This window comes from Argentina anserina, chromosome 7 (assembly GCF_933775445.1).
Source record: "Argentina anserina chromosome 7, drPotAnse1.1, whole genome shotgun sequence".
Taxonomy (NCBI): Eukaryota; Viridiplantae; Streptophyta; class Magnoliopsida; order Rosales; family Rosaceae; genus Argentina; species Argentina anserina.
Window position 1 is genome coordinate 9462947 of NC_065878.1, and position 72089 is coordinate 9535035.

The window sequence follows — 72089 nt, forward strand, 5'->3', positions numbered from 1 at the left end:
AATGGTTGGGTAGTGCGCTTAAATTTCGGGACGAAATTTCTTTAAGGGGGGTAGAATGTAATAACCCGAAAAATTCATATCTAATTTCCAATGAGTTCACGGATATTATTAAGTTGGTCACTGTCTAATTTCCAATGTAATAACTCGTCGAATTTCCCTCCTCCGGCAACCAATCGGTACGATTCTTGTTTCATTTTGAAGGTCTCCTTCCATACTACAAACCCTCCAAAAGAGTTAATCTCAATCGTTGTGTGCTAAGAGAATCGAAGAAAAGAAATTCTAGGTTTTTAAATTGGGGCTTTTCGGTTCTTGTTAAATTGAAGTGTTTAGGCTCAAAATTAGACTTTGTGGTGAACTAGGAAGTTGTTAGGAATATCATTTAGATTGTGGTGGTGAAATTTGGTAATCATTGGTGGCCGTCGGTGAACAGTGACGCCGCATGAATAGTACTGTAAACAGTGACTATGAACAGTGTTTTGGTAAAAACGGTAACTGTGAACAGTATTTTAGTAAAAACAGTGATTAGTAAAACATGAACACTGTTCTGTGAACAATGTTTTATGAACAATATTTAGTTGTACTGAAATCGTCACCTGATATTTTAAGTATCATTTTCTAAGCATTTATCATGCTATTAGGTGACTAACGAAACGAGTGAGGAAATTACTTTCAGTGTCGTGAAAGTTGCACGCAGGAAAGAAGGTGAGTAAAATCTCACATATTTACGAATCTACCCTTGCGGAGATTCAAGATTTTGCATAATTTTTAAGAATGAAATATGAGATGTATATGATATAGTGGATTATATATATATATATTGTATAAATGGTAAATATGTACATATATATATATATATATAGTTTGCTATATAATATACTGTTATGATTTTACCGTGATTATGCCATTTTGATGACTAGAGTTATATATCGAGCATATGATTTGATTTGTACAATATGAGGTAATGATTATTGTACGTGATTTTAACATGTAGATTGTTAAAATGTTGATTTGTCTTCGGACGTGTTTATGAAATATGACATGTATATGATATAGTGGATTATATATATATTGTATAAATGGTAAATAAGTACATATATATATAGTTTCCTATATAATATACTGTTATGATTTTATCGTGATTATGTCATTTTGATGACGAGATTTATATATCGAGCATGTGATTTGATTTGTACAATATGAGGTGATGATTATTGTACGTGATCTTAACATGGAGCTTGTTAAAATGTTGATTTGTCTTCGGACGTGATTTTGTCTTCGGACGTGATTGATGTCTTCAGACGGATTTTGTCTTCGGACTTGATTTTTGTAAAATATGAGGTGATGATTATTATACGTGATTTTAACATGGAGATTGTTAAAATGTTGATATGTCTTCGGACCAGTCTTCGGACGTGTTTGGCATGTCGGAACCTAGTCTTTGGCTGGGCGAAAGTTACGATACAGTTACAACTCTAGTCTGTCTGCCGGAGTACTGCATGTGAGGTAACAGATGGGTTATCGGCTCATGAGTACTCATATTTTTGGATGTTGGGTAGCAGGAGGTTGCCCAATGTCGGCGGTGTACTACATGAGGGGTAAAATATGTGTACCAGCGTTCATTAGTACCCGTATTATAAATGCATTTGGGTAAACATAGGGGTTGCCCAATTTCTCATGAGCACTTTCATTTTCATATTTTGGACAACCAGACGGGCCATCCATTGACTCATGAATGCATTTATATTTGATGTTTTTTTGTGTATTTCCGTATATATTGATATGCAAGCTTTATTGTTGTTTTTACTCATACGAGCTGTAAAGCTTACCGGGTTCGTGTTTACAATCCCGGTGCACCAATTCGATGGTGTAGTGGATAACTCTGCAGGTGTGGTTTAGCGGGAATTGACGAACCGCTCAGAGGACTTGAAGATATTCAGTTCCAGCCTGTGTGAGGATTTTGTGTGACTATCTTGTGAGGTTGTTGTGAGGATTATACATTTTGCATTAGTTATAATGTTGAATTATGATTTGGTTTGAATAATCGGTTTGACTGAGTTGTATTTTGAACTCAGAGATGATCCGCTGTGGCATTTAAAATGATTTCGATTCATTGAGATTGTTTTGGTGTTTCACGACTTTGAAATTTTGAGTTTTTATGCTGGAAATTTTGGGGTCGTTACACAAGCAAATGAGAAAAATAAAGAAAGAATGAGACACCTGAAAAAGGGAAGAAGAATGAATTGATCAAAGGAGATTGCACCCACCAATGACAAAAATTAGTGAAAGAAAAAGAGAAAAAGAAAAAAAAAGAGAATAAAAAGAGATAATGTAAGAGAGAAAGAATGAGACACTTAAAAATGAACAAAATAAGTAATTTATCAAAGGAGATTACACTCACCAATGACAAAAATAAGTGAAAGAAAAAAGAAGAGAGTAAAAAGAGATAATGCAGGAGAGAAAGAAAGATACACCTAAAAATGAGGAAAAAAATGAATTTATCAAAGGAGATTGCACCCACTAATGACAAAAATAAGTGAAAGAAATTGAGGAGAAAAAGTCCAAACTATAATATTCAAGGAGCCAAAACTCTTCTATAAGTAGCACATCATTCACAAAGAAAAAACATCACTTCTTCTTAGCATTCAAGAACCAACACTCTACCAAAACACTACTATAAACTTCTCTTACAAATCAGCCAAGCCGTCCACCCCAAAACCATCATCATCTTCACCAAGTTTCACCTATTGCAGCCGTATCTCTAAGGTTCCTACAACGTGTGATTCTAGTAACTCATCTCCATGATTCATTTATTTGTGTCAATCTACAATTCTTTGTCCATGAAGATTGTAAGTTGTTGTTTATGTGGAAGTATTGGTTTTGTGTTTGTTTTAGAATTTTTCAGATTGTATTTGATATGTTTTTGAGACTATGCTGAATTTATGTTCTTAGAATTATTGAAGTTTGTATTTCAATTGTTGTGTTCTACTCTTCTTTTACTTGCTCTTAGATAATTTTCAGATATGTGCATACGAATTTAGTGCTTGAATGCAGTCCCTAAGATTGTATTTGAGTTCTATCTTCATCATCCATATTGACACAAATCGAATCATGCCCTAAGTAGGTTTAGTTTGTGTTAATTAAAGTGGTAAATTTTGAAAATTTACATGTACCCCATGGTGAGTGATGCCACCATGAAGCATGTCTCCAACAAATATTTGATGCTTAAAAAGTAATCTTCTTTTATTTCTATCCTAAGTGTTGTTAAACTTGATTGCATGTAATTTAGGTGAGGTCCTAAGTCAACCTAAACGTTAATAGAAATCTTGCATCATTAGATGTTCCCCTAATTCTCTAATTATATTGGTGTCTAAAAATATGTAATCAGATGAATTAGAATGCATGATAAAACCAAACATGTAATTATGTGTCGTTGATAATAGCTTTGTTTATCGTTGGTATTAGCTTTGTTTGTTGTTGGTAGTAACTTTTGTTCTGCTTCATAGTAGCTTTGGTAAACATACATAGTAGCTTTTGTCTAACTCAGTTGTATCTTTTATGTGGCTCGGCAGTATCTTATGTGTAACTCAGTAGTAGCTTTTGGGACCTCGTCAGAGGTTTCTAGAAATCTCAGTGTAGTACCATTTGCTACTGGTAGTAGTAGCTTTTGGTGCTTGTGACAGTATCTTTTATGTCATCATCAAAGTTTGCTGGAGTCATGCAACAATTGCAGGACACCTCGCCGGAGCAGACAAGTGTTCGCCGGATCTGACAAGTTGTAATTTCTTTCAACTTTAATGACTATAGTGGAAACTCTTTTTATGAAAAAAATGACCTTATGTGAGAACGAATGTTTTTTTTTTTTTAAGAAACCACTTTGTTTATAAAAAAGTGGATCTATGTCAGAATGACCATTACATATCCCTCTGCTACCATCTTTAGATAGTTAAGAGGTTGTGAGCATACTAACATGATACATAGCATAAGTCTACTCACTCTAAACAAAGCACGACTTATTTATCCTACAACTACGAACATACATAATTGTAAGATATTATTCAAAATAAAACAACATCTTAAATTTTGTGTTTGCCCTTAATATTAGGGCTAATAGAGCGATTAGAAAAAACCAAACTTGGAGCCACTTCTGGTTCTTTCTTGTTCTTTGGTGGGTTGTTGTTGTTCTTGCCCCTCCTTTTCCTTGTCTCGTCAAACCCCTCACTAGCTCCTGGACTCTTGCTAGCAACAACAAAAGAGCCATCAAGTTGCTCAATCAGTCCCAAAGCTTTAACAATAAGCTTCACACTCGGTGTTCTTTTGCTTTTGTCCTCCTACACTATTACAGGCACTAGCTCACTAGTTATTAGCTTCCATTTTTTTAGAGTCACAACAGGAGAGGCCAGCCTCCCTCTTTTCATTACCGGAGACTCCACAGGGGCAGCCTCAATGGCTAGGATCTTGCTAGGTTCCGGTGGCTACACCAAATTCCTCTTGATGATCACGGGTTTGCGCATGGGAGCAGTAGGAGCAAAACCCGACGGTGCCGATGAGCTAGCACGGTCAGCTTGCTTGTCTCTTTGATCACCTTTGAACTTGAATAGATTGCCTGCAAAACCTAGACTTGCAAAACTTCTTAAAGAGCTTGGCAATACAGGAGTAGGGTTAGAAGACCGCTAGACAACCCTAGCACAAGGGCCCTCTTCATGCATAAGGACTTTGCAATTACGGAAAAACTCCATCAGTTTCCCAAAGTAAAAACCAATTAAAGCCTCTACACCTAGGACAATTTTCAGTTTTTGCTTTGTGAAGAAAGTTCGGATGAGAGAATGAGCAACCCCAACCCTAATAATTACAAAAGCCCCAAAAGTGCGTTCATCAAGTTCAATCACAGAACCAACAACAAAGGCAACGTTTAAGATTACCTTCTTCACTTCAAGCTTGGAGGGATATTAGTGATGCCAACCTAGAAATACAGGGAATTCACGAGGATTGATTATAGATGATGAAGACCATCATACTCTTCAAAAAACATCGGGCCTTCAAATAGTACCAAGGACTTCTCTAGAATACCTTGTTGCGATCATACGCCAAATCACACTTGAAAACAAACTTATTGTTTGGTCGAGATAGCACCTTGAAACATCGTTTGAGCACCCAAATTATGCTAAGTTGGGATTACAAGTCGCCAATGGTGTGAGATTTGGTGGTGAGAGGCTTAGCAATGAGATAAAGCTTGCATTGATTCGCAGCCTTGTCTCCTTGTTCATGTGTGAGATGTCGATCATATCATCATCACCTCCCCATGAGAGTGCAAAAGAGGTGACAAAGCTTGTCGTCACAAACTCAAGGGTGGAGAACATGATTGTGTCATGGAGGATGAAGGATTTTCATGACAAGTGCCGTGAGATTTTGGTTTCAGAAACTATCAGAGCACAGGGGCTCTAAGTGAGGCTAGGGTTTTGATAACCTAGCAATATCTGTTTACATTATGAGAAAGAATGTTTAAGTGTCTTTAATTAAAAAGAAATAATTTCACCATCGGTTCTCCAAATCTCGTGGCAAGGTCAATGTAGTACCCCATCTCTGAGTTGTACCAATATGATACCCCAACTCCTTATTCGCTATCAACTCTGACGTCAATTTCCGTCAAGGCTCCATTTGTTTGGTCACGTGCTCCGCACATGACCAAAAAAAAGGTAAAATAGTAAAAATAGACGAGTCCAACCTCTTCGCCCAAATGGAGTGCTACAAGAAGCCCAACATCGCCGCTGTCAACAGCTTAGCCATCACTGTTGGATCTGAAATCACCCTTGCCTAGACTGGTCGACGTCATCGAGTCCCTCGTCATGTCACCAACCGTACAAGGTGTGGCGCCATCTTGGTCCGAGGCCTTGGCATTGACATTACCACCAACACATCCAACACCATCTTCTCCGCCTTGGGCAATCTCGATGAGGCTATCATCATCATTGCAAAAGTTCCATCAGCATCGGGCCTTGGTGTTCCGGCCAGTCTTCTTGCTCTCTCTCTCTCTCTCTCTCTCTCAAATGGCAAGCTAGTGGCGGTAGATGAGGTCGTCAGTGATTCTGGGTTTGACATGGCTGCCACAACACTCTCTTGAGAGAAGCAAGACGCCTGAGAGTGACCAAATAAACGGAGTATTGACCAAACAAACGGAGCCTTGCCGGAAATTGATGTCGGACCCCTCGTTGATAGCAAATAAGGAGTTTGAGTACTACATTGGTACAACTCAGAGTTTGGATACTATATTGACCTTACCACAAGAATTGGGTACCGATGGTGAAATTTTTTCAATTAAAAATATGAGTCATGAATTGGCCTTATGTGTAATTAACCCTAATAATTTATCATATTGCTACTATTGCTTTTTTAGTTGCTGCTAATGTTGTCTGTGGTAGCTAATATTTGAAATTCTAACGTTTCTCAAACTATATGATTCATTATACTTAAATGAAAGCTCATTAGATGAGAAACAACATTGTAGTTTTAACTTTCTCCAAAATGTTGACGGATTAGCGGGAAACTTGAAATTATTAAAAATAACTAAAAAACATAAGAGATAAACTTGTTAGTTAGTGGCATGGTAGCATTGTGATTTTTGCGAAATCAATGGTATATTTGACTTTTCAACTTTAATTAATTAATTAGTTTTGGTCCACATAATTCTGGGTTTGGGGTTGGACTTATGTCCTTATTTGTTTAAATCTTTTATAGGGTGAGTTTTTTTTGTGTCTTGATCTCTTGTTTGGTAGTGCAATGCCATTTTCAAATATAGTATTTGGTCATTTTGATATCTTCAAGTTCAAACTCTAAACGAATCTACAAATCTCAATAATTGTCTTAAGATTATAAAAATAATCTCTATAATTATTTTAAGATTGTAAATACAATCTCTATAATTGTTTTAAGATTGTAAATACAATCTCTTTAATTGTTTTAAGATTGTAAATAAAAATGGGGCGATATTGCAATATATAAATAATAAACTAAATTTTGAAATAAAGATAAATAAGAAAATAACTATGCAGGAAAAAAAATTCAGGATTAAGAAATCTGGAAACGATAAGTCAACCAATACTTAACGAATAGAAGGAAAAGTCGAGTCGTGTGTGATATCACACTGTCCTTAAGACAATTACGCCGCCTCTACCTGTGCAAGGACTCAATGGTGCCAGTCTCCCAAGATACAACGACTTGCAAATCTTTGAAGCTGCACTAATACAAGAATATTAGTGAACTGGAATGAACCATTTCTATCACCAGAACAAGAGAACAAATTTGAGAGAGAAATGAGTGTTAGAGAGATGTTCTATGATTGAATTTGTTTCAAATATATTTCTGAATGAAGGAATAAATCAGTTTTTCGTTATCAAGAATGGAAGAATGGATCGCTATTTTTAGAGGGAAACTTGGATCACTATATGAATTCTCATGAATTCAGAATTGAATTTCTTATCATAAGTTACAGTAGTTATGAAATGAGTTTCCATACGTTACGACCGTTACAAACGTTACGTAATGAATTCTCAAACGGTATGACCATTACCTCAATGAATGTCATTTAATCAGTTACGACTATTACACAATGAATTCGACAGTTACATAGTTTAATCTCATTAAGTCTGTTATTACAGAATTTAATCGTATTGAATCTGACGTTATAAAATCAAAGTGGTGAAGTCGTCACACATTCCGAAATTCAAATAGTTTTCACGTTTACAGTGGTAATTTCTTATTCACACCATAACTAATTTAACTAGATAAATATATGTTTTGTAGCTCTTCATACCAGAGAATACAAGTTCATATTTATCATTACAAATTTTAGTGCATCTAGTCAAATTCCTTTAATTAAATTGATTTAGAATATATAGTGAAATTCACTATTTTGACAACAATTCCTCACATGAATGAAGTTAGCGACCAAAGACTCGATAGGACTTGGTGATAGATTTCTTTTGTTAAAACGTTCATAGGATATGTAGTTTTGACCTTTTGAACCTTCTCTTGTGAAAATATGCTTACTTTACTAACTAAATAGTAGATGTGATGTCTTTGAACTATTCGTCATTTGTGTAAATGATGACATACCTCACACATGAATCCTCCTGATATATTCTAGTTCTCATTATTGTGCCTGTTTTGGCCATGGAACACACGCCTGGAACTGTAAGAGTTTGATAAGAATTGCGCCCTAAATAATTCCCTTAGAAGCGGTCTCACTTCTCTCTTACATAGGTGATCTCTTAATTAATAGTAACCTGCATTATTTCGCTCGGATTTCTGATAGAGCGTTTTATTAGAACGTCTATAAAATACCCTGAAAAACATCATCGTTAATATAGAATAAGCAGGGATCGTTCAGTTCGGAGAATCAAAAGGCCCTCAAAACTTATCATGTTATTGGGAGATTTGATTTGGATTCTAAAACTACTACTTAAAATAAATCCTAAATTACTTATATACAATTGATCTACCACTCATCACATAACCAAAACACGAATTCTACTCAAGAAACATGTATGACACGCATAGAACAACATATAGGCAGCAAATATTTTCGATTATTTCTAAGTCCATTTCAATTCTAATTCTAATTAGAGTCTGAAGCGGTTCATCTAATCGTTAAGACTTCTTATTTATTTAGAATCAACGAAGCGTTCAATCCTAAACATATTCTAAAAAGAGTTCAACATAACGAAGCGTTCTAGTTAAACAACAAAGTAGCACATAAGCACATTAAGTCGAATTGGAGACATGTAAGCAAGCATGGCGTCACTCATCTTGATTAAGCATGCAAATTCCTAGAACTATCACAACCCTATACAAGTACCAATAATTGAAACATGAAGCGCATATTCAATCAAAGAACACTTTGGTGAATTAAATCGCAACCTTAGGAGAACCATGTCCTTGGCTTCCTCAAGCATTGATTTAGATGTATAAATTCAAGGAATTAATTGAAATAAAACCTAAATTAATTTCGAAACCCTACTGCCCATAGCTATTATACACGGCATAAACACATATTCAAGAGTTTATACAATCAAAACATAAAACCAAAGAAGTCTGAATTTATGTTCTTCAGATATAAAACCGAAAATAACATTCAAGAATTCATACAATAAATTCGAAAATTGCAAAAAACCTAAATAAAAATTACAAGCCATGGATGAATCACACATTAGAAATATTGAAGGATGAAGCAAAGATGAATTCGATTATGGAGAGGCAAGAGGGGGAGTACGGCTTGGTGGAGAATGGATGAAGATTTTGGCTTGAATTTTCTGGATATTTTTGGGCAGCAATTCGGCTAGCTTTGTGAGAGAATGGAGATGCCATTTGTGAAGGAAAGCCGTGCCTTATATATAGGAAGGAGGAGGAGAGGCTGCTAGGGTTTTTGATGGGCTGATCCATGTATGCACGGCTAAGATTTCTCTCTTTAATTGGATCGAATGACTGCCCTTGCTTTCCTTGTAGAAGAAGCTTTTATCTCCTATTTCTTCTAGGGTTACACGGCATGGGCTGGACTCTCCTTCTCATGGGCTGATTGCTAGGCACGGCATAGCTTCTTTCACTAGTTCAAGAATTAATCACGGATTGGACTCCTTTTCCCTTGCATGGCTTCTCTTTAAATTCCTTGAATTATCTCTTCAAATCTGAAAATAATAAAAGAAAAACATAAGTAAGAGATAATTCTTTCGAAAATTATGTCTTAATCTAGACATTTGTTGTCTTAAAAAGACACATGTAATAGATGAGCTCAACTAGATTAGGAATGTTTCTAATTTGCAAAAAGGAAACTTAGTAGAACAAGTAAGTTACTAGAACAAGAAAGTTCATTTAGGAAAGTTTCGTAATAAGAGTTTGAGCTCAAGTATGACTTTTCAAAACGGTACGTTTCCTAGTCTAGCAAGGATTTCTAATGCAAACAGGACTCTTAAGATATCGCCAATGCGACCAAAACGTAGAAAAATGAAGACTCCTAATCCAACTAGGTTTCCTAGTCCTATAAGGATTCCTACTCAAATTAGGACTCTAGACCAATTCTTCGTTTTTAACTCGTTTAAGCATAAATACACATCCAAAACCGTCCTAGACTCCTATTGTGACTCAATGACTCGATATTACAACAATAAGGGCTAAGCAAAGTACAAATGGAGGTAAAAACATATTAAGAACGTAGCACAAAGTGTTCCTATCAATTTCTGACGCATAAGAATCATTAAAAGTTTTAGGCTTAACCTCATTCATTAAGGGTATCACTGTTTTTCATCATAGGAATGGACTTGGGGAACTCCCCACAGTGATCTGAACTAATCTTTACAATCTGGTTTTCCCTTTTGAACCTAGTTCTTGGGATCTCCATTCAGCTAGGTTGGGTATCCACTGTAAAGATTTTAATTTCCAATTGGCTTTAGTCTCATTCCGTTCAATGATTCATCAACCATCTCTTTATTATAACCATTTGGTTGATGGATCCATAACATTATCGTTAGATCTCACATAGTCTGAAGAGATAACTCTAATAGAGAATATTTGTCATTTGTATCATGTCTTTGACGAGTGTGTCTAGACTTACCATTGTAGATATTACTCCGTATCATGTCAATTACAAATTGACTTTCACAATAAATGCAAATTGCATGTACGAGTTTTATCTATCTTGGTATATCCTCATATGTAGTCATTATGTCTCTTCCCCACATTTGTCTAGTGCACCTCACTCAGACAACATTGTAGATCTTATTTAATGACTTATTTAGAGGATTTCAAGTACATTGATACACCTCCTAGTATAGACACATACACTGACGTACTAGACTTTCTTTCATTTCAAATATTCAACTACATGATCACAAATATACTATAAGTACTTGAGTTCTTTTGCAATTGCATGTCAATGCTTAACTCAAAGATTTACTTATGTATATGTTTAGCTTGCTCAAACTAGCAATATCCATATTTAATGGATTTGATCATCTTATCGTCCAAAGATAAGCAAATCAATTTTTCGATCATCTTATCATCCAAAGATAAGCATGTCAATTTTACACATATTTAATTGACTTGATCATCTTATCATCCAAAGATAAACATGTCATGACATGTCCATTACTGTGTTTTTGACAATCATACATTTATCACATCATTGGTTTTGAATCCATTGTGAATTTGTTATCATGACATTTTTAAATCTCACATTAAAACACAATTGGTAATAATAACACATTAATTACCACCTCTCATTTGTATTGATCTCAAATCACATACATCAAAATAATCTTTATGGTTTTGTCTCAACCAAATTTCACATTGTGCATGTTTAATTAGTCTTCGCAAGGCATCATATGATTAACATATATCCATGCTATAAATTTGGAAAACTCAGCCATACATGTGGAAAACGCCAACTTTAATTTTTTACTAATTGTCATTTTATATAATCCACCATTCATGACTATATTATTTTAGACAAAACAAACTTGTCGATACTGAGTTTATACTCACATTGACTTTAGGAACATACATTTATTTAATAAAATTTCGGTTCTTTTCTCAAGATCAATTCATAAACTTAGCTTGGTCATACCACAACACTAAGTCCATTAATCCTCAGTCATAATCATTGATTTCTTCAATGTCCTGACTATCATGAATGTTCACATCTAGTGGAGGTCACTCACAACTTGCAATACTCTCCATGTCGGAGTCTCTTGGTGCTTCTAGCTTTTGATCTCCAAGAGCTGGACATTTATTGACATCATTATTATCATCAATAATGATGATATCGTCAACATTCATTATCATGCCCTTCTTGGATATAAGGGACTTGAAGTGATTTTTATATCATATGGTATCTCAACACCTTCCATCAAAATTTTAGTGATATCATTTCTCAAATAAAGTTCATTGAACTTCTCATTCCGTTTGAGATTGAGATAGGTACAATAGTATGTTTATGCATGGTCGAAACTCAAGTCGATTATTTTTTTATTTTAATAATTTTCCACATAACCACTTCCGGTTATCAATTCTGAAAAAAACAACTCATAAGTGTTAATTACTACAACCACTTATTTCCGAATGCAATACATGCATAGGCACCAATTAATATCGTAACATGGCAATCTCCATGTAAGCAATCGTTCCCGTCTTGCAAATATTACGTGAGGCAAAACCAGTTTCACAAGAACGTATAATCCTTTTAACCAATCGATATCCTCCTCGGGGTTCCTAGTATTGTAAACTAATCTCAATAATTGTCTTAAGCATGTAAAAAAAATCTCTATAATTTTCTTAAGATTGTAAATACAATCTCTTTAATTGTATTGAAATTGTAAAAACAATCTCAATAATAATCTTAAGATTGTAAATCATTCTCAATAATTGTCTTAAGATTGTAAAAACAATCTCTATAATTGTATAATACTAAATTAACTTGAATTGTTGTATATATAAACTTATAAAGTTATGAAGTGTGTGTAGAACTACAGATCGATATAAGATCGATCGAACTTATAAATAAATTAAAGTAACTTATAGAGATTTGGATTGTGAAATATACCGGCCACATAATTACTGTAGTGCGGCACAACTACCAGCCTACCACGATCATAAATTTGAGTTTTGCAACACCCAACTAATCAATTTGGATCCGAGAATTGCACTAGACACCACTATCTGCCCCAGCTAGCCGTAAGGGCAATTCCAACGGTGGGGTATAATCCAAGACTAGAGGTAAGATATAAATTCTCATCTCCAAGAGGTTAAATTTGGGGGTGTTGGTCTGATAAGTATAAGACTTAGTGGGATGTTGGGTAATATTTAGACAAAATCCAAGACCAGGACCTCAATAATAAAGTGGGCCTACAATAAATCAGTTGGGCCATGTACTACACCAACAATGACTTGCTGAAGGCAGCAAATGAAGTGCACGCGCCAAAAAAAGAGGTAATCGTGCAAGGACGCGCTAATTTTCAACTGTTATATGAAAGTTTATGAATGTGGACCCGCCTGACACAAATTGTCTCCTTTTTGCCTGTTGTAAATTTCCAACAGTCATTTTGCGCTATTTTTTTTACAGTACATACCAAATATGGGTATGACATATTCGATTTTAGGCTTTAAATAATTTAAAAAAATCATAATAGTAAGGAAAAAAAATGTCCCTTGGAACAGTAATTTTCAGGAATCTCTATAAGTACCGATCCATTGTTTTCCAATTCCTGACACCCAAATCATCTATCTCTTTCAACTCTTTTCATTTATTCGCTCTCTTCTTGTTCTTCAATATTTTTCAAGAGAAATATTGGTAAAAGAATGGAGTCATGGAGGCACAATGAAAATGTTATTCTTTTCCAAGCTTGGATCAATGTCGGCGGTGATGGTGCTACAAGAACAATCAAACGTCAACTACATTATGAGAGCATGTTTCGGAGGAGTATAATGCAAAACAAGCGGGCAAATTGTGTAATAAGATCACCTTATAGTGTTCAATATCGTTGAAAGCTAATAAGTCCAGCATGTATGAAGTGGTATCAAGCTCTAAACATTACCGAAGTTTGTCATCGATGTGGCGAAAATAAGGAAGACGATAATGTTAATTTATTTTTTGTTATTTGATTGTGAAAATTTAAATATTGTAATTAGGAAATAATATGATTCATGGTCCCTTTTTATTTTATCTAAACATATAATTTACTATTTTACGTAGCTCATGAATGCTAAGTCGGCGTATTATGAGGTGGTTGGTTCGGATATTTGCTTTGATCATTGTTGGTGATTCTTGCAACATACTATCAAATTTGGGGTAACAACATCAATGGACAAAAACAATTCGCCTATTCCTCCTCCTATTAACTTGGATGATGATGGGATACAAGAAAATGAGATGGTGCCAACTATAACAAGACAAGCACGTCCTAAAGGACAAAAAGCCAAAAGCTTGCCATGAAAAAAGGGAAGCAAAGTGATGTGGATGATCAAATGCAAAAAGCCTATGAGCAAAATGAGCGTAAGTACTGACAAATACAACAACTTTTGGAGGAACCTCAACTAATTGAGAAAATATCGGAGAATGCTCGTACAATACAAGTTGATCCATCAAAGTTCACCCCAATGAAGAGGAGTTAATGGGAGAGGAAGCAACAAAGGATAATGGAGAAGGAGGAAGACACCTCTAGCATCCCAATACAACCACAAGATCAAGTACCCACCCAAGAAGGCTATTCAAGCTTGGTGATTATGTTTCTCTTAGTGAAACACAATGGATTTAATCATTTTTAGAATTGTGTATGCAATTTCATTTTAATTTGGTTGTTGTTGTTAACTCGTAGTTGCTTGGTTTTATTGAATTAATGAAATCAAAGTTAATGTTTTATTATGACAAGTATTATTTTACTACTCGATAACTTCATTATGATAAATATTTTATTTACGTGTAAAAGCATAGCACATAATAATACAATGAAACAAGGCCATGACTGTGAGCCCCTGAAAAAAAATTTCTATATTTTTCCGGCATTTCTAACATGCTTATCGACATTTTCTGAAATTTCAAAAAATATATTTTTAACATATAAACTTTGCATTAGACTACGCGTCGTCATGAGTGCGTAGATATTCATGGAATATTTTTCCGCCGCTCGATTAATGTTCTACGCTATTTTAAAGGTTACAAATCCTTAAATCGCATTTTCAGAAAATATATATCTTGATGCATGATGAAATAATTGTGTATTATTGAATGATATGGAGGCCTATATATAGGCATTACAAAAATCACAATCCCGTAGGATTCAGAGTCCTAATCTATTACGGAGATGCTAATATATCTTCTAACAGAAAACCTATTAGGCTAAGACACACAAAAGGGTAGAATAGTAATTCTCCCGGAACACTCTCCTTGTGTCACATGCCTAGGTTTCATGGCGCACAATGTTGCCTCGGTAAAAACCTTGTCAAGCAAAACAAAAACCTCTTGGTAAAACAAAAAGCTTGATCGAAGAGAAAAAGAGCACAACGCACCAACTACTTAAAGATCTTAACATGTGATGTAGACTCTCCCTAAAGTCTACCAAACTCTAAAGTTCCGATAAACGACACATGCCAATGCTCTTCACATGTTTCACAAAAGTAGATTTAGGCAAAGACTTGGTGAACAAATCCGCAACATTGGATTCTGAACTCACTTGTTGAACATTGTAGAAGAACTTGGGCGAAATATGCTTGGTGTTGTCTCCCTTGATAAAACCTAACTTTGTCTGCTCTATGCAAGCTGCATTATCTTCATAAATGCATGTAGGTTGATCAGTTGTAGAGGATAATCCACAAGAATCACGAATATGACGAACGAGTGATCGTAGCCAAACACATTCTTTAACTGCTTCATGGAGTGCGATGATCTCCGCGTGATTCGAAGAAGTAGCAACAAGATTTTGCTTCGTGGATCTCCAAGATATCGCCGTAATCCCAATGGTAAATGATGGTTGCTCGATTACTCGACATCAATATTTAACCCTGTACGCTTCATTAGTAGTATAAAGCAAGAGGGTATCGTTCACAAATCGGGGATCCAGCTAGGTCTTAGGATCACAACACTTAACACAAATTCATAAAAATATAAAAGAGTTTGATATATAGGATCGGTATCAAAGATAAAAACAGAAAATAAAACCTAAACTAATATATACATGTGATCAACCAACCAACACATGAGCAATCACCAAAACAATTCACATAAAGAAATCGAAACAAGTTCTATGTCTACTTTTGGAATCATGCCTAGACCTCCTTATGAACACTTAAGGTTGGATCATGCAATTAGGGTTCTAAGCAGTAACCTAAACACAGACACTTAACACATGCGATTAATACCAAGCAGCCATAATCGAAATCTAACATGTTCATCTTCATCATGTAATTCCAAAGCCATGCACATTGAATTCATTAAGCATGTCACCTACTTAACCATGCAATTTGAAATTCACATATAAGAGAGTAAACGTGTTCTTAGCATAAGTCTTTAATCCAACAACCAAAATATCATGATACAAGCATAATCATAACACTTAGGAATTGAAATTATTCATAGATAGTACACGGCAGAAACCAAAACAGAAAATTCATAAAACCAAAACATGAATTCGCATCTTTATATAAATTGAATCAAATAGCTATTTCATAGAAAAAATTGAAACAAGATTACACTACACAAATCGCATCCTCATCCAAGAACAAGAAAACCAAAACCGAATTTAAACATAGAGAGAATCATGGTTACACTTTATCAATCATCATTTATAATCCAATTGGAAAGCTGAAATCTTCTTTGTTATGGACTTTTATTCATGTACTCCAAATACAACTTGATGTAGGAAACCAAATCCAATAGAGAGAACACATATGGCTGCACGGCAGCTCTCCTTATTCAACTAGGAATAGCTAGGCCGGCCTCTTCTTCTCCTTGTCCAAGTATGATTTGTCTTTCCAGAAAAGAAATCGACGATTAAGGAATAGGAAAGAACAAAAATAGGAAAGTAGAATCCTAGTCGAGTAAGGAATCCTAGCTCAATAAGGAGTTCTAAAACTTAGCACAATTTCATCATCAATTCATCTAATATTCGTCATAGCTCTACTTAGAACATACAAATGACAATTATGAACCTAAAACACTAAATAAGAAGTAACAAAGCATAAGAATAGGGTATATAAATATTAAGAACGTCACACTTTGTGTTCCTATCAGTAAACACATAACCAGTTTGAGAACGAGCCTTGTGAGGGTCAGAGAGGTACCCTGCATCGGCATAACCAACTAACAAGTTGTTTGGAGTCTTAGCATAGGGGGAAGGAGCTGCACGGGACCGGTTGCTGCTCTCGGCAATGTGCACGGTCTCCACGCCATGGCGGCCGGCGGCGTCGCTGCGGCGTACGATGGCAAGGCCGGGGCCGATGACGGCGGTGGTATGGGGAGATACCGTGGCGGTGTTTTCTTTGTAATAGGGGTAGAACAATCCCATGTCAAGGGAACCTTTCAAGTACCGAAATAAATACTTGATTCCATTCCAATGACGTAGCGTAGGCGCGTAGCTAAATCTAGCTAATAAGTTCACTATGAAATATATGTCTGGTCTAGTGCATTGAGCAAGATACAATAGTGCCCCAATTGCACTAAGGTATAGAACTTCAGGACCAATAACTTCTTCTTCATCCTCTTTAGGACGGAATTGATCATTTTTGATATCTAGAATTCGGACGACCATGGGAGTGACAATGGATTGCCTAGATCCATATTGAAACGTCGAAGCATCTTCTGCGTGTAATTCGACTGATGGACTAAGATGCCGTCAACCCCATGCACAAGCTCAAGGTTGAGACATAATTTCATCCTCCCTAGGTCTTTCATCTCAAATTCCAACTTCAAATAAGACATGGTCTCTTCAATCTCATCAAGAGTACCAATTATGTTCATGTCATCTATGTAGACCGCAACGATGACGAATCCGGAATTTGTCTTTCGTATGAACACACATGGGCATAGTTCATCATTCTTATAACCCCTTCTCACCAAGTATCGATGCAACCGATTGTACCACATTCTTCCAGATTGTTTTAACCCGTACAATGAACGATGTAATCTGAGTACATGAGCACTCCATGGTCTGGAGGTACTTGGTGGAGGTAAAGGTAGTCCCTCGAGAGCTTTCATGTATATCTCTGCGTCAAGATCCCCATAGAGATAAGCTGTGAACACATCCATAAGCTGCATATTTAGTCTTTCGGACAGTACCAGACTAATAAGGTAGCAGAAGGTAATGATGTCCATAACATGAGAATAAGTCTCTTCATAGTCAATGCCAGGTCGTTGTGAGAATCCTTGCGCCACGAGTCTTGCCTTATAATGCACGATCTCATTCATCTCATTGCGCTTACGAAAGAAGACCCATTTATGTCCAACTGGTTTGACATCTCTTGGAGTCAATTCAACCTTTCCGAAGACTTCTCTCTTCACTAATGAGTCGAGTTCTACCTGGATTGCTTCCTTCCACTTCGGCCAATCTGCTCTGTGTTCGCATTCAGCTACAGAGCGAGGTTCAACGTCGTCTTCAGATATGATCTCATGTGCTACAGAATAAGCGAAAACGTCATCAATACATGTAGTGGCTCGGTTTCGGACCGACCGCTCACTTGTGTAGTTCACTGAGATATCGTTGTTCTCTCGCATCAAACAAGGTTTCATAGCGTCCCAAGATAACACTTCAGTTGATTCATGGACATAGCTGTAATCAGAGACTACTTTATACGATGGTGATTCATCATTGATGACGCATTGTGCCTTAGTCATTCGCTTCTTTCTAGGCTTTGAGTCCCTAGAGTTTATCGGTCTCACCCTTTTCCTTTGAGGAGCCGAGGCCGAAGCTGCTCCTTACCGGGCAATCTCAACATCGTTGCCACAAGGGGCATCGGCAACACCACGGCGTACTGTGGTGCCGCTGCCGGCCTCCGTCCCACTGGGAGTGGCGGTGCCAACGTTGCTAGGTACAGGAGATTGTCTTCCACGCCCGGATTTTACGACATCCAACTGTGCCGGTACATTTGCAGCGGGTATGTTTGATCTCGTCATTTTAGCAATATCTACAAAGTCGTCAGGCATCGAATACGCCACTTTCTGGAGGTTGATAATGCGTTGCATTTCTAATTCAATTTGAGAAGTGCGGGGATCATAATCACACTTAGTGGGGACACACCACGTCAATTCCTGACGTTCATTTGGAATGATAACATTCTCATCTCCCTCTAACGATGGGAAGCATGTCTCATCAAAGTGACAATCTGCAAATCTTGCAGTAAAGAGATCTCCGGTGGTTGGTTCTAAGTAGCGGACAATCGTTGGGGAATTATAGCCAACATAGATACCTGATCATCTCAGAGAACCCATCTTAGTATGCAGTGGATGCATAATAGGCACATAGATGGCGCAACTAAAAATGCGTAAGTGTGAAATATTTAGTTCGTAACCAGTTACCATCGGGTATGCACTAAACGCTTGGGGAGCCAAGGGTCAGAAATGAATAAGTGTCGCTGCATGCAACAATGCATATCCCCACGCAAAGACCGGCAGGTTAGTACCCATAACCATTGCCTGAGCAACAAGCTGAATACGCTTGATGATAGCCTCTGCTAGACCGTTATGTGAATGAACATGAGGAACATGATGTTCAACTTCGATCCCAATAGACATGCAATAATCATCAAAAGTTTTGGAGGTGAATTCCCTAGCATTATCTAAACGAATGGATTTGATAGGATAGTCGGGGTGGTGAGCCTAAAGTTTGATTATCTTAGCTAATAACTTAGCAAATGCAGCATTCTTTGTGGATAGCAAAGCGACGTGTGACAAACGTATCGATGCATCAACCAATACCATAAAATATCGAAAAGGTCCGCATTCTGGTTGAATAGGTCCACAAATGTCACCTTGGATATGTTGTAAGAATGGAATGTTCTCGGTCGAAGCCTTAGCAAAATAAGGACTTGCTTGAAATTTTGCAAGAGAACAAGCTTTGCAAAACAAGCGATGGGCATCAGAAATGGCCATGGAGGCATTAGAAAACACGGGAGGCATCACAAGTTCCTGTGAAGGAGGGGATGCCACCACCGACGGCATGAAAGCCGTGGAGCTACAGAGAGAGGCAGGCTCGGCCACACCGTGCGATGCACGGGTAGGCACGGCCTCACTGTGTGGCTCACGGGTGAGGTGATCCTCCAATCGCATCCGGGACTTGAAAAATGGATGACCATGTGAATTCTTAAGAATTTTAATCATCATATCACGTCCAGGGTGCCCAAGACGGGCATGCCAAAACATATAAGAATCCGAATCACAAAGGTTGTGTTAACTGCATATGATTCAAAACTTCGAATGGATGTAAGATACAAACCATTCCCGAGACTCTTCATCTTCTCTAAGATGCGGCGCTGGCCTGCTTTCTCAGAGGTAATACAAATATATTCCTCTCCATTCTCAACATAAGTATCGAGGTGAAAACCATTGGCACGTATGTCCTGAAAACTTATCAAGGTGCGGAGAGACTTTGGCGCATAAAGAGCGTCTATGACGTTGAGAGTCGTACCATTAGGCAACATGAAAGAAGCAGTGTCTCTTCCTTGAATGATGGATTTCGAGCCAATCATTGTAGTCATCGAAGAAGTCGAAAACACTAGATCTGTGAACAACTGCCTGTGTCGTAGGACAGTGTGGGTGGTTCCGGAATCAGCTAGACATTCGATTTCGCCACGGGACATCTACAAAATAAAAATTAATAGAGTCAGTGACACGGGAACAATTCTATACAATACGCCGTAGGATATTGTAAGAAAGGGAATCAGAACAAAGTGCGATCCCATCGAATGTATCACATGGAAATAGTACTACATTATTCAACTAAAGAGTTGGAAATCATGGTATTGAAGCAGTGAAATACCAAACAGTAAACTAGAAGTGGTAGAAACCATCCAAAAATAGTGTGGAAACACACACAAAGAATGTCGGTGAGTGCATATAACTGACTTGGAGAAAACCGGAAAACTAACCGGAAAACCATGTCAAAAGAACTCAAAACTGGGTGAAATTTGGACTAGGAAAATGTGGCAACAAAGACTGCTGGAAATATGCCAGAAAAAATGACGATAAACGACGAAAAAATCATCAGATAACTCGCCGGAATCTGGCGGCACCGATTGCCGGAAAACCAGCCAACGGCGGCTGGAGCTGGCCGGTATAGAGGCCGGAGTTGCAGGTCCGACAGGGGAGGCCTGCATGAACCGGATGGCGGTGCCGAAAATGGCTAGAAGGCGGCGAATACGCCAGAAAAACGCCAGAAAACGTTATGGAAACGTCGGAACAGTAACCGGGTACGGCCAAGGACAAAACGACGTCGTTTTTGATGTTCCGAGGTCCGTTTTCCAAATTTGAAGCTCCAAATTCACATTGTAGTGTTATTGGGGTCTCATATAACCCAAAAGCGTCCAATTTAAAAACTACGTTAGTTGCACACGTTGATCATCATGCTAAGTGTAAGGTAAATAAAATTCTCAAAGAGATTGTCTTGTAAGCAAGAAAATGAGAAATTTTATTGAATGCCAATCTTTAATTCATCACACATGAACTTCTAATTCCAAAATCAAAGACTATTACAAAGTCAATGAAAATAACAATGGCAGTTGGTCATAACAATACTTGAAATCATAAAGCTAAAGAAGCTAAAATGACTAATCAAAGTCGGGATTATCCATGGTAGCGGCCGGAGGCTTAGCCTTAGAAGCAAGGGGCACAGGCTTCATGGAGATGTGGTGAGTCTCGATCTCATGGTCCTCATCCACATGATTCGATTCGGGTTGTAGAAACTTCTTGTAGGTAGAGTAAGCCTTGATCATCTCTTTGCTAGCGCGACAATCACGATTAAGGTGCTTGAATGAGCCACATTTGAAGCATGGAGACTTGCCATTACCAGAAGTGGAGGCATGAGGAGGCGCACGGCCCCTTTCAAGTTTGGGACGGGGACGGCCTCCCCCGGAGGGTGCGGCGCCGCCACCATCACGAGTCCAAGTATTTGACCTAGGCCGGGACCGGCCTTGTTGCCTCCCACCACGAGAATTGTTGTTTTGGTGCTGGTATGGAGCGTTCCTTGATTGATTGTTTTGCTTAGGAGCTTTCCCATAGTTAGACTGTGGCGTAGAAATATTTTTAGTACCAACAAGTCTATTGTTGTTGTTGAGGAGGATATCAGAATGTCTCTCTTTATTAGTCAAGAGCGCCATTAAGTCGGGGAAAGACCGGATCTTCCATTCCTCTACATGAGTGAGGTACGTATGAGCTTGAACCTCATAGTTGATTGAAAACGTGTCCAATGTCTTATTGCGAAGATCTAGGTTGGTCTTGATGACACCAACGGTGCCAAGATCGGATTGCAAGCATAGCATATCCTGATTGAAATCATCCACTCTCTTATAGTCCAATATACAGATTTTATCCCATCTAACGGTCAATTCAGGAAAATTTTTATCATGAACGTTGTTGTATCGCAAGCGTAGTTTGTCCCATAATTCTTTAGGATCTTTTACGTTCAAGTATTGCCTCTTAAGAGTTGCATGGATGTGACGTCTCAAGAAGATGAGAGTTTGAGTCTTAGCCATGGGTGGGAAATCAGCAGGAGGGTCGGCAAACATGCCTACGATCTGCCGGCTCTCGAAAGCGAGCTCCATGTCGGAAACCTAGCGGTGGTATAACTTTCCTTCTAGATCAAGAAGGCCAAATTCAGGTCGAGATGGCGATGACATCTACAAAAATGAATATGGAATCACATTAGATTCAAGTATAATAGGAATTAGAAGGGGTGACATATATGGTCACAAGAAAAATTGATGCAAACGGCGGTACTCACGATCGCACCCAAAACAGCGGTGCACTCAGGCGACCACACGAAAATCGATAACTTCCCTTTCAAAACAATCGTGACTCCCCCAGGTTCATCACACAGAAAACATCGACCAAGAGGGGAAACCCATCCCTCTATAGTATCATCGGTGTTATAAGAAATGCCGGAATAAAGACAAGAACAAGACTAATAGTGTCCGATATAATATATCTATACGTTAAAAAGCGGGAACGTTTATGAAAAATTTACCTTTGAAGGTTTGTAGTAGACGGGAGTAGATTCTCTTGAACGAAGATCTTGCTTGTGAAGTTCGCGTTTCTTGCGTGAATATACGGGAGGAGCAATTTTAAATGCATTGATGTGGTGACTTGCGGGGCAAAAAGATGTTTTTGCGGAGCGAATGCGGAGGGGACATTGCGGGGCTTCGGGGCTGGATGCAGGGGCTGCAGGCAGGAGGTCGCGGGGGCAGAAGCGGGGGCGGAGGGGGCTGCAGCGGCGACGAGCAGGAGCGGCAGGCAGGGGCTGCGCCGAAGAGGAGTGCTGACGGGAAGATGCCGGAGGCCAGAGACGAAGGCGGCCGGCGGTGGAGAAGAAAAAAACATTCTAGGGCTCTAAAAGTTGAGGGTTTTAGGGCAAAGTGCGTGATAACGTGATGCATAATGAAATAATTGTGTATTATTAAATAATAGGGAGGCTTTTATATAGGCATTACAAAAACTACAATCCCGTAGGATTCGGAGTCCTAATCTATTACCTAGATTGTAATCTATCTTCTAACTGGAAACTTATTAGGCTAAGACACACACAAGGATATAATAGTAATTCTCCTGTAACATATCTTACATTTTAAATCTCAACCTTTGATGTTCATCATCCAATCTCCAACATTAGTTTTCCTTTAAAAGAGGCCCAACCGTAGCAACAACCCACATCCAAAAACCAGTGTTCCCCACCATTCTATCTCCCCCATCGCATCTCCCTATCTCTCTCCTATGTGGCAAAAACAGAGCAGCACCGTGCCACCCTTTCCAAGCCAAATCTCCACCGTGCAGTGTCGCCACGTCTCAAGACCACCACGATCATGACCGTCCCTCTCTCCTCTCCCCGACAGTTCCCACAGACTCGACATGCACGCCGCTTCCGGCGAGTCTGAGTTTTGAAGCTACGGGAGTTTTGAAGCGGCGATACCTCGAGCTCCGACGACCTCGGGGAGTTCTCTTGGTAAAACCCATTCCCCATTCTTCTTGTGCTATTCGATCTGCTAGTTTTTGACAAGAAAATTATAACCTTGGACTCACCGTTTCTGCATGTCCTTCGAACTCTGGCGGCAACAATCTTCGATTCCAGAGGCGAGATTCATTTTCTGGGTTAACTGCGGAGCTTTCAACAGTGCCAGAAACGTCTGGGAGGTGAGGAGGAGGTCGCAGCAGCTTGAAACAGCGGTGTTGGAGCTCGGAGGCGACAGGATCGGCTTCGGATCTTGGTTGAGGTATCCATCGATCTTGAATCTCTTTGTTTTTGATGTGGTTGTGTTGGAAATCTTGTTCTGATGATCATAGCCTAGTTGGATGTCGAATTTGGTTAAGTGTGGGAGGAGTTGTGGCCGGAGAAACCCGTCGGAGGAGAAAGGGTAATTTCTTTGGTTTTTACCACGGTGAAATTACCCTTTTACCGTTACTGTTTTACCTTGACAGTAATAAATTCAAATATATTGTTTTACTGTTACTTTTACTGTTTCAGTAATAATTTTATTTACCTAGGCAGTTTAACTTTGTAGCATTAGGTAATTTTTGTTAAAACTATTTACTTCGGTAAATAAGAAAAATAATTAGTTTTTACCAACGTTTTACCATTTTAAAATTCGGTAAATGTAAGAATTAGTCTTCCAGAAGAATAAAATAACTTTCAATGATTTAGTGATATTCACATTTTAAATTAAAATGTCAACTTATGTTAATCGTAAACTCATACTCATAATTGAGTAAACAACCGACGATTTCAAAACCTCGACTTGATTAGCCAACTTACCCAACCAGTTAATGTCTGTTAAATTGACCGAAACACTTTAAACGTTACCAACTCTTTTTTCACAACTTGCGTAGTGACTTGAGGGACGTGAATCTACGTGGGGCACGAGGAGCGAGACTTCAGGCGCAGACTTCGGCACTGCTATCTCAGGTAGAGTGAGCCGGTACCTTCCGGGTTAGTGGTTTTTTATATATATAATATATATATTATACGTCTCTTGTCGCATGCTTGCATTTATTTACATTTTATTTTGGTCGTATTGTCTCGAGACTGACTCTCTTATTTATGTATGATTATAAGTCGGTGATTCCGTGTACTGATATCTGCCACTGCATGTTTTATTTTTATATGGTGAATCCTGCATCTTAATGTCCGGGCACAATCATGGTGATTCTGTAGTCTTGATGTCCGGCACTGTGTGACTTATTACTACGGTAATAATCGTGTCCTGATGTCTGGCACCGTAGTACATTATTGGCTTTCGGTTTGCCCGAAGGCGAACCTTAGAGCCAGTCGGGTTGGATATACCTTATCAGTGTATTTGATATATCGGGCCAAGTCACATAATTTACATCTGCATGATTTTACTTAACTTGTCCTAAACTTTACGAGAATTGTTATAGTCGCGGTTTGACTTTTGTTACATGTTTATACGCTAATGGTGTACATATATACGGTTATATTTATATATATGTATATATATATATAAATGATTTTCAAACCTAACTACGGTTGGATCGTCTCACCCGCATCGGGTTAGCGAGGACGAGTGTTCACCCATACTTTTCAAGTACCTGGCATCTGGTTTGTGAGGACTTGGACTAGGTGCTAGTGGTGTTGCTTCACTCGTGGTTTACTTCTGATACCGAGGAGCCAACTTCTAGTGCGATTTCTTTGTTTCTCGATCTCCGTTGCTACTTCAATAAACGCATTGTCGCGTACTTTGTTTATTTGCATTCAGACTTGCTTTCCTTTCTCATTGGTCATACTTATTATGATGACATGTTTCATTCACATTGTTGTTAATTGTCTCAGAACTATTTGCTACCTTGCTCTATTTTGTAATGCAACCATTTTGCTTCATATCTGGATTTCATTTGTTATTTATGTTTACCCCTAGCCTTGTGATCGTGAGTTGGTGTTGTCAGTGCGTAGGATCCCGCAGCGATTGACACTAATTTAAGACTACGGTGATTACTGTTGCATCTCTCGACCGAAAATGGTCCTGGGGTGTGACAATGACCACTAATCATGATAACATAACTACTTATTAAAAGCACTAAAGTTCCTCTAAGTCTCTAGTTGACATCATCCTCTTGTAGCTTCATGTTCCATAGGTGATCGACTAGATCTTCTTAGAGGTTTTTATTTATCACTGGACATCTAACCTCCATGTATCAGGGTAAAAACTGATTTATAAGATTTGGATTGCGATCGACAATAGTGTCAACACCTTTTGGTCTTTCATATATTCGCTCATTCCTTAGTTTGGTTAGGATATCATTTATATCAAATCACACGGCTTCATCTTCATCGTGCTTGTTTTCAACAATCATATTATGCAAGATAATACACGTCATCATGATGTATTGAAGATTCTCTTTACTCCACCCACGAGCTAGTCACTTATGATTGTCCAACGAGCTTGAAAAATGTCAAATGCTCTCTCCACGTACATTTGGTATGCTTGCTGCATCTTTGTAAAATGTTTCGTTTGTGGACTCCTTGGGTTTCTAATTGCAGCTTGAAATGCACCACATTTTGCATATATGTCATCAACTAGATAATAATATTGGTCATAATGCCTATTACCAACCTCGTAGTTCACCTGAAGAGTTGCATCACGACACACATCATTGAACAAAAGTGAACATCCAAGGACATTAATATCGTTGAGGGAAACTGAAAGTCCGAAGAAAGCGTGCCAAATTCAAGTGTCATAAGATGCCACTGCCTCTAAGATGATTGTTGGTTTCCCCTTATAGCCAGTGTATTGCCCTACCCACTAGATGAACAATTTTTCCATTACCAATGCATGCAATCAAGGCTCCCTATCATGCTTGGAAACCGTCCCCAGTGCCTTGTCGAGCAGTCAGTGTAAATCCTCCAGTGTTGGTCAAGAGAGGTGAGTCTCGTGATACACATTCCATATTTGAAATATCCTAGAAATTTATAATAAATTCATAAGTACTTTCGGGATATTATTAATTTGGTGTTGGTCTAACTTTTCAGTATGAGTGTGAAACCGAAAGTGTTCGAGTGAATAGTTACTCAGAAATGTTAGAATGAGGGGTCAAAGAGTTGGCATTTAACTCATTGGTTTTCTCATAAAACTTTCTTGTTGAAAGTCATAGTGCTCGACGATATGAGTTTATAGACACGTGACACACATAATTCAGAAATCTTCTGAAGAAGTTATGATTAGCGAAAGTAATCTGGTTTTGGAAATTTTAAGTATAAATAGAAAAATTTACCATTAAAGTTTCATTTTGGCACATAACCATTTTCTTCTCTTTCTCTTAGTCGTACACCTCTTCAGTATCAAATTCATACAACCCGACCCGGCTTTTTCGGCACCGCCTAAGGTCGCCACCAGCCCATATCGACTTATCCCTCAGTCGTAAGCTTCCATTTGGTGGTGGCTTGCACCAGTTTGCGTTAGACTACGTGAATCGAAGGCTCCAAGACGACCCGGAAACCCGGCGGTGACCTAACTCCCATTTCCAACTTGTTCTGTCGATTCTGATACCTTATGGCAATGACACCATCCTAAACTCCGTCACCTCCTTCCTTTGGTCGTACTTGCAAGGGTCTATGGCCTCATTTCTGGCTCAATACTACAAATTAAAGCCTTGATGAGGGGGCGGCAAATTTCTTTGCACTGCCAAATATCTTGTAGCTCCGACGATGACTCTTGGGGTTTTTTGAAGCTTAGGAGATGTACATCAGTCCCTCCATGCCTCTTGAAGCAATTTGAAGTGTAGAGGCAGATTGGAGAATTTGAAATTCTAGGGTTTCAACCCTCTCCTAAGTGGAAGTGATTGGGAAATTTTTGATCAAATTTGGGGTTGCTTCAGATATGAAAAATGTTCTTGAGACTTTGTTCTAGGTGTTTGATGTAGTGGGTCACATCATTCAATGCAGCAGCTTATGGTGAACTGTGGCAATTACTTTGACCCTTTTTGGAGTATTTTTATACTCTATGATGATATTTTCGTCAATACAAGTATTTTGGTATATAATTTGTAGTATTTGGTAGTCAATGAGTATGTTAGAGTTTCGTAGATTCACCGTATTTGGTGGTTGATCCGTGTGGATTTAATATTCCAATCCACTATGGTATCATATAGCAATATGTTGGATAGTTCAAAGACTTTAAAATTCATAAATAAGGTTGCGGGCCAAGTGGCCTTGTTACAGATTTTAGTTTTAAGTGGGGGAAGTAGGATCGTTGTTATTATGTCTCAAGTGTTAATGAGTTACAACATTGATATGATTATGTATGTGATACTTGATATAGAGTGGGTTGCATTGACTAGTGACTTTTGTATTATGTGTAGAACACGCAATAGGAGTTGAGGTGAGTAAATTTGACTTATTACAAATTTAATTTGAGTTGTTAACATAGTCCATGTATCTTTAACTTATACAAAAAAATGTTATAAAAATATGTTTTGGTTTAAAATTACATGAACTTAATCGTCTATGGTCATGGGTAAGTAAAATGAAATTTTTAATAAAATGATTTTAAGAGGTTTTGGTGATTATGAACTATGTTTTATATTGAGAATGAATTTAGAATATGCATGTTGTTATTGATATAGTATAGTCTATTTGTATATGTGCAATTAATGGTAATAACAATATACATATATAAATTACTATATGAAATTCTATAATGCTATTGTTGCTTAATTAGTTAATGTTGGCGGATGAGACCGAAATGGAAGAAAATGTACCTTATGGTAAATTAGTTTATTGGCATGGTTTTGTTTATATTGTGTTGTTACAAGAGTCACTTGAATTTAGGTACAATATTATCATGAAGAGATTGATAGGTTGTACGAGTTGTTTTTTACTTGAGTTGTGTTAAAAAAACTTCTGGACTTCGAACCTGAGTCACAGTGGTGACAGTGGCAATCAAATCGCGAACCAAGCCTTTGGCCGGGTGATTGGTTATGATCAGTTAGAGCTCTAGTATATCTGTCATTACACAACATAATGGGTAACCAAATGGGGTTATTTGAGTCTCATAAGTGCATGTTTTTTAAAGGAAATTTAATTGTGTTATGTTTGTGTTAGTTGTTTAGTTGTTAAATTCTCAAGATATGATTTTGTTATTTGTTTCCCTTTGAGAAAGAGATATTGTATTTTAAAAGAAAACCGAGTGTGAGTCATTATCATGGTTACCAAATTGAGGTTTCACAGTTTCGGGTTGAGTTGTGTGTTTACTTGTTTCTTTCATTTGTTGTATATTGATGTGAGTTCATGTACTATGCTTTCATGCAAGAAATACTAATCTCTACCATGCATTTATGTGAGTGTATTATGTAGATTTAAATATCATTGCTTATATATTATAATTATGTTTATCTTGAGTCAAGTTTACTCATATGAGTTTAAAAACTTATTGAGTTCATTGTTTACAATACGGTGCACAAATCCATGGTTTAGGTAGAGGTGGCAAACGGGCTGGTCCATTTTAAGTGGGCCAAAATCGTGCTCGTGCTCAGGCCGGCCCATTTACTTAAATATTAAGCTCGGTTCAGCCCACGGCCCAAGCCCATGTTTGGCTAGATGCGGGTCGGCCCAGCTCATTAGCATTATATGACACAATTAACATAAAACAAATTTTGTAATTAAAATATTTCTTTTTTATAAATATTTATAATAGTAAAATAAATAAAATGTTACAATACATTTGATAATCTTATTTCTAAAACGCTACATATCTCAAAATTATGATTTTTTCATCACTACTTTGATGATATTTGTAACATAATGTAATAAAAATAATGAAATAATCAAGAGATTTATATGTATAAAGTTTAATAATCCATGTCACTACCAAGAGCATGATTGAGGGCTTTATAACGCCATCAACAAACGAAGTTTTGTTCACTCTCTTATAGCATGCTCCTATCAGTGCAATATTCTAGCGTTTCATTATTATAATTGTTTAAATATTTATAGAAATAATATAAAATTATGTGTTTAACGGGGAGGCCCACCGGGCTAAAAACGTAATATGAGAATTTTCTACGTTTTTGAATTTAAATTTTATTATCCAAAATTCGGGGTGTGACAATATTGCCTGGGTGGAATGCTCAATTGTAGTGAATTTTTTCCATATCTAGGTAATCCTCACACATGTCAGTTGTTATGCCATAAGCGAGCTGCCTCATGGCACAAGTCAGTTTTTGTTCGGTGGATAAGCTGACACTCCCAATAACATCCCTTTTCAGAACAAAATATGAATGATAGTTGGCCACATTGCGCATCATCATGTTAAAGACCCAAGGTTGCATTTTATATCTCCTACGAAATATGTTTGGTTCATACCTGCATGGATCTGTGAAGTATAAGGCTTTCAATCATGGATCCATTATCTCTCAATCTTTTGCAATATACTCGTGACCTTTTGGAGAACCCCCAATTGAGGCTCCTCCATATTTTGGATTAGCAAGGCACCGGCATTCATGAACATAAATCTTCGACGGTTTCTCGCGGCAGCTTCTTCTTAGTCTTTCATTAAATATTTTGTCAATCGATTCATTGCATAAAGTATTAAAGAAAACAAAAAAAAATGGATTATCTAAACAGAGGGAGAATGTATAATGGGAATATATGAGGTGTTTTTGAATTTGTGAGTATGAAGGTGAGATAACATCTATATTTAAGGGAATTGTTATTAACACACCTTTTTTTTTGTTATTAACACATTTTTTATATTTTTTATTAATTTTTAAATGTATCATACTATTTTTCCTTTGTTGTTATTAACTTATATTATTGATGGGGTGTGTCAATAACAAGTAAGGGTGTGTTAATAAAACTATCCTAAATTAAAAATGTCTATTTTTACTTTATATCTTTACTACTATAAAGTGAGCACTTAAATATCACTAAAAAATGAACTTCTGAAAACACTATTTTCATATCTCACACTGACAATCAAATAAATATAGGTATTACGGTCAAAATATAAATATTTTCATAAATAAATCACCCACTTATTCACATTGATAACTGTCGACTTTCCCACACCCATAACCCATAGGGTGTGTGCAGTTTCTAGTATAAATTAAACTAGCATACTTGTAATAAATATTAAATATGGATAAACATTATACTAAATCATATTTGAATCAAAGTAAAATGAATGTAGGAGATGTGAATTATAGGCACCACAAATAAGACCTATTGTTTGAGATGTGAATTATAGGACTCATGAATAGTGTTAAAGGGATTTATAGGACTCATGAATTATGTTAAAGGGGGTGACTTATTCTTTGACTCATGAATTATAGGACTCATGGATTACAACCTATAGCCTTTTGATTTTTATCAGCCTCAACTAAATCCTAAACATGATTTGACTTCATGGACTCAATTTCTGCATTCACGGCTTCAAGCCATTAAAAGAGACTGGATCAATGTCTGTTACAAATGCATCCTCAATTTCTTGAGAAAACACTAAAAACACACTTTGCCCTCAAAAAGTTGGAGCTCTTTCTCTCTTAGATCTTCTAAATTCATGGACTAGTTCAGGTTCTTCTTCAGGATCTAGTGGTTTTGCATTAGTTTTTAGATTTTCATTATTGTATGCAGGTTGATCTATTTTCATATCTTTTGAAATATTTTGAGTTGATGGCTCAGGATGTGTTTAAGTATTCATTTCTTGCCCTAAAATTACAGTTTCAAATAAACTTTGATTTTCTTGAGTCAAATATGTGATATTTGGTGAAACAACTTGATTTTCTAGGTTAAGTGAAACTCCAGAATTTTTTGTGATTTCTGCAAGTTTAGTAGATAAATTTACATAGTCTGCATTAAATTGAGTCTCTCCTAAAAATTTAACATGATGAGTTTCAAAAATTCTGAGAGAATGTTTACTTCAGTAGAGTTTATAACCCTTAGATTTTTCACTGTAACCTATAAAATGACAACTAACTGACCTTGGATCAAGTTTATCTAAATTGAGATTGTAAATTCTAGATTTTGCATTACATCCCCAAACATAAAAATGGTGCAAGCTTGGCTTTATACCATACCATAATTCAAAAGGTGTTTTATCCATTGATTTACTCAGAGCTCTATTGTCAATATTATTTGTAGTTCTTAATGTTCTTCCCAAAGTTTTAAAGGTAAACTTTAGCATGCCTAGGAGTCTGTTGTATGAATTTAATAAGAGGCATGTTCACTTCCACCTTCTTGAAGATGTCGAGTATGGCTTGATCAGAGTCATCCTTCTTTTGCTTTGCAAATCTATTGGGGAAGGGAACACGAGGAAGATAATTAGTTGAAACCAAACCACTAGAGTTAGGATCCTTACCTTTGTCATGCACGCATGATCTCCTTGGGGTAGAGGCACGGCATCATTAGCCTTAGAGGAGGCAGGGTCCTTCTCTAAGTCATTGACATTGAAACTCTCGGCCTCGTTTCCTTTAGAAGGCACGATCTTTTTGGTTTGCTGCAATGGAGCATCCAAGATCCTCCCACTTCTCGTCATCATGGCTTTCACGTTAGGATTAGGCTCAGTTTGGTTCGGTAATTTTCCTCCTTCATGGATCTTGCCCATGAAGTTGATCATTTGTCCCATCTACTTCTTAAGCTCGGTTATGTCCTTAGAATGAGCTTGTTGGCCTGTAACTAAAGCTTGAGTAGCAGAGTTTAAATTTTGTTGCCCTTGAGCAAGGGACTTCAAAAGTTCATCATAATTAGGTGCAGATACATTATTCGAACCATGAATATTAGAGTTAAAGGGAATAGAACCTTAAGGTACCTGAGGCCTCACAAACAAACCTGAAGGACGAGGTCCTTGACCTTGAGCATTGGACGGTTGAGCATTGTTGTTCCAACGAAATTTTGGATGATCTTTAAGCCCATGATTGTATGTGTTCGAGTAAGGATTGTATGAAGTTTAACTCTTCTTTAGTCATTGCACCATTTGGAAAATTTTCGGTTGTGTGATCTTTGAAAGAATAAATGCCACACGCTTGAGTGTTGATGCTCGAACCATTGAATTCCTTGACTAGAACATCAAGCTTCCTTTCTAAAGTAGGCATCTGATTTCTTGCATCAACATCATACACCCCACGGCTCTTGCTTCCTCTCTTCTCCTTTGAACTAAATTAGCGATTGTTGTCGACCAAGTCATCAATCAAGGTACAAGCTTCTTGACCAGTCTTGTTCATGAATGTGCAGCCACGTGCTGAATCCACCATGCTCTTATTGGTGGTGTCGAATCCTTCATAGAATAATTGCACCAAGTCATCCAACGAAATACCATGGTGAGGGCACTTCCTTTGTAGTTCTTGAAATTTCTCCCATGCCTCATAGAGTGAATCACCATCCTTTTGGGTGAAGTTCTGAATCTCCCTCTTAAGTCTTTTCGTGAGTTGAGCAAGGAAGAATTGCTTTAAGAACCTCCTAGTCATTTCGTCCCATCTGGTGATGATTCATGCAGGCAAAGAGTACAACCAATGGTTAGCATCGTCCTTAAGGGTAAATGGAAACAATTAAACTGGAATGGAGAAGTTGGCTTCATCAGGCGGAGTGAAAGCAATGCATGAAGGTGATTCAGGGATGGTGGGGATGAACACATTCCTGAGTGCCATTGGAGTACCAACAAGAATTATATCACGGTCCGCAATTGTGTCTAACTCTGAATTGAAGACGAAGGGGAAGGAAGGGTCCTCCTCTTCTTCTGATCTAAGTGGAGAGTTTAAAATTCAATTGCTTGGAGATGATTCGAAATCCAAGGGTCCACTCGTGAAAAAGTTGTTTAAATCTCTAAGTGCTTGAATTCGATCTTTGAGCTCTTGTATTCTCTTAGATATTTCGGACATGCATAGTTCCTGTGACACGAAAGTTATAGAGTTAGCATCGAAGAATATATAATGAAGTCATGAAACCATGCCCTTCCTTAGTCATATACACGACACACTTATGGAAGAGGCACGGCAACTATATTGTCAACTTTACAAACAGTTAGTTCTTTACGTTTACAAAAGTTCATACAATTCACAAGTTCTTTTTGCCGTTTCAATTGTTGAACGATCGATTGATTCTAAGTTGTAAACCAAGGTGGACGTGCGGCCTAAGTATGGATGCCTAGACACAAGAACAAGTCTTTGTTTCAGAAGGCCGTGTACCTCAATTAGATATAGTGAATATGGTAGGACTCATTTGTTGAACTACGGACAGCGAACTCCCTATCAACTCCATCACCGAGATGTATGTCAGTCAATAGTTCTCTGAGATCCAATTTTGGTTCCATGCACCAGGGTAATAAGAGAGCGTGCCCCTTACTCAGCTGGACTTAATCTTGGGTGTTAGACAAATCTCTAAGTGTTAATAAAAGCCGCCCTCGACCTCATGCAAACCCGAGAGCTAGCATCAAGGGTTAAGGCTAATATTAACAAAATGGACTTTACCTATTCCGTTCGATTTACAACCTATAACAATCATTCACTCAAGCACCAAAACAACAACCTAAGATATATTTACTATATGTACAACGAAACAAGATAAAAATATACAAATGTACAATATGAACAATGAATTCGAAATTAAAAGTTAGGGATCCATCTCTATGGATCCCCAGCAACGACGCCATTTGATAGAACTCGATTACTCGACATCAAATCCAATCGGGAAACACATATGGGCTGCACGGCATCTCTCATTGTCCAACTAGGAATAGTTAGGCCGGCCTCTTCTTCTCCTTCTTCAACTCGGACATGACTTCCTTGTCTCACTAGGAATGCATCACGGCATCACTACTCCTTGTCCAAATAGGATTTGTTTTTCCTGAAAAGAAATCGACGATTGAGGAATAGGAAAGTAGAGTCCTAGTCGAGTAAGTAATCCTAGCTCAATAAGGATTTCGAACACTTAGCACAATTTCATCATCAAATCATCTAAATTCGGCATAGTTTTTCTAAAACATACAAATGACAAATATGAACATAAAACAACTAAATAAGAAATAACAAAGCATAAGAATAGGGCATATATACATTCCGAACTTCACACTTTGTGCTCCTATCACTGGCGGTTCTAGAGGCTGGCACCGGTCGGAAATTATTCGCCTCCTCCGTGCGCACCTCTTTGTAGTGGTAGCTTGCACTAGTTTGTATCATGTGGCGTGAATCAAAGGCTTGAAAGTGACCCGACAACCCGGTTTTAACCCAGTTCCATTTCTGGCGATTCTAGGCTACGGCACCGATCAAGTTGTAACGACCCTAAAATTTCGAGCTTAAAAACTCAAAATTTCAAAGTCGTTAAACAATAAACAATTTCAATGAAATCGAAATCATTTAAAATACACAGCGGATCATTACTGAGTTCTCAATACAACTCAGAAACCAATTATTACAACCCAAATTTATAATTCAACATTACATAAGATGGAAATGTAATAATCCTCACAATCTCTCACAAAACTCACAATTAAATCCACACAAATTCTCACACACAAATCCATGCTAGAAACCTCACCACAAGCAGGATACGAACGACTTCGAGTCTCCGGAGTCGTCACTCAATCTCCACTAATCAACACCTACGGAATTATCCCCTACACCATCGAATTGGTGCACCGGGATTGTAAACACAACCCGGTAAGCTTATAGCTCGTATGAGTAAAATGAAAATATAATTCGCATATCAATATATACGAAAAATCACAATCAACAATTATAAATGCCCTCATGAGTCAATGGACGGCCCATCTGGTTGTCCCAAAAATATATGAAATGAAAGTGCTAATGAGAAATCGGGCAACCCTTCTGGTCACCCAAAGACATTTATAATACGGGTACTAATGAACGCTGGTACACATCTGTTACCCCTCACGTAGTACACCGCTGATATTGGGTAACCACCCGCTACCCAACATCCAAAACAATCTGAGTACTCATGAGCCGATAACCACCCGTTACCTCACATGCAGTACTCCGGCAGACAGACTAGAGCTCTAACTGTATCGTAACTTTCACCCGGCCAAAGGCTAGGTTCCGACTTGCCAAACACGTACAATAATCTCACATCATATTGTACAAAAATCAAGTCCGAAGACAAATCAACATTTTAACAATCTCCATGTTAAAATTCATGTACAATAATCTCACATCATATTGTACAAATCAAAATCACATGCTCGATAAAATCTTGTCATCGAAATGACATCATCACGATAAAATCATAACAGTACATTATATAGCAAACTATATATATATGTACTTATTTACCATTTATACAATATATATATAATCCACTATATCGTATACGTGTCATAATTCATAAACACGTCCGAAAACAAAACGTTTAACAAACACATATTAAAATCACGTACAATAATCACACCTCATATTGTACAAATTAATTCACATGCTCGTCATATAATTCTCGTCATCGAAATGATCAATTCCAATGAATTCATAACAGTATATAATATAGCAAACTATATATATAAGTACTTATTTACCATTTATACGAATATATATATTCCACTATATCATATACATGTCGTATTTCAATATTTAAAACTCTTGCAAAAATCTTGAATTCACCGCAAGGGTAGATTCGTAAATATGTGAGATTTTACTCACCTTATCGACTCGAGCGTAATTCCACAATTTTCCGAAGAAAATTCATTTCCTTGATTTATCGATCACCTTGAAAAGATAAGAAAAGAACTTAGAAACTTTTTGTAAACCTTTAAATGCCGAAACAGTAATAATCAGTTACTGTTCAGTAATTTTCGGTTTTACGAATTTACTGTTCACTGAGTACTATTCGCTGTTTACTGTTCACTGAGACTATTCACTGTTTACTATTCACGTATTTACTATTCAAGTATTAATGTACAAATACACATCCAATACGTATCTCTGTACGAGTACATACTGTTTACGTATTCCTGTACGTATAAATACTATTAAAATGTACGTACTGTCTCAGTAAATAATAATTACCTAATTACCCTTCCAAAATTACTTTTTACCTTTACTAAAAGTAATTTACATTTACCGTACGTAAAAATAAATTACAAAATTACCCTTTTCGGAAACACTGTTCACGCCGCCGCACGCGGCGGCGCGTGGGGTACACCCGCCGCCTCCGGCAGGCCACGCGTGGTGCTCACGCGCCACTCACTGTGGCAGCGCGTGGGGCCCACGCGTCGAGCCTAAAACCGGCGCGTAGCACGCCACCGCCGCCCCATTTCTCTCATTTTCTTCCTCCTCTTCCTCCCCACGGCCTCACACCGCCTCTAGGCCATTCCACGCACTCACAAGCGCCGCCTAAGGCGGCGGTGCTCCATTCTCCACCTACACCTCCGATCCTCGTCCAAAATCCTCCCAATCGATCTAAAATTCTCCCAATCAATCCCAAAACATCGCACAATCACACACCACAAACAATTTCATCAATCCTTACCTAGATCAAACAGTGGAGCTTCGATCGAGTCGATTCCTCGAGGAGATTTCGTCGCGTCCCCTCCTTCGATCGTAGGTGTTGCAGGGGTTGAGGAGTGATGGAGGCGCACCTGCTCTGCACCCTAGCTTTGTCGGAGAAGAGCTTGAACGACGGCGATTCGTAGCAGAGGTCGAGGTGCGTCGACGTGACGAACGGCGACGAGGGAGGGCACGATCTTCTCAGGATTTGACGAGGAGGGCCGTGCGAGGCTTTTGAGAGCGGCGGTGCGTGACACGGACCACGGGTCGGCGTGATCGTCGGCGAAATTTCTGAGAGAGGGAAGAAAATCGGGGAGAGAGCGAGAGAGAAGAGAGAGAAGGTGATGGAGGCGCGGGGTAAGGAGAGAGAAGAGGGTTTCCGAAAATGGAAACCCTACTTCTGATTAATTTCCTTTTATACCCCTTTCTAAATCGGAAACTAACTTTCATCGTTAATAACTTTTACGTACGACGTCCGATTGGAGCGCGTGACGTGTCCATGAACTTGTATTGACGAGCTCTACAACTTCCGTGAAAAAGTTTTCACAAACGAGTGACGGAATAAAATCGATATATTCGTTCGGAAACGTAACGTTTTTCTAATTAAACGTTCCGAAAACATTTCCGTTTTCGTTTCGAAATGTCGCGAACCACCAATTGTCGTCTTGAATTAATTTCACAAATTTAGCACTTTGAAAATACTCGACATTTAGTTTCGAAAATTTCGGGTTATTACACAAGTTCTTTCCTTCTCCTCTATTTGGGACTCTCTGTGGTGCTGGCTTGCACCATTGCATGTTGGATTAGGAGCATCGATGCTTGGAAGAATGGTTGCAAATTGAAAATCGTCATGGCTGCTTCTGCGAGTTCCGGCGAGCCAAGGCCATAGTGTGGAGCAGAATGTCTTCTCCTTCTCCTCACAAGCATCTGTATTGCGCTAGTGGTTCCCGAATTGATGTGGAAGTTGTATATTGATGTATGCAATGCAGTTCGTTTGTAGTGTTGGGCAGCTTTTGAACAGATAACATAGCATGGACTTGCTTGAGAACCTGAAGAATATGTTCAAGATAATCACCCTCATCCGTCTTCAACTCGGCTAGGGACTTGCAGTTATTGAGGCACATTGTCTGCGAACTGTACTTGAAGAAGTGATATCTTCTCATCACTATCAAATTGTCATGGTTTTCCTTTGCCCACGCCTCTCTCGTATCATCAAGGATCAAGGCATTAGAAACTTCGCAACCATGCACAAGATCCAGACACTTCTTCTGCCCTCTAGAGCTGTGATCTTCACATGATATTACTCTAGAGCCAGAAGTGAACCACTCTTTTCTAAGGTCAAGCAGTTGAGTTGAGCCATTCGCGATGCGTAGGCTCGACTGTCTGTCATGTATATGTGCATCTCAAACAACTGACTAGTTTCCTTCAGAAATGTCCTGACTTGGGGCCTCAACTTGGTTATCATGGTGGAATCTATGAACATCACCTTGTAGAGGATCGTGATCATACGTTTTGGCCTTCAAGTATTCTTCTTGGGAAGATAGGCGATCGATTGCAGTGGAGTGCAGTAGTGTGTGATCTAGATCAAGTACCAAGTGTCATTTCCTGTTTTGCTTCACCTTGTGAATTCTTGATGCAGATGAAATCGGGATAGGTGTTAACTAATGTATAAGGAGCACTAATCGGTCTAATCCTAATCTTATTCAGATTAGGGTATATTCAGAAAAAAAAATTGAAATTTTGGAAAAACCTAATGGAAATGTTATTTCCATCTGTACCCCTGCATTTGTTTTTTAATTTTGGAGCCCTTTTTGTTTTTGGGCGGGAAAACCAAACCTAATCTCAATGTTGTATTGAAAAAAAAAAACCTAATCTCAATGCCAATCCTCTCGGTCAAAACTTCACCTTCCAACGTGTCAAAACTTGCGAATTGGAGACAAGTTAGTTTATCTCAGGTTGCTAATTGGAGAAATTCAAGTAACACTTAGTAAATAATCATCAATTCAGTAATCAACCCAATTCTTGACAATAGAGATCTAAAGTCTAAAACCCTTTTCACAACGGATCAACACCACTAAGCCCACAATCATACTTTACCCATTTGGGTTTCAAACATCCCTCAACCTCAAACATTTGCAATACCACAAACGAATCTGGCATAACTCAAATTGTAATCAATTCCAAATCAACCTTTTTCAATAATCAGATATAAACTTTCTAGCGAAAAAGAAAAAAGAAGAGAGCGAGAGACTTAGAGGCGATTTGGATTGGGATGAATGCGACGACAAGACGACGTCGTTTTGGCCGATAGGGTTTTGACTTTGGTGACAGGAAAACAAAGGAGACTCCCACTTAGTTTATGGCGCGATGGAATTTATGTTTACTATTTTTTTTCCGCCATTTCCGCCAATATGAGCAACAACATCATTTCCGTTGTCCCAAACATGGGATGAACGACCCTAAAATTTCGAGCATAAAAACACAAAATATTAAAGTCGTACAACACTAAAACAATCTCAACGAATCAAAATCATTTTAAATGCACAGCGGATCATTACTGAGTTCACAATACAACTCAGACAACCAATTATTACAAACTAAATTTATAATTGAACATTACATAAAATGGAAATGTAATAATCCTCGCAATCTCTCACAAAACTCACAAATAAATCCTCACAAGTTCTCACACTCGAATCCACAATAGAAACCTCACTACAAGCAGGATAATGAACAACTTCGAGTCTCCAGAGTCGTCTCTCAATCTCCACTAATCAACACCTGCGGAATTATCCCCTACACTATCGAATTAGTGCACCAGGATTGTAAACACAACCCGGTAAGCTTATAGCTCATATGAGTAAAATGAAAATATAATTCGCATATCAATATATACGAAAACAAATCCACAAATCAATCATTATAAATGCACTCATGAGTTAATGGACGACCCATCTGGTTGTCCCAAAAATATATGAAATGAAAGTGCTCATGAGAAATCGGGAACCCTTTTGGTTACCCAAATACATTTATAATACGGGTACTAATGAACGCTGGTACACATATGTTACCCCTCACGTAGTACACCGCCGATATTGGGCAACCACCTGTTACCCAACATCCAAACATATGAGTACTCATGTGCCGATAACCACCTGTTACCTCACATGCAGTACTCCGACAGACAGACTAGAGCTCTAACTGTATCGTAACTTTCGCCCGGCCAAAGGCTAGGTTCCGACTTGCCAAACACTTACAATAATCACACCTCATATTATAAAAAATCAAGTCCGAAGACAAATCAACATTTTAACAATCACCATGTTAAAATCACGTACAATAATCACACATCATATTGTACAAACTAAATCACATGCTCGATGTATAAATCTCGTCATCAAAATGACATCATCACGATAAAATCATAACAGTATATTATATAGCAATCTATATATATATGTACATATTTACCATTTATACAATATATATATAATCCGTTATATCATATACATGTCATATTTCATAAATACGTCCGAAGACAAAACGTTTAACAAACACCATGTTAAAACCACGTACAATAATCACACCTCATATTGTACAAATTAAATCACTTGCTCAATATATAATTCTCGTCATCGAAATGACCAATTCATAATGAATTCATAACAGTATATAATATAGCGAACTATATATATATATGTACTTATTACTATTTATACAGTATATATGTAATCCACTATATCGTATACATGTCGTAATTCAATATTAAAAACTCTTGCAAAATCTTGAATCTCTGCAAGGTAGGTTCGTAATTATGTGAGATTTTACTCACCTTATCGACTCGAGCGTAATTCCAAAATTTCCAAAGATAATTCATTTCCTTGTTTTATTGATCACCTTGAAAAGATAAGAAAAGAATTTAGAAACATTTCGTAAACCTTGAAATGACGAAACAGTAATAATCTGTTACTGTTCAGCAATTTTTGGTTTTACGAATTACTGTTCATTGAGTACTATTCACTGTGTACTATTTACGCATTTACTATTCATGTATTATTGTATAAATACTCATCCAATACGTATTCTTGTATGAGTACATACTGTTTACGTATTTCTGTACGTATAAAAACTATTCAAATGTACATACTGTCTCAGTAAATAATAATTCCTGAATTACCCTTTATAGATTACTTTTTACATTTACTGAAAGTAATTTATTTACATTTACCGTACGTAAAATAAATTTACATTCACCGTACGTAAAAATAAATTACAAAATTACCCTTCGGAAACACTGTTCACGGGCCGCCGCACGTGGCGGCGCGTGGGGTGCACGCGCCACTCACTGTGGCAGCGCGTGGGGCACACACGCCGAGCCTAAGGCCGGCGCGTAGCACGCCACCGCCGCCCCAAATCCTCTCTTTTCTTCCCCCTTCCTCTCCACGGCTTCACGCCACCCCTAGGCCCCTCCACGCTCCCACACGCGCCGCTTAAGGCGGCGGTGTTCCTCATTTCTTCCCTCCCTCCGATCTCCTCCGATTCTCCATAAAAACTTCCACAATCAACACAACAACATCACAACCTATTCAATTTCACAACCCTTACCTCATTCACGTCGTGGGAGCACCGGAAGATCGCCGACGAGCTTGAACCAGTCGATCTAGGCTCGGTGAAGTGCAGCGAGACTCCACGACGGCGAGAGACGGTGCGTCGACCTCGGGTTTGATTGCAGGGGGCCGTGCGATGCTCGCTGTGCCGGCGGTGTGGCTCACGGACGAACTGTGGTGGAGGATCGGCGAGGAAGTGAAATCGGGGAGGGAGAGGAAAAAAAGAGAGAAGGGAGGCGCGCGGGGTGAAGAGAGAGGGAGAGAATGAGGGGTTTCTAATTTTGGAAACCCTAAACTGATAAGTTTTCCTTTTATACGCCTTTCTAAATCGGAAACTAACTTCAAACGTTAATAACTCTTACGTATCACGTCCGATTAGAACGCGTCACTTATCTACGAATTCGTAGCGACGAGCCCTATAACTTTCGTGAAGGAAGTTTTCACAAACGTGCGACGGACTAAAAGTCGATATATTCGTTCGAAAACGTAATGTTTTTCTAATTAAACGTTCCGAAAACGTTTCCGTTTCGTAAAGTCGCAAACAATCAAATTCATGTTAATTGAATTTCACAACTTTATAGAATTCAATCAACCAAATATTGTTTTGAAAAATAGGGTTATTACATGGGACATGTGGATCCTTTTTGTAAGAGGTTGTCTTGGTTTTTGTTCATGTTCTTGTATTTAGGGGTGGAATTTGGTTTAAGACTAAATTGAAAACTGAACTGAATTTGAACTTCAGTTTAATTTAGTTCAGTTCAGTTTACAATTTTTCAACAACGCAAACTGAAACTGAACTGAATTGGTTCAGTCTAGCTTAGTTCAGTTTAAATTTTTAGTTCTATTATTTCTGAAGAAAAAAAAAACTATAAACAAGGGCCATTCCCGCCAATATGAGCAACAACGTTGTTTCCGTTGTCCCAAACAGGGGACATGTGGATCCTTTTTGTAAGAGGTTGTCTTGGTTTTTGTTCATGTTCTTGTATTTAAGGGTGGAATTTGGTTTGAGACTAAAACTGAAAACTGAATTGAATTTGAACTTCAGTTTAGTTCAGTTCGGTTTATAGTTTTTCAACAACTCAAACTGAAACTGAACTGAATTGGTTTAGTCCAGTTCAGTTTAGTTTAAATTTTCAGTTTTATTATTTCTGGAAAAGAAAACTGTAAACAACAAACACAAATAAGGATTATAAATGTAAGTATAGAAAATGTGAAATCCAAATTAAAGTGTACACATGTTGTGTCACAACAAATAGAATTTATTTGCAGCATAGCTTTCCCCACAGACACCACACATAGTTTGATTAGTTTGCCCCTTCTCATCACTTTCCTCATCAAGAGACTAGTCCTCATCCTTTGGTAACATTTTGAATATTTTTCTGGTTTATAGCCTCGTTGTTCCCTGGAAAAGGAAAGGTATTAGTAGTAAATATGGAAATATATGAGAAAACTAATGATCACTAATAAGCCACACATCAGTGATATCACACTCCAAGCAGATAGAATATTAGGGCCTAAATTATACAATTAAATGGACAAGATAATCATTGTCTCATGGCAGCCATATACGTATAAACTAGAAAATTGGCTTTTCCCAACTACATATATTGAGAAGGAAATATTGAAACTAGAAAATGTGTATATTGTACTATGAATTGATAGAGTGAGACGCTAAATGTGTTACCCTCATGTAGGTTGCACAAGTTTATTTTTATCATTAATGATTTTCCTATAATCATTCAGAGTTAATGAGCAATAGTGTGGTAACTAGGCTTGTAAAATGGGCAAATGGGCCGGGCAGAGCCGACCCGTTCCTAAGAAATGAAGACTCACATACTACCCGGTTCATTGTTTTTTCAACCTAGGTGTAAAATGGGCAGGGTTAGGCTGGGCTGGCCCTATCACAATATGTGAAGAGCCCACCCTTTGGGCAGATAAAGTTTTGACTTAAAAAGCACACCCATGACCCAACTAATATTTGGCCCGCGTTTTTTAAATAATAAAATATTTTAACTTTCATTTGAAAATTTTGATTAAGATAGGAGTTGAACCCATGAACCTCTTCTTATGAAAATAACACATTTGCCAATTGAACTAACATAATTTGTTAGTTATATCAATCAGTCATAAATTAATAATAAAACTTGACATTAAGTATAATAATTATTCCTAACAGGGGCCGAGAATAGGTTGGGGTACGGGTCGGCCCTATAATATATCATATGGACAAGACTTTAGGTCGGCTCAAAGCTTGAAAAGTGTTGTCCATACCCTACCCATTTCAAAACGGGCCGAGTAAAGCCCGCCCATCAGTTTGGGCCGAGCCAACCCTCAGCCCAATTTTTTAGGCTAAGTTTGGACATGCTCATCGGCCCTGAGCTTAATTTACAAGCCTAGTGGTAACCGAGATGATAGACTCAAACAAATTATTCACATTCACAAAGATTCACTAGTTTGCCTCTTCATCATATCAGTATTTACGGAACAATGCATATCAATTATATAAAAATGGAGCTTCACTATAGATAAACGATAATACGTCACATTCTATATGGATTAAATATTTGGGTTATAACATCACTAATATTTCATGAAATGTTCAGATCAGTATAAGTAGGAAAGTAAAAGAAGATCATACATATTTTTATTTGGGTTTTGCTACAATACGATCAAAATTGCATCTCCTAAATTAAATAAGTAGACGCACTTGTCGAAGCTCGAAACCAAATTACCTCTAGAAAGCAGTTAGAACAAAAAACAAAAGAGCACTGAAAATGAACCTACAAAAGAAAATGGAGTTGTTATATTAGCCGAAGGCAAATTAAAAGACAGTAAGTATTTAATCAAAAGCTTGCATTGCATAAGCCAACAGTAAGGACGACAACCTAGGAACCACTTAGCACATTCACTCGACCAATAACGCCAGAAACCACCAAGTTCTCAAAATACATTAACTAGGTAGCATTAAATGAAAAAGGCAGCCCCTAATTCACACTCCAAACGCCAAATATAGCAAAAAAACAATTATCAATCAGAAAAACTAAAGCAAGCGAATCCAAAATTGAAAAACACATGGACTACAGTGAAACTAATCAGTTTACAGAGAGAGAGAGAGAGAGAGAGAGAGAACTATCGGGACGAGGAAGAAAGAAAGTTAGGGATTTGGAGAGAAATTGAGGCGAGGTCAAGGGGTGAGGCGGTGAGGGATTGAGGGAGAAACAGAACAAGGATGCTAGGCTTTCTTTAGGGGCTATATATATGCTTCGCAAAATGATGACATATTGATATAAGTTCGGTTCAGTTCGACCTGTTCGGTTCAGTTCGACATGTTCTTAATTTTTTGGTTCAAAAGTGTCATCCCTACTTGTATTGTTTCTAATTTGTAGAAGACGATTTATCAACAGAAAAATAGCACAAAATTAACCAAGATAAAGATTATATTAAAGAGCATTACTTTTCAAAATGCAGATCATTCAGTCTTGACCTAAGGATCTAAGGATCGGTCTGATTGACCACTTCATCTTTGGGCAAAGATTGATAGAACAAATTACAGTATACTAGCACTCACCTAGATAGTGTATTTTTTTTCCTTTTTTTAAGGAGTATATGAAAATAGCTAATATTCTAAGAAGTGGAGATATTAAAATTAAATAACTTCTACCCACAATCTTTTATTTTGTTTGTTATTTATATTTATTATTTTATTAATTATAGTTATATTCTTCAGATATTAAAAACTGATTTAAATTAACTAATAGGTTAAAGTTATTAATGTATTGTCACGTACCTTTTGTCTAATAAAACCAATTTGTTTTACTAACAGCACAGATATGATGAACCATGGTGAAATTTTGAAACCAACGTACAGTACATTACAAAGTATTATAAAGTCTATGGAAAAATTACCAAGTAGCAACACTTATAATTAAAGCCTGTCAAATTCTTATAAAAAAATATAACATTTCCGAATTTCTTACCCCACTGCCTACGTTAATTGCATAACAACAAAATAGATGAATTTGGCTGCATGCACCAAGACATCATTTATGGATCAATAGAAGTGGCCGATTGATGGCAGACACTGCTACGTCGTACGAAAATGTCAGTTTGTGAACAAGTTGTAACGATAACTAATTAAGTCATCCATCCAGCCTCTCCGATTAAGAGTACAATGAATCGTAACAAGAACTAGAGAAATTCTTGCGTGCGTCAAACGCACCACGTGTCTCATGCAACCAGTCACTCCGCTATTGACACGTGCCCTCATTAATTCACTCGCGGACGGAAACACCATTTCTGATCCGTTAAGCTTCTCCACCTCCATCCTCCGTCAATTACCCAGAAATTTGGTATAATTTTGTAACAAAACTTTTCCATAATGAATCATGTTCTTCAGCAGCTCAGCTAGTCATGTCAGAAGTTTGTAAAATCAAAACAAATGAACAAACAAACTTTCTTCATCATCACTGCATATTTCGATTTCTCATCTCATGATCCCCTTCCTACATATCTCCAGCTTCAATTTTATTCTCCAATCCAGATTTCTCTCTCTTCTCTTGGAACTTTGACTCTCTAATATATTAGATTGCTATGTTGCCAGTCTTTACAAGTACTTTCAGATTCAACTTCACTCCCTTTTCGTATATATAGAGGTCTCTGAACATGAAAAATGCAAATTTTATTGTAATATTGCACTTTTTAAATCTGGGTACGCTCTAAACTTGCTAGTTTACTAAAAAATTCAAATTTCTGGGTTCGGGTTCTTTGAAGGAGGATGAAGGAAGAGAAGCTTATCAGACCGGAGATGGTATTTCCGTCCGTCTCTTTCTCTTGCTATGGGCACACGTGTCAATAGCGGAGTGGCCGGTCGCATGGGACACGTAGTACGTTTGACGCACGCAAGAATTCCTCTTCCGTCCGTCTCTTTCTCTTGCTATGGGCACACGTGTCAATAGCGGAGTGGCCAGTCGCATGGGACACGTGGTACGTTTGACGCACGCAAGAATTCCTCCAAGAACTAATTCCATTCGCTTTCGTATTCACCAACCACATATCTATAGAAATCTGCGCTGTCAGTATTACTTTATCATATGAAACAATATCTGTCATATGAAACAAAATCTGTGCTGTCACCAACCACGTTTTGCCTTGTCACCAGGTGAAGGTACACCGGGTGAGTTGAAGAATTTTCGTGAAACAATATCCTCTGCAATAAAATCTCACACACTAAGTCTATCTCTAACTCAAAAAGTTAAATAGTCACATGGATAAAATTATAGTCTTAGAAAAGTAGAATTATATATCAACCGTTTTCTAATTTATTAGGGCTAAATTTTAGCCTTAATTTATATTTTAAGATTTGAGATTGTTATTATATATTTAAGAATTATAATTTTGGATTAGATTCTTATTTCAAGTAAATAAGTTATTTTCATAATTAATAAATAAGTTCAACATTTTATTATATATTTTAATTAACGTGATAATATATATTTAACAAAATAAAAAAAATGAAACGATGACATTGCGAATTCATATATCTCTTATATCGAATAACTATATATATATATATATATATATATATATATATATCAACGTCACTATATTTATCTATAGTGATCTATATATACATAGATTATGTTTTTAATTTATTCCTAATTTTATTCTTCGAAATTAAATTTTATGGTATTAACCAATTAAAATTAAAATTAATTCTATTAACCAATTAAAATTAAAATTAATTCTATTAATTATATCAATTAAAATTAATTGTATTAATCATTAAAATTAAAATTTATTGTACTAATCAACAAAGAATAAAATAAATTGTGCTAATTAATAAAAAATAAAATTAATTGTATTAATCATTAAAATTAAAGTTAAGTGTATTAATCACCAAATTTTAAATTAATTGTATTGATACAAATATATAATTTAAAATTAGATGTAGTTGATAATGATAATAAAATGTGGGGACCTATTGAATAAATAAATAAAATTAAAACACACTCAAAGGGCTAAAAGACATTGTTAAAGGCTATTTTTAGCCCTTAACAATGTCATTTAGCCCTCACTTAATGTATTTTAGACATTAACATAAGGGGATTGGAGATAGAGAGTACTAAATAAGAGCCTTTTAGCTCTTAATTTGGATGGGTTGGAGATGGCTAAACAATTAAACTAGCAATCAGAGGTAAGTTAGTTAATCTCAGATTGCTAATTAGAGAAACTCAAGTAACACTAGTAATCAATCATCAATTCAGTAATCAACCCAATTTTTGACAATAGGGATTCAAAGTCTAAAACCCTTTTCACTACGTATCAACACCACTAAGCCAACAGTCATGCTATACCCATTTGGGTTCCAAACATCCCTAAACCTCAAATATTTGCAACAACACAAACTAATCTGACATAACTCAAATTGCAATCATTTCCAAATGAACTTTTGTCAATAAGTAGATATAAACTTTCCAGCGAAAATGAGAAAAGAAGAGAGCGAAAGACTAACATGTGATATGGATTGGGATGAATGTGACGACCAGACGATGCCGTTTTGTGGCTCGGTAGGGGTTTGACTTGGGAAACTACCACTTAGTTGTAGGGGTTTATGGCGCGCTGAAATTTATCTTTTCTATTTTTTTCCCGCCATTCCCGCCAATATGAGGAATGACGTCATTCAATTGTCCCATGTTTGGGACAAGTGGATCCTTTTGTAAGAGGATGTCTTGGTTTTTGTTCTTGTTCTTGTATTGTTTATAATTTATTCTAGACGACTCAATCGATTACAAGTAGAAGACGATTTATCAACCGAAATAGCACAGAACTAACCAAGATAAAGATTATATTAAAGAACTTTACATCTCAAAATGTCGAAAGTTGCGGGTAATTCAGTCTCGACCTAAGGTTCTGTTTGATTGATCACTTCATCTATGGGCAAAGATAGATAGAACAAATTACAGTATACTATCACTCATCGATAGAGTTTAAAAATATTTTTCTTTCCTTTTATAAGAGTATATGAAATTGTTGGAAAATGGTTGGAAAAACCATTTAAAACCAAATTTTAATTGATTAATTAAATTAAGTTAAACTTATAATTAATCAAAGATGAACATAGATTTGAGTTCTCCATAATGAGGGCTACAAGATCATATGTTTGTTTGTGTAATTTGGTTTGTGGGTGAATAAGAAATTGTCACTCAAAGATGGCTACTTAGAATGAGAGAAATATATTTGTCCCACATTGGAAAAGAGAATTGTTGAAAAGACTTTATATAGAATCCATTGTGTATGGATTGTAAAGTGTGTAAGCCCCCTAATACCCTCTCGCGCACGCGCAGGGGGGTGCAAATCCTAGGTCGCAAGGGAAACTCGTGTATGCCCGTGCGACCTGCGGACACGAATGCAACACCGAATTGAGGGTCGGAACGCGGATTCTTTTTGCATTTCCGAAAATTCGGTTCTGACTTTTCAAATTCTCTTGACTGTTCAAATTCTTCTTTTGTAACAACTGAGTTATTGTGTGTTGTGGAGAATTATAACAGAATTGAAATCAATGTTTGTAACATATGTAACTCATATATGTTATGATCTTTTGATTTCTATAACAGCCGTCTTATTAATTGATGATTGTAAATCCTCACAGTATAAATAGCCACCATCCTTTCATTGTAAAATTATCCAATTCGAAACACAATCCTCTCCCACTCTCAAAATTCTTAGTTTTTCTCTGGTGATAGAAAGAGGTACCTTTCGAGTTCGTTGAGGGTTCTAGTTAGTAGTGCAACTTCCTAGAATCGTTTAGTCGTTATATCCTGGGAGACAAGCGCTAAGCATCCTTGCACCGGTAGAGGAGGTGTAAACGTCTTAAGGACAGTGTGGTATCACACACGTCTCGCTAGTTCTTCCATCATCAATCGTTCGGTATTTTGGTTGAATTTCTTTTCGTGTTCTTCGTTTCTGATTTATAATTATTTATAATTCAGCCTATTAAATTATATATGCAATATAACACTGTTCTTTTTAACAACCTTAAGACGTTTGTTTTGATATTGCTTATATAATTTGTATTCGATATTTATCTACAATTTTTCAAGTAAACTTACACCTTGTGTGTGTGTGTTTCAGTTTCTAAAAATGACTAACGGAGAAAATTCTGGAAATGGCAAGGGACCTTTGGTGCCAACTGTGCCTACTGCTCCCGTTGTATCTGTCTCAGTATCCCATGGGGAAAAACCTGAGAAGTTCAACGGTTTGCATTTCAAGAGGTGGAAACAAAAGATGATGTTTTATCTGACCACTCTGAATCTGGCAATATTTTTGACGGAGAATGCTCCTGAGTTCAAGGAAGATGACCATGGCGATCAAGTAAAGATTGCTTCTGTGAATGCATGGAATAATTCTGACTACTTATGTAGGAATTATATCATGAATGGTCTAGCCGACTCATTGTACAATGTGTACATTAGCATGGTAACGGCAAAGGAGCTATGGGAATCCTTGGAGAAAAAATATAAAACTGAGGATGCCGGCGCCAAGAAGTTTATCGTGGACCGCTTCCTTGATTATAAAATGGTGGATTCCAAAACTGTGATGAGTCAATTCTCTGAGATTCAGCTAATCCTGCATGAGATTCATGCTGAAGGAATGCAACTAGGTGAAAGTTTTCAAGTGGCATGTGCTATTGAAAAGTTACCACCTGCTTGGAAGGACTTCAAGAATTATTTGAAGCACAAGCGAAAGGAAATGACCATGGAGGATCTATAGGTTAGGCTTCGCATTGAGAAAGACAACCGAGGATCCGAAAAGAAAGCATGGATCAATGACGTCTTTGCCAAGGCAAACATGATGGAATATGGTCAAAGTTCCAAAAACAAGAAAGGCAAGTATCAAGGGTCCAAGCTGGGGCCAAAAGGAGGCATCTCCAAAAGGCCAAGGTTTGAAGGCAAGTGCTACAACTGTAACAAGACTGGTCACAAGTCTGTCGACTGCAACAAACCAAAGAGGAATAAAAGGAAGGAGGCAAACCTGATTGAAGCAGTCACTCAGGATGTTGCAGACATGAACCTCTGTTGCATGATATCTGAGATGAACATGGTGGATTCAAACCCCAAGGAATGGTGGATGGACACTGGAGCCACCAAACATGTCTGTGCTGACAAGAAGATGTTCTCCACCTTCGAACCATCTGAGGATGGGGAGATTATGTACATGGGGAACTCTGCAACCTCCGCCATCAAGGGGAAAGGAAAGGTGATTCTGAAGATGACATCTGGAAAGGAGTTGACTCTGAACAATGTCTTGTATATTCCGGAGATCCGCAAGAACCTGATTTCTGGTGCAATGTTGAACTCTCATGGGTTCCGCATAGGGATAGAGTCTGATAAGCTTGTTTTATCCAAGAATGGAATGTTTGTGGGTAAGGGCTATGTATCGGGTGGGATAATCAAAATGAATGTAATGACTTTGATCAAGAAAATGAATGAAGCTTCTACTTCCACCTACATGATTGAGTCTTCCAATTTATGGCATGGTAGACTAGGACATGTTAATTATGATACTTTGCGAAAGTTAATTAACATGGAACACTTACCAAAATTCCAAATTGATTCAAAACATAAGTGTGAAACTTGTGTAGAGGCTAAACTGACTAGATCATCTTTCCAAAGTGTTGAAAGAAACAGTGAACCCCTTGATTTGATTCATACAGATGTGTGTGATTTAAAAACAACGGTATCTAGAGGGAATAATAAATACTTTATTACCTTCATAGATGATAGCACGAAATATTGCTATGTGTATTTGCTAAAATGCAAAAGTGAGGCCATAGAGAAGTTCATTCTCTATAAAAATGAGGTTGAGAACCAACTCAACAAGAAAATTAAGGCACTAAGAAGTGACCGAGGGGGTGAGTATGAATCGCCATTTGCTGAGATTTGTGCTCAGAATGGGATTATACATTAAAGGACTGCTCCATACTCACCACAATCCAATGATGTAGCAGAACGCAAAAATCGTACTCTAAAGGATATGATGAATGTTATGCTACTCAGTTCTGAGATGCCACCCAACATGTGGGGAGACTCGATTCTCACGGAAAATTACCTTTTAAATAAGGTGCCCAAAAAGAAAGAAGAGAAAACTTCATATGAGTTATGGAAAGGGAGAAAACCATCCTACAAAATACTTAAAAGTTTGGGGATCTTTGGCAAAAGTGGAAATTCTTAAACCTAAAAAGGTTAAGAATGAGCCTAAAACGGTTGATTGCATCTTTATTGGATATGCACATAACAGTTCGGCTTCTCGATTCATAATCCACGATTCGAATATTCCTGAAATCTATAAGGATACGATAATGGAATCGAGAAATGCATCTTTCTTTGAAAATGTATTTCCACGGAAGTCTAGAGAGGAATTTAATTCTTCTAAACGGGCACGTGAAGACAACCGAGCCGAAACTGATGATGCTCAGGATCAAGAATATGAGTCGGAGTCCGAATCTGAGTCTGAGGTTGAACCTAGAAGAAGTAAAAGGGCAAGGACCGCAAAGTCCTATGGACCTGACTTCCTGTCATATATGGTTGAAGGTGATCCCCGTACCTTCAAAGAGGCAGTTAGCTCTACTGATTGTCCTCTGTGGAAAGAAGCAATCAAAAGTGAGGTTAACTCCATCATGCAAAATCACACTTGGGAATTAGTGGATTTGCCACCTTGGTGTAAGCCTTTGACTTCCAAGTGGATTTTCAAAAAAGAAATTAAAAGCTGATGGGTCAATAGACAAGTACAAGGCTAGACTTGTTATTAAAGGCTATAGGCAAAAGGAGGGTTTGGATTATTTTGACACTTATTCTCCTGTGACGAGAATAACCTCCATACGGATGGTACTTGCAATTGCAGCGTTGCGCAAACTTGAAGTACACCAAATGGATGTAAAGACGGCTTTCCTAAATGGAGATGTAGAAGAAGAAATCTACATGGAACAACCAGAAGGTTTTTCTGCTCCTTCTCAGAGTAAGAAGGTGTGCAGATTGGTTAAGTCATTATATGGCTTGAAACAAGCACCAAAACAATGGCATGAGAAATTTGATAATGCCATGATCACCAGTGGATTTAGAATAAATGAAGGTGATAAGTGTGTATATGTCAAAGACACTGAAAATGGATATATCATTCTATGTCTATATGTGGATGATATGCTTATCGTTGGGAGCAACGATAAGATGATTAAGTCTAATAAAGACATGTTGAATTCTAAGTTTGACATGAAAGACTTGGGACTTGCTGATGTCATTTTAGGAATTAAAATTACGAGAACATCAGAAGGGCTAGTGTTGAGTCAAACACACTATGTGGACAATATTCTTGGGAAATTTGACAAGGAAGGTTCTGGAATTGTCAGAACTCCTGTAGATATGAATTTACATTTGTCCAAGAATAAAGGTGAAAGTGTTTCTCAATTAGAGTATTCAAGAATAATTGGGAGTTTAATGTACTTAACAAGTTGTACAAGACCAGATCTAGCTTATGTGGTTCACAAGTTAAGTAGGTACACGAGTAATTCTGGAACTATGCATTGGCAAGCGATTGGAAGAGTACTCAAATACGTAAGGTATACTCGTACCTATGGGTTGCACTACACATCATACCCAGCTGTTATAGAAGGGTTCACTGATGCGAACTGGATATCTGACATGAAAGACTCAAAGCAAACAGTATATGTATTTACGCTAAGGGCTGCAGCCGTGTCCTGGAAGTCCTCAAAACAAACAGTTATAATTAGATCCACAATGGAGTCTGAGTTTGTAGCACTAGACAAATGTGGGGAGGAAGCAGAATGGTTACGCCAGTTCATAGAGGACATTCCTAGATGGATAAAACATGTGCCTGCGATTGGTATACATTGTGATAGTCAATCTGCAATTAGCAGGGCATAGAGCAAGATGTATAATGGTAAGTCTAGACACATTCGTCGAAGACATAATACCATTAGACAACTACTCTCAACTGGAGTTATCTCTATAGACTATGTAAAGTCTAAGGATAATATTGCTGATCCTTTAACCAAAAGGTTAAACAGAGAGTTAGTTGAAATCACTACAGTGGATACCCAACCTAGCTGACTGGAGATCCCAAGATCTAGGTTCAAAAGGGAAAACCAAATTGTAGAGATAAGTTCGGATCACTGTGGGGAGTTCCCCAAGTCCATTCCTATGATAAAAAACAGTGATACCCGTATGGATGAGGTTAAGCTAAAAACTTTTAATGATTCTTATGCGTCGAGAAATCGAGCAGAGTAATGCGGGTTACTCTTAATTAAGATATCACCTATGCAAGAGAGAAGTAGGGCCGCTTCTAGGGGAGTTATTAAGGGCATAACTCTTATCAAACGACTTGCAGAACCAGGCGTGTGTTCTATGGCCAAAATGGGCACAAAAAAGAGAACCGAAGTGTACCAGGGAGATTCCTGTGTAAAATATGTCATCATTTACACAAATGACGAATAGTTCAAAGAGATTGCATCTACTATTTAGTTAGTAAAGTAAGCATACTTTTATAAGGGAAGGTTCAAAGGGTCAAACCTACCTATCCTATGCAGGTTTCAACCGTAGAAATCTATCACCAAATTCTATCGAGTCTTTGGTGGCCAATTTCATTCATGTGGGGAATTGTTGGAAAATGGTTGGAAAAACCATTTAAACCCAAATTTTAATTGATTAATTAAATTAAGTTAAACTTATAATTAGTCAAAGATGAACATAGATTTGAGTTCTCCATAATGAGGGCTACAAGATCATATGTTTGTTTGTGTAATTTGGTTTGTGGGTGAATAAGAAATTGTCACTCAAAGATGGCTACTTAGAATGAGGAAAATGTATTTGTCCCACATTGGAAAAGAGAATTGTTGAAAAGATTTTATATAGAATTCATTGTGTATGGATTGTAAAGTGTGTAAGCCCCCTTATACCTTCTCGCGCACGCGCAGGGGGGGTGCAAATCCTAGGTCGCAAGGGAAACTCGTGTATGCCCGTGCGACCTGCGGACACGAATGCAACACCGAATTGAGGGTCGGAACGCGGATTCTTTTTGCATTTCCGAAAATTCGGTTCTGACTTTTCAAATTCTCTTGACTGTTCAAATTCTTCTTTTGTAACAACTGAGTTATTGTGTGTTGTGGAGAATTATAACAGAATTGAAATCAATGTTTGTAACATATGTAACTCATATATGTTATGATCTTTTGATTTCTATAACAGTCATCTTATTAATTGCTGATTGCAAATCCTCACAGTATAAATAGCCACCATCCTTTCATTGTAAAATCATCCAATTCGAAACATAATCCTCTCCCACTCTCAAAATTCTTAGCTTTTCTTTGGTGATAGAAAGAGGTACCTTTCGAGTTCGTTGAGGGTTCTAGTTAGTAGTGCAACTTCCTAGAATTGTTTAGTCGTTATATCCTGGGAGACAAGCGCCAAGCATCCTTGCACCGGTAGAAGAGGCGTAAACGTCTTAAGGACAGTGTGGTATCACACACGTCTCGACTAGTTCTTCCATAATCAATCGTTCGGTATTTTGGTTGAATTTCTTTTCGTGTTCGTCGTTTCTAATTTATAATTATTTATAATTCAGGTTATTAAATTATATATGCAATATAACACTGTTCTTTATAACAGAAATAAATAAAGACAGTTGTGCATTTTTGGATGCTTTTGGCAACATTGATGAAGAAGCCGTCGAAGAGCTAAGTCTAGCGCCGTGATTGAGAAGACTGTTTAGATGACGGTGCCATAACTTGCCGCCCTCAGGGCTCTCCAAACTACGAGCTGATGCGGTTTTGTAAACGAATTCCATCTCCATTTCAATTTCCGATCCAAATTCCGGGGAAGAAAAATTGAAGAGCTCAATCGAGCAACTAGAGTCACAGATCCATGAGCTGCATATCTTAAATTCAAAAGATTGGAGAGAGTGTGCGTGAATCGAGAATTCTCGGCATAGATCGAAGTAGAGGGCGTCGTCATCTTCTCTGATCCAGCTATCCAACATGTTGATGAAGGGTAGTGTGACTATCAATTTACATGTCACACTATATGTCACATTATCTATTACACTATTAGTCACTCGTCATAGTACCTGTCACACTACCAGTTACACTAACTTTGTGTTGTGACATGTTGTGTGATAGGTAGTGTGACTGATGGTGTTCTGTACGAAAATATAAGTGTCGATATTTTGATCATATTAGTTAATTTAAGAAGTTCAAAATCACATAACAATAAACAAAGGTTCGTTATTTCTAGTCTTCTTCTTCTTCTCACAACAGTCACATAAAACAGTGTAATACGTAGTGTGACATGAGTTGTGATAGAGAGTGTGACATGAGGTGTGACAGTAGGTGTGATAGTTCGTGTGATAGGAAGTGTGACAGTTGGTGTGACAGGCGGTGTGATAGTTAGTGTTACAGTGGGTGTGATAGCAGGTGTGACAACGTGTGTGACATGGGGTGTGACATGTAGTGTGACATGAGGTGTGATAGCGGGTGTGATAGGTAGTATAACAGAGTGTGTGACATGGGGTGTGATCGGTAGTGTGACAGGTAGTGTGATAACGGGTGTCACAGGTTGTGAGACAACACGTGTGACCAGGGAACAAAATCTCTCCGATATTTCTGATATATCCTCCGATATTTTTTTTAAAAACGATATATCTTAGGGGTAAATATCTTATTTTTTTTCCGTATCTGCGATATTTCTCCGATAATATAAAATATCTCCGATATTTCTCCGATATATTTTCGATATTTTAGAGAAATAGTTGAAAATTTTCACTTAAGCCTCGAGGAATAAAAAAAACTAATACTCGAAGAGTAGTCCTTCAATCGGGTAATTTTTAATTTTTCGTAAAAGATATTGAGATGAGGAGTGAAAGTTCAAGTCTTAACTATTAAAGTCAAGCCATATCAGTGACCAGTGCTCTTCTTGACCTTGAGAGAATCCAAAATAAAGGGTCACAACATAGTCTCACACTCTCATGAAGGTCATAAGAGAATATCCAAAATTCCAGATGAAGAGTGAGTTTTAGAGTAATGTCAGTAACAAGTGTTCTCCTCAAGGAATATAGTTCATTTACAGCTGATTGGTGGGCACAATGGGGTATTCTGCACCAAAAGTATCAAGAATTGTCATGCGTATTTTAGCACAAACGGCTTCCTCTATAGCTTGTGAAAGAAATTGGAGTACTTTTTCTCTTATTCATACAAAGCAAGGGAACCATCTTGCATATCAGAAGTTGGAAAAACTCATATACTGCTACTACAACATGAAGTTATGATTACGTGATAAACGAGCAAAGGATAATGTGATCAATGAAAACAACTATATCGATCTACTTCATGTTGCTAGTGAACCACTTCAGAATGACATTGATCCTCTTTATGATTAGATTATGCCTGCACACCTCGATGATGAAAATGGCAACCCTCCTCCACATGTCATAGAAAAGGCAACTGATTTTGAAATTGATGTAAACAAGGCATTATTTGATGAAGTTAGAGACCCGGTAGATGATTCTGATAATACTAGTGTGTGAGGCAGTGTAGCAACTCCAGATAGTTCAGATATTGATGATGATGATGATCGTGGTGGTGGTGATGGTGATGTTAGTGGTGGAAGTCGACAAGGTGGTGGAGATATAAGGTTTGAACATGGACAATCTTATGTAGGTGGAGGATTTGAGCAGTTTACTTGTGAAAATAATTTTGATCATGCTACCCAATATGAGAATCATGGATCTAGAGAAAGCGGTCATGGTGTTCAACAACAAAATAGGTACGAGATGAGGATAATAGGAGTCATTGATGATCAAAGTATTTCATCTGATGTTAGTTCAGTTACCTTAAGTTTTGATTCTATCAGTTTAGGCACAGAGCACAGTGGGATGTCAAACGAATCACATGAAGTCAAACTATCAATATGGTCATCTTATTTACAATTATGGTCAGTTTGGAGACGTTTATGATCAATTATCGAGTTGGGTTCATCCTTACTATTAATTTCTCAAAGAAATTGTCGGTAGTTCGAAAGAGATATATGACTATCATATTAACTCTTACAATTCGTACTCTATGACTCGTATGTCTTGAACATAATATTGTAGTTTTGTTGACCAACGTGCGTCTTTTCAAGCACCTAGAGTATTTTTCTGGTACTAAATAAAATTAATAATTATATTCGTTTGTATGTAATTAAATAATAAATAAATAAATAATTTCGGAATATGAACGATATTTTTTTCCAATATCCCCAATATATCCGATATCTCCCATTAAAAAAACACGATATATCCCCCGATACCGATATTTTGAACCTTAGGTGTGACATGCCGAGAGGAAATGTCTAAATATGTGGAATGATGTTACAATTCAAATGAGATTGATATGAGTATGCTCATAATGAAAAAAATAACTAGAATAAGAGACCCTTAAACTATAATTTCGTCGGAATAGCTTGGAGCACCACCTTCGAAGGTGGCAGCCCCTTGCGAGGTTGTTGTGCCTTATACGGTGATCGATTTGGAGTGGGTATTGTATCAAATGAAAAGATGGTAGATAGATCTTTCAAACAGTACCAACCACGCTCAAATCTATCACCAGACAACAAAGTTATGACTGAAATTAGATGAAGAAGAAAAAAAAAGACAAAACAGTCCAGAAAATATTTAAAAAGTGACTATTTTCTAATTATGTTCTAAGTTTATTGATTATTTTCTAATTTCTAGTAAATTGAGATGAACTTTTTATAATTAAAAATTAAATTGTGACATCTTTTCTAATTTATAATGAGAGATTGTATTGTTTTATAATTTACCCATAAATAACCTATAATCTAAAAGTTTAATGAGTTGTCATGATCTTTTGGCTTACAGAACCTGTTTGTTTTACTAATAGTAAAGATATAATTAAAGTCTATGGAAAAATTACCAAGTAGCGACACTTATAATTAAAGTCTGTCAAATTCTTATTATAAAAAAATTTCAGAATTTCTTACCCCACTGCCCACGTTAATTGCATAACAACAAATTAGATGAATTTGGTTGCATGCACCCAGACATCATTTATGGTTGCATGCACCCATCAGAGTCAGAAATAGCCTCGCCGACTCCTTATCACCATCATCAATCAAAACCAACACAGTAGAGAGATATGGAGGGTCACCACAGCCGACTGATGTGTTCTCAAGCATCCAACAAGTGTGACAAAAGCCCCAAACCCTAGAGTACTTAATTGAAGGTTGGCTGGGAGCTGGATCCGAGAACTGTTATAGAATATATATCTTTTATTGGGAATTGAAATCTAACATATGTATTTATAAGGGTTTGTATCACTACATTCATTGTAATTGGTTTTGGATGTAAACTTCATATTATTTTATCATAATATTAAAAACAGGTTACCCACGTTCACATGTGAAGCCCAAATGACCACACGACTTCACACTTATAATGATGTCCACGTGTATGACTTGAAAATTCGTCACACATGCGAGGACGTATTGAGAATATACATCTCACATTAGAAATTAAGACATGACATATGAATTTATAAGAATTGGGTCACTTTATCCACTGCCAATTAATTTTAGCTATTAACCTCATATCACTTTATCACAACTCTTCTTATTTAACGTACACCATTGAACACTATCTTCCCAGTTTCCTTGATGGCCAAGGCAACGGCTAACCAATTAAATTGAGACGTATTTCTTTTGCGTGCGTGTGAGATAGAGGGGGTGGGGGCATAGTAAACAATAGTCGTAGCAAGTTCGAAAACCTAGAACACTTTAGGGCCAGGATCGAGATAGGAGTGGCGCTATGTCTCTAAACTAACCTTTCGGATATCAAGAATTTACACATCTGAATTGCATCAATATAATTGATATCTAATTATGGTACGTATAATTGCATATTAAATTGAATTCCGTTCAAAATTAAGTATATATTGACTCTTCCGGAATTTTGCGCTTAATTTTTTTTTTTTACAAGATCCGCAACTGCCCTGTATCATTGTATGATCAACACCTCCGGTTTGGTTTACTTCGATTTTGTTACTTTGATTTTGTCACTACAGGTTCCCTGAGAAACCTTGACCACGTCTTCGTCCTTCAAGATCAATGAGCTCCGATCTCCAATATTGTTGTTGCTGCCCATCACGCCACGTCATATTGACTAGCTTTTTTCAGTTTCAATTCCATACCCGTGGTAGTATACATGTTTAGTGCTATATATAGAGTATGATCGAATAAATGACTAACATCGTATCATGATTTATCCATTCATGTCCAAAAAAGATTTATCCGTTCACTAAAAGTCTAAATGACTAACGCTTTAGAGGTATCTTCGTTCAACTACATGTTAGAAACCAGAATCTGCCCTTTCCGAACAAGCGTACTTATGCGCGCAAACAAAAATGGAGGGACCATAGGCAGATTGGTTGCCTTTGATAATATTCTAATAATTATGTCCTCCATCTCCATCTGTATGCTAATTTTGCTGTTTTTTCACGTAGGTGGAACTCTTGAAAGCTCGTTCAACTAAGCAATTTCTCTCCAATTAATGTCTCATGTAGCTAACCAATTGCCTTCCAATAGTACTCTTTTTGTCGACTCCTTCGATTTTACGATATTTTTCAACGAACTCCGCTGTCGTTGTGTAACAATCATTCTCCTTGCGTTTCACAACAAACCAATCACACGTATAACCATGTGCTAGGTGTTGCTGGATTATGAGTGATCGATATCCTTAACTATGTATAGGCAGTATAGATGATTTTGATACCCACAAGCTTCCTCAAACCGTACTTAATTTTTTTTTTGAAACGGCATAATTCTGAAACCCGATCAATTCAGGCTTACTATTCTTAGTTCGGTGGCCGCCGTATAGGCATCATCATTTAGCCCGTGGATCCGAAAAGTCGGCAGAGGCCCGTATGCCCGACGGGCTTTTACCCGGCTCGGCCCGCGAGAACCAAAGTCCGCTTCCGTGGGTAGAGGATCGGGCTTAAATTAGAGGTGTGAAACCCGGCCCGACCCGTGGGCTCGGCCCGTAAAAGCCCGCCAAGTAATAAAATATTATACATACATATTTTATTAGATTTAGAATAAAACTATTGCATTATGAGGCAACTATATGAAGAAAACTTCTCGGGATCGATCGACACCAGTCGATATGATCGGTATATATATTTCGTGACCCTGTAAAAATTTCATCCAATTCGGAACTCGTTTAACCGTCGGAATTTCCGGTAAACCGAAAACAACACTAGTATGTCATAAAGGAATACCCATTACCAAAATGCGAACACCGAAGACGTTTGCTTATTTGAAAATATCTAATTTTTGTCACCGATTGTGTGCGGTCGCACCAAGGAAACCCATTTGGCAAAGCCCCGGTCAATGAGGATTTTAATATGTCAAAAGCCTTTTTTTATTGACCGTAGGTACGGACGGTCAAATAATATCCAAAACGGACGAAATTTTTACGGGTTCCCTAAATATATATACCGATCACATCTACTGGTGTCGATCGACCATATTTCGAACTAGAGTTATGGATCGCCGAAGCGTCCACTAATGTATCATAACCTTTATATTAGGTTTATACTAAAACTATCGTATTATGAAGCGACTATATGAAAAAATTTGTTCGGATCGATCGACAACAGCCGATGTGATTGGTATATATATTTAGTGACCCTGTAAAAGTTTCATCCAATTCGGACTTCGTTTGACCGTCGAAATTTTCGGTAAATCGAAAACACCACTAATATGCCATGAGGACCTATTACAAATATGCCCTAAGGGAGGACCTATTACAAATATGCGAATGCCGAAAGCTGTTTGCATATATGAAATCACCTAATTTTTGTTACCTATCGTGCGGGGTCGAACTTAAGAAATCTATTTGGCAAAGCTCCGGTTAATGGGGTTTAAATATGTCAAAACGCCTCTTTTTTAGTTGACCGTTGGTACGAATGGTCAAACCATGTCCAAAACGGACGAAAGTTTTTACGGGTCCCTAAATATATATACCGATCACATCTACTGGTGTCGATCGACTCTATTTCGAATTAGAGTTGTCGATCGCCGAAGTGTCCACTAATGTATTATAACCTTTATATTAGGTTTATAATAAAACTATCACATTATGAAGTGACTATATGAAAGAAACTTATCAGAATAGATCGACACTAGCCGATGTGATTGTTATATATATTTAGTGACCTTGTAAAATTTTTATCCAATTCGGACTTCGTTTAACTGTCAATTTTCGGTAAATCGAAAATACTACTAATATGCCCTAAGGGAGGACCTATTACAAATATGTGAATGCCGAAAGCCATTTGCATATATGAAATCACTTAATTTTTGTTACCTATCGTGCGCGGTTGAACTGAAGAAATCTATTTAGCAAAGCCCCGGTCAATGAGGTTTAAATATGTCAAAACGCCTAGTTTTTAGTTGAACGCTGGTACGAACGGTCAAATCATGTCCAAAACGGACGAATTTTTTACAGGTTCCCTAAATATATATACCAATCACATCTACTGCTGTCGATCGACCATATTATAAATTAGAGTTGTCGATCGCCGAAGTGTCACTAATGTATTATAACATTTATTTTAAATTTGTAATAAAACTATCATATTATGAAGCGACTATATGAAGGAAACTTATCGGAATCGATCGACACTAGCCGATATGATTGGTATATATATTTAGTGACCCTGTGAAATTTTTATCCAATTCGGACTTCGTTTAACCGTCAGAATTTTCGGTAAATCGAAAACACCACTAATATGCCCTAAGGGATGACCTATTACAAATATGCGAATGCCGAAAGCCTTTTGCATATATGAAATCACTTAATTTTTGTTACCTATCGTGCGCAGTTGAACTGAAGAAATCTATTGGCAAATCCCTGGTTAATGAGGTTTAAATATGTCAAAACGCCTCGTTTTTAGTTGACCGTTGGTACGAACGGTCATATCATGTCTAAAACGGACGAAATTTTTACGGGTTCCCTAAATATATATATCAATCATATCTACTGGTATCGATCGACCATATTTTGAATTGAAGTTGTCGATCGCCGAAGTGTCCACTAATGTATTATAACATTTATATTAGGTTTATAATAAAACTATCACATTATGAAGCGACTATATGAAGGAAACTTCTCGGAATCAATCGAAACCATCCGATGTGATCAGTATATATATTTAATGATCATTTTAAAATTTCATCCAATTCGGACCTCATTTGATAGTCGGAATTTCCGGTAAACCAATAACACTAATATGGCCTAAGAGGGGACCCATTACCAAGATCCGAATACTGAAAGTTGTTTACATATTTGAAATCACCTAATTTTTGTCACCGATCATGCGTGGTTGCAACGAGAAAAACCATTTGGTAAATCCCCAGTTAATGAGGTTTTATTATGTGAAAACGCCTTTTTTTTTGTTGACCGAAAATTCCGACGGTTAAATGAGGTCCGAATTGGATGAAATGTTTACAGGGTCCCTAAATATATATATCGATCACATCTATTGGTTTCGATCGACAATATTTCAAAACTAGAATTTATTTGGGACTTTTTTTTAGAATAGTTTCTAATAATTCTTTTATTGTTTCAAACCCTTAAATTAGAGTATTATATTTTTTTAATACAAGCCTGCAAGGCCCGCTTTAAGTGGGCGGGCTTGGATATTCGAATTTGTAAAAATAACCGGCCCGCCACTTATTTAAATTTATCAAGACCCGGTCCGGGCCCGTTATTAATGAGCCGAGCCAGACCTGGCCCATTGACGAGCCCTACCTCTGTGTGTATATATATATATATATAATAGGTTTTTATGTTGAGAAAAAAAAACACTATAATTTTCTTCATGTGTAAGAAATTTGGTGCCGGATATTAATTCATTTATACAATATTGTCAAACTAACCCAGCTAATTTATTTCAAAAAAAAAATCCAGCACTACTGTCCATTCATAAATAAACTCATCAAGGACACCCAAAAACACATGCACTGAGCCTTCATGTGTCTGCACTATGCACTTTCAAAATAGCAGCCTGAAACCAGAATAAGCCGACCATTGAAAATGGACCTTATTTAAAATAAGTGATGATAAAAATACTAGGGCTACCAGGCTGCAATCATCATATAATTTTTATCCACCAGTTTTTAATATTCGTGTCTAATTGTGGTGTTATATTTTGGGGTGATTTTTACGTTGAGTATGTTGTTTTTCTACCGCTGGAGTTCCGATTTATATTTTAGTGTGTGATGTGCGACTACATGTCTACATTGCAATCCACCTGGCTTATTGGATCACTTCATAGGGCTGGTCATGATCGATACCCTTTTAGCATTTGCCTATATATGATTCAAAAGACCTTATTAGCATCTCATATAATTTGGTATTTCGGATTATAATGGTAATTTCTGGGTTGAAGTCTTGAACAAGCAATATATAATCCAATTCGACATGATCGACAGTCGTCCTTCTCTTATCTTCCGTTGGAAATCTTTATTCTTTAAGCCAACTGTTGCCCTATAACTACGTGTAAATACATATATTGAATCTTATTTATTATATGTACGTCCCCAACCTCATTTGCATGTCAAATCTTTTCCGCACAGTTACATGAAAGTTTGGGTTGTATTGGTGGACACAACAGATCCACATCTGGGCATATATAATAATAGGCTCACTTGTATACTTGCGGATGTGACTGAAACAGAGAGAGATATAGCATGCAACGTAGAAAATGGTCCCGGTTTATTGAATCCAAGTTAAGCACTAGCGTGACTCTTGTGTTTCGTTTTTATGACTGATGAATATGATGTTTATTACGTACCGAGATGAAGTCGAGATGAAGTCAATAACAGTATATATGAAGCAAACTTGGGTTGGAAGCTCTAGACTTTTGGGGCCTGTAATCGAATGCCACCCATATAATCATATATAGCCGGTACTAATCTCAACTGTGAACAAACTTACATTGATATTTCAACAACACATGTATATTTATAGGTAGGTTAGGTCATCCAAAGATTGTCTAGCCAAAGCTTGGAGAGTAGTTAATTTTAAGCCTTTTGATTGATGAATTTAGCTAAGAGGTTTTGGTATATTAATAGGGTAAGAGCAGTGGTGGAACTATGAAGATGGCAGAGGGGGCTGTGGCCCCCGTGGCAAGTTAAAAGTTCATTTTAATTATGATATAATATGTGTAATTATGGTTTAATTATTATAATTATAGTATAATTATAGTATAATTAAGATATTCGTGTAGTATAATAATTGTATCTTTATTGAATGATATGTGAGTCTATATATAGGCATTACATAACCACAATTTTGTAGAATTTGAAGTTCTAATCTATTACAGAGATGTGAATCTATCTCTAACATGAAACATAATAAGGATAAGACACACAATGGTATAATAGTAATTCTCCCGGAACACTCCCACTTGTATCGCATGCCTATATTGCATAGTGCACATAACGTTGTCTCAGTAAAAACCTTGTCAAGTAAAATAAAATCCTCTTGGTTAAAAAACAAAAGCTTGATTGAAGGAGAAAAAGAGCACAACGCACGTCTACATTTGATAGCATCATGTGAGGTAGACTCCCTCTAAAGTCTACGAAATAACTCCCCATGATTAGTCATAATCATGAAGTACAAAAAACAACTTATACAACGTTCATTACATGTTTCTCAAAAGTAGTTTTGGGTTAATGATTAATCATTAATCTAGCCACACATTCTTACATCAAACATGCTATACTTAGCCAAATTTAGATCTTAGGAAACAAGATTGCATAACAACTCAAAACAAGAGTTTGCAATAAAAATCAGATTCTCAGGTATAATGACATTTACTCACTTAAACGAGCATAACTTCTTCTCACAACAGGTATCAGCAAACCATAAAATGTTCTTGAAAGTAGACACCCGTGGCTTTCCAGTGATATAAAATTCACAACCTAATTGGACCGGAGTAGCTCACAGAGCTCTGTCGAAGTTGATTGACTTGCAAATTTCCGAAAAGAACTGTCTTACTTTGCTAAAATGGCGATAACTCACTCAATATATAATCAAATGGTTAGTGTTCCTGGAAAGTAGACATATAGACCTTTTTAATGGTACCAAATTCACCATATTTCATTAAGTGAGCTGTCCAATAGGTCTCGTGAAGTTGACATATGAGACTGGACAGATTCTGATTTATCACAATGTGTCTTTCACAAAGAAATGAGCGAATATACCAATGAATTACAGGTTTTGGTATGAGACAGACCGTACGCATCTTCTACGATGCTAGTGTCAACTGCTACACCAAGGCGTACGTTGATGTTGCTAGAGCTGCTGGCAGCGTTGGTGTGGATATGATTTGTGTTGATTCACTAAGTGTAGAACTAAACCCTTTTCAAAAGAACAATTCAAGTCTAATGACGATGCATAGGCGCATAGTTTATCACATCATAATGAAAACAATAGTCTCCCAACATCACTAACATATATAAATCTAGAGCTCATTGAAACTCTTCATCATCTTAACTTAGACGGAATAAAGAGTCCAAAATTGGCTTTCATATGAACATGTATGGGTATAAGTTCTTGCAACCGATTGTACTATGTTCTCTCGAACTTCGCAATCTAATTGCATAAGCTCTCAGTGGTCTGGAGACATTTAACCAAGTAATTAAGGTCATTCGGGCACTTTCATATCTGTGTGAAGATCCCTTTACAGATATGCTATGACCATTATCATTTGCTGCAAACCAGTTTTCATGGACATTACTACTGATCAAGTAGTGGAAATCAATTATGTCCATTACGAGAGAATATAACTCATCGTAGTCAATACTAGGATAATGAGACAATCTTTGCGTCATAAGTCCTGCAAATATCGCATGACTTCATCTTTCTCATTACACTTACGAACAATGACTAACATAACAAGTCTAGTCAACCTGTATTAATTTTTTCCCCTACGGTTAAGTTTCTAAATGTTGATTTTTTACAATGTAATACGAGTATAAGCGAATACATCATCAATCATGAGAGATCAATCCATTAACATACGCGCGCGTTTCTTACTATCAATTTGTGAGATTTATTTTGTTCTCGAACATCAACAAAAGGAGTCTCATTATAAAAAAAAAAAAATTCAATTAGCCACGCCAAATTGCCACGGTGCGGAAATGCCGTCAGCGTTGGTCCAATTTTAGCGACGGCGTCAGCATCGTCGTAAATTTGGCGACGGTGAAGCCAAACCGACGCAAAAGATTGGGACCCTGGCGTCGGCACTCATTTGCAGATGCAAACTATTACGTTTGCGATGGTAAATTCGCCCGTTGCAATCATTCGGCGGCTTTGGGTCGGTTTTCCATTGTCGTCTCTAACTAACATGGTCAATTTAGTTTATAATCAAGCTTCTCTAAGAGTGAGCCCTATCATGGGGCCATAAACACTTCAAAATTTCAACATACGATGATATACCTTACCTTTATGAGTTGTTTTAACGCTTTCGGATCAAGAAAATAAGTTTGAGGAATTGATATTGGCGTTTTAGAGAGAATGGTTCTAAGTTTGTAAACTTGACTATCTCGATCGAGACCAATACAATGATGAAAACGTGTCGATTTTCTATGATAGTTATATTTTCATATAATGATCACATCCAACGGTTGAATTATGAAAATATATTTTGAATATGTTGTTCATATAGAGAGATACTATATGCATCAAACATGTTATAAAACACTAGTAGACGTTTTATGATTTTGTACGATCAAAGTTTTGAATATAAATAATTGATAAATTTGACAACAGACATGTTAGTTTGACATCAAGCTTCTTTATTGTAGTTCATGAATCATGACTAAAATTATTATTTTTAATTCTTTTTTGTCAAACTATTATCCAAAATAAAAAAATGGCATTCACTATTTTTTGTGTAATTGTTTTATTCTAATAAATAATTTAGCGACGGCAATTTACTGTCGCCAAGTTTTCAATTTATTTTATTAATAAAATTTCTCAACGGCAATTATAATGTTCAAGACGGCAATGTGCCGTCGCAAATTGTTGCGATGGTAAGGCTTTTGCGTCGCTAAATCTTTTAGTGACAGCAAAAAACCATGGCGTCGAGCAATTGCGTCGCCTATTTTAGTGACGGCTGATTTGCCGACGCAAAGTCTTCGCCGTTGGTCTTTTGCGACGGCAAATTTATTTTTGGCAACGGTTGGTTGCCGTGGCGAGCTGAAATATTTTTTGTAGTGTTTGTAGCGTCTCACAGAAACTTAGTTGATAGACATGTTTAGAGAATATCTCTTGATGATGGGCGAAATATTTGTGCGTACGCACCTCGCTTCTTTCTGGTTTTTGATTTAAGAGAATAATGGTCTCCCCTCATCTAGGAAGGAGCCAAGACCGAAGCTATGACCCTTACTAGTCCATTTTTACGTTTGCTGCCCTTGTTTTTGTGGTGCAATACCACGAGCGCCGACTTCCTTCCTAATGTTACGGATGGTGCCAACGGTGCTAGGACCAGATCATATGAAATTGTCCCATATTTCGGGAGTTCCAACCTTACCGGCACATCACAACATTTATGTGTGATCTCGTCACTTTCACAATATCGGTAAAGTCATTGAGCATCGAATATTTGACTTTTTTAGGGCGATAATGCGTTGCACTTCGTGCTAATTTAGAGTAGTGCATGATCTTAATGAGACATAGTGCCACATCACATTAATTCATGGCGTTAGAACCGGAATGGGAGCATTCTATATCTCCCCCTAACGACGGGAAGTATGTCTCATCAAAGTGACCATATGCTAATATATCACAGGATAGAGATCCACAGTTGTAGATTGAAAATAGCAGACAAGTGTTGGTGATTCATAACCAACCAAAATACTTAATCGTTCCATGTAAACCCATTTAGATTCTAAAATTGAGGCACATAAACAACTTAATCAAATAGGCGTTCGTGAAAAGAACATTGGGATCGTATCTAGTAACCATATGGTATGCACTAAATGCTTGACAAATTGTGGGTCTAAAATGATTAAGTATCGTTGCTTGCAACATCATTATATATCCCCATGCAAAGATCGATAGGTTAGTACCCATAACCAAGGCCGAGCCTCTGCTAGATCGTTCTGTGAATGAACATGAAGAACAATATGTTCAACGACGATCCCAGTAGACATGCAAAACAAAATCATGAAAAGTCTTGGAGGTGAACTCTCCAACAGTATCCAATCGAAAAGATTAGAGTGGATGAGAAGGGTGGTGAGCCCGTAGTATGATGATCATAGCTAAAAACGTAGCAAATGCAACATTTCATGTGGATAACAAAACGACGTATGACCAACGCGTCGATGCTCTTAACCTATACCATAAAAACATCGAAAGATGTCCGCATTCGGTTGGATATGGTCCACTAATGTCACCTTAAATACTTTATAAGAATAAAATATGCTCAATTGGAGTCTTGTCATGGGAATATGGACAATGCGAGTCATCAACTGAGTAGGTTTTGGAAGATAAATGATGGGCATGGAGAAATAGCTAAATAGTTGAACATGAGACGTCACAATCGCTTATGAAGATGTGGACGGCACCACGAACGGCATAAAAACCTAACATTGCCGTGAGGAGGCCTCACGGTCCCTCCATGATTTTGCCTGGAGAAAAGTCATCCAAACGCTTCGTGAACATAAAAAACGGATGATCAGGTGAATTTCAAAGAATTCTAATCATCATATAACGTTCAAAATGACAAAAAAAATGATTATGTCAAAATTGATAAGGTAGCAAAACCGAACCCAGGATTCAAAGAATCTTGAGCTACATGAAGCTACTGTTGCAGACAAGCAAAGTTATGTTTGCAGGCTAACAAAGCTTCTGCCGAAGCTTGAAAAAACTATTGTCAACGAAATCTGACAGATTTATTCCTCTCCACTCTCAACACAAGTATCAAGATGAAAATTTATCATTGACATGTATGGCCTTTTAAAACATAGCAAGACACAGAGATATAAAATACAATCTCCGTGTAAGATCCGTAAAACAACTACCTGCGCCGTATGACAGTGTGTGTCGTTATGCAATTGGCAAGACACTTGACATTGCCAAGAGACTTCACCGTAATAAAATTAAGAGTCAACGTCAGAAGGTTTCTAGACAATACGCTGTAGGATATTGCAAGAACGGGGATCGAAACAAATGAACAATCCCATCAAGTTTATCGCATGGAAATATAACTGCATTCTTAAACTAAAGAGTTGGAAAAACATGGTATTAGAGCAGTTCAATACCAAACAATTAGGGTGGTAAAAACCATCCAATTGGTGCAGGTTGTCACCAACAATAATAAAATCGTTTGAGCTATGAAACGACTTAGAGAAAACCAGAAAATATAACCGGGAAACAATGTCCAAATAACTCAAAACCGAATGAAACTTTGGCGGGATAACTCTTCAACAAAGAATGTTGCAAATATGCCAGAAAAATAACGAGAAACGGTGAAGATTTGCCGGAAAACTGGTGGCACCGGTGACTGGAAAATCGGCCGATGGCGGTCGAAATCTGGCTGGTTAGGAGGCCGGACTTTATATCCAAGAGGAATCACCGGTAGGAACAAGGTAGTGCTGTCGAAAATGCCGGAAATGAACTGAAAGGGGGCCAGAACGGCCAGAAACGTTGGTAAAACATTCCGGAAATGCCAAAGATTATAACGATGTCAAATTTTGACATTCCGACGTTCGTTTTCTAAATGTGAAATGTCAAATTCACAATGTAGTACTATTGAGATCTCATGTAACTTAAAAGCGGCCAATTTAAGAACCACAACGAGTTGTAAATGTTGACAATCATACTAAGTGTAAGATAAATAAACTTCTCAAAGAGATCGAATTGTAAACAAGAAATTGAGAAATTTTATTGAATGTCAAACTTTAATACATCACACAGGAACTTCTAATTCCAAAATCAAAAGACTATTACAAAGTCAATGAAAATAACAATGGCAGTCGACCATAACAATACTTGAAATCATAAAACTAGAATAAGCTTGAAACGACTAATCAAAGTCTGGAGTGTTCATTATAGGGGTCAGAGGCTTAGCCTTGGAAGCAAGGGGCTCGGGCTTCATGGAGATGTGGTGAGTCTCGATCTCAAGTTCTTCATCCACATGGTTCGATTTGGGTTGTAGAAACTTCTTGTAGGCGGAGTATGCCTTGATCATCTCCTTCCTAGCTTGACAATCAAGATTAAAATGCTTGAAAGAACCACATTTGAAGCATGGAGACTTGTTATTACCAGAATTGGAGGCATGTGGAGGCACATAGCCTCGTTGAGGTTTGAGACGGGGACAACCTCACTGTGAGGGTGCGGCACCGCCACCATCACCGATCCAAGTGTTGGACTGGGGCCAAGAACGGCCTGGTTGCCTCCCACCAAGAGAATTATTGCTTTGTTGTTGGTATGGAGCATTCCTTGATTGATTCTTTTGCTTAGGAGTTTTCCCAGAGTGAGACTATGGCGTAGCAATCTTTTTAGTGCCAGTGGGTCTATTGTATTGTTGAGGAGGATCTCAGAATGTCTCTCCTTTGCCAAGATCTTCATTAAGTCAGTGAAAGTCCAGATCTTCCCTTCCTCTACATGAGTGCAGTACATATGAGCTTGAATCTCATAGTTGATTGGAACGTGACCAATGTCTTATTGAGAAGATCTTGGTCGGTCTTGATGACACCAACGGTGCAAAGGTCGGATTGCAAGTGTTGTGAAATTTTAATTAAAACTCGCAAGCGTACGAATCATCATTAGTATAGTGTGCAAATACGAGGTCGTTCCAACTAGGGATTGAGAATCGATTTAATCCTAACTTAATTGATCTAAACTAAGAACACAGATTTTAGGTTTTCAAATAACAAATTATAAAAGAAACAAATAAGTTAGAACCTAGGGTATTAGAATCAACAACTCACAATCATATTTATGTATTAATGTAATTAATAAATTCTTTCGTCTCTCTAGATGACAATTCCTGTATCTATGTCATTCTCAGGTACTCTAGACCATAGTTTTCCTTAAGTGTATGATGCTCTCACTCTCAGGTAATGGTCGTATATCCTAGCTATGTAGTCTATCATTTCAGTTATAAATGCAAGACTCATTACGTTCTAGAAAACAAGGAAATCACGCAAACCATCACTCTCTCTAGTAACAAT

General features: G+C 37.4%; 1 non-coding gene across 1 annotated transcript; it reads left to right on the top strand.

The window, feature by feature from the left end:
• Positions 1 to 32993: 32993 nt before the first annotated feature.
• LOC126804278 (small nucleolar RNA R71) lies at positions 32994 to 33100 on the top strand. Its single transcript, XR_007673232.1, has one exon. It is a non-coding gene; the product is annotated as a small nucleolar RNA R71 (small nucleolar RNA).
• Positions 33101 to 72089: the final 38989 nt, after the last annotated feature.